Genomic DNA, 72089 nt, shown 5'->3' on the forward strand with positions numbered 1-72089 from the left:
TGAGATGTCAGACTTTATTGTAATAGTAATCTTTCGAAATGACATATATTTTCCTGCTCTGAGATCTCTAACATCTATTGAGACTGTCAGAGACTTAGAACATAACCAAATACAGCTGAAATTCTCCATGAAGTGGAAACTGGAAACGTCTGATGATTTGCAAAAGTTCATTTCAGAATTTCTTTTTTTTTATTATTTTCTTTTAGTTGATGTAATGTGTTTTTCATTTTTATACTCATTATTTACAGCATTTCACAATTAGTGATAGCATGTAATTACTTAACTGAAGTATTCTATTATTTTAATTATCTTTAGAAATTATAGAGAGGCAAGTGTTATTTAGCATGTTTAAAAGTTTGATCTTCTTTTCTATTTCAAAGTGTCTCCTGCTTGTGATTTTTGATGCTGGCACAAATGCCATGAAATTGTGTAAAAATAATAAAGTTAAAACTTAAACATTAAATTTCTTCAAAACTAGATAATGAAATTCTGAAAATTCTGAAAATATTTTTTTATTGTAAAAGTGATAAATTTATAACTTTTTATCAGTTATTATGAAAATCTATTTTTTTTCAACTAAGTTTAGATTTTTATGAAAATTACACTTTCAGACAGTACAAAAGCAAGACTGGGAATAAATTCACACCGGTCTATCACAGAATGCTCCTCTCCAGAGTAGTTTTCATACAAATTTTGTTCAAACATATAGGCCTTTGATCTAGAGCTCTCCCTTCAGAGACAGACTCGTAATTCCCACTAAACCTAAGAGGAGACATGTGCATGCCATTGCATGCATAAATCTGGAGAAAGAATTGGGACGAAAGTTTGAACAAAACAAAATGATCAGATAGTCAGATAAATTATGGTGATGGAAGATGTGACTAGGCAGGGACGGCTAAATTAATTCAAATTGCTTCATGTTTGCCATAGGCAAACATACCACAGGTTAACTCTGAAACTTGCTGCAATGCTAGCTTTTCATGTGTTATAATTCTTTTTAGCTATATCTACTGAGAGGGAAACTGTTTTAGAAATAAAACATGTATTGACATTATTATTTTATAACCATAAATATTGACTTGGTTGAATATTTTGATGTAGCATACAATGAACCAGTGTAAAACACATCAGTACACATTTGGACTCGATGATCTCACAGGTCTTTTCCAAACAAAATTATCTACTTCAAAAGTTTGTGATGTCTTAATCTGGAGGGTAGCACCCGGGTGTGCAGAAAAGCTAAGAGAAGTTGGACTTTTGCACATGTCGCCTTAATGAAGAAAAAGAACCATCTAATGGGGCTAAATGAGCCCTGCAAAAGTGGTGATCAAGTGGTGGGCAAGCTGAGGGAGAGTCAAGAGAGCCCAGTGGACCTCCTGCACCTTTGAGACATGGCCTCCTGGCTTTGGTGAATGCCACAAGAAGAAAAGGAGGAGGGGAGAGAGGAGAGCACCAAGGTCCGGGCACTGCCTGGGACTCTTGTTGTCACCCCTACGCAAAATCAGCTTTACGGCTCCTGGGGGTTGTGACTCCACGGGGAATGTATGAGCCCCCACTGCAGCTCTGGCATTCAGACCTGGAAACCTCCCTCCCCAAATGAGATAACATCTGCTGCTGCTGCTGCTGCTGCTGCTGCTGCTAGGTGATGATATTAGTCAAGCAGTTCAAGTGGTAGCAGGCTGTGCAGAAGTGGAGAAAGTTCAAGTTTAAAGGCAGCTGTCGATGCATGACTGAACGGGGGGGAGGGAGAATTGTTACAGCTGCACATAATGGCATTTGTTTCTAGGAGGGGGGGTTTTGAGGGTTGGGTTTTTTTCGTTTAAATAAAACCTTGGAAATTAATTGTTGCCTGCAGTCAGGGCAGTGTGTTAGAGGGAGCCAGTCGAGGAGCCCTTCTGGTGCAAAGAGGCCCCAGTGAGAAACACCGCAGACTGATCGTGGCCAGGAAACTTGTAATTGTGTCAAAGCTGCCTCTTTCTCTGCACCACATTTCACGTCCGCAACCTGACAGTGGAGAGAATGAAAAAGTGCTCTGACAGCACGTAAAAACCCCAAAGTCATGCCCCCCCCCGCAAAGCAGAGGCCAACTCCACCACTCTGTCCCCATCCCATATGTGAGATAATTTGTATTCATCCAGATGCTGGGGAAGTTGTCGTATTTCCAAGACGTCTAGCGTGTGGACTCGACAGGTTCTGGATCGCCTGTATGATCCTAAGGGCAGGGGAAATGCAAACCCCTGAGCGCTGCCGTGGGCAGCTGGTCGCCGTAAAACACAGAAAGCAAAGCAGGACTGTAAGGGCAACCATTCAGCTATCTCAGGGACCAAGCACCCGGCCGGCCCCAACCGTTCAGTGTGGGCATCATGGGCTATCAGCAAGGTGTTGCAGCCACCTCCTGTATTTCACTGAGAAGATTTTGTATATCACCGCAGCACCCAAAGCCAGAGAGTTGAGTGCTTCGCAAACACGCGCCCCCCCCGCCCCAAACCTGGGCCTCGTGGTGAGTCTGCTGCATCTCTTCCTTCGACTGTTTGGCTGGTATCCATTTTTTGGGAGGTTTGGGGTGTTTTTCGGTGTGGGTTTGGGGGTTTTTTGAAAGTCTACAGAAGTCAACAGAACAACGCAGTGAAAGATGCAGCAATGGCTAGTTTCGAACAGAATAAATGTGCAGGCTTTAGAGGAATATATGGCAAGAGACAGCTCAAAACAGAAGGGTCTAGGACTCGTTTTCTACAAAAAGGGTTTTTTTCCCCCTGACTTCTCACAGTGTTCTGGGGCGACGGGGAGGAAACGAAGGTCTTCGTGTTCGTTATCGTTACCTTCCTTATATGTGGAAATTGTGATACGCACAGACACCAATCCTCCTCTCACCAGCGTAAACCCACAATAAATCTGCTGGTTTTGAGCAAGCTGGTTAGGTTTACCCAGCTGCCCCCTCCCCGCGGCACCCCGGTGTCCCTGCGGTGCCCCGAGGAGCCGGGTGAAGCGTTCGGCCGAGGGCAGGAGGAGGGGAAAACTGAGAGGGCTCAGTGTTGCTGTGTTATGAAGTGACAGATAGAGCCAGCCAGGCAGTGCCCCGGCCCCGCGCGCGATGATATTCATTTCACACAGCCCCTGCCTGTTCCAGCTGGAACGATAGGAGATGCAAACTTTGACTTCTGCGTTTGAAAGAGATATTGTTTGATGGAAGTGTGTGGGTGGCGGGTAAAACAAGCAGCTAAGTGTCAGCACAAGAAGCAAACATTCTCCTCCCCCCCCTCCCCGATGTAGTTTTTGACGTAATGAGCATTGCTCCCAATTTTCCTTCCAAATAGGCATTGCACCCGTCCCCATGGCAACTGTCATGCTCAAAAGATGTCCTGTCAGGAGCCATGAAAGGCCCAGAGACATTTGTATTAGATGGTCACAACCGCGCTAGCTAATGCTTAACAAATACACTACGAGGCTGCATTCGTCAAAATGAAGAGCGCAAACATTTGTGTTCCATTAAACAGAAATTAATAAGATTCGAATAGGAAGAAACCAAACTGGACTGTTTTTTTGTGTATACAGCTGTGTTATGAAGTAATACAGGGAACGTTAGTATGAATAATGATTGCACATGTGCATTCAATTTATTTCTTCTACTTCTTGTATGGTCTCCTTTAACCCTTTTTCTCTATAGGTTTTTCAGAAATCAAACACAGGTTTAACAGCTGGGCAAGACAGGGATTTCAACCGCTCCTTTCACACTACCGAGGTCCAATAGGACTTCTTTATTTAAAGGCACTCTGGGTCATTGGGAAGTTGTGCTTTTGAAAAATGTTCACGTACTTGATGATTGAGCACATGAATGTGGTGGTCTGATTTTTACCAGGGAAAAGAAGGGCTCCGGTCTCTAAACGAGGCGGGTCGTATCCTGAACCGCTGTGCATCCTCCCACCTTCCTCGGCTGATTTGTCCCAGCTGAGGATCTGGCCTCAGGTCCAGGCATTAAAAAAAATAACAATAAGGAATCGTGTTTCCAGCTCAGCTGAAAATCAAAAGTGAAAGTTCAGGAAGACAGCGGAGCCTCCTCCCACCACAGCCCTTCTCCTGGCTCCCCGTCACCCAACATAATTTAGAGCAGTTCCTTCCACCCGCTGCTGCAAGTAAACAACAAAAGTGGACTGTGTTACACAGCCTGACAATGACAGTCTGTACTCGGCTTTACAGGCCACAAAAGGCTATGGTAGCTTTGCTTTCTCCGGTCAGCTTAACCTCGCTCCTTTTCTTCCAAGAAGGGGAAAAAAAAAAGGAAAATTGGCCAGGGTCCTGGCTCAGCAATGGGCCCAGGCCAACTGCCCGGTGCGTGTGCGTGTACCAGCGCCTGGACTGCCTCCGTCTTTGCTGCTCATAACTCTTCTTCACTTATCATTTCCCTGTTTTAACCTCCTAGCTTCACAGGCAGCAGAAATAATCATCCCAGAGTCTGTATTTCCATCGCACAAGGCTTTTATTCCTACAAGGCCTAGTTTTGCAACAGTTTGAATGCTTAAATATTTGTGCCAGGACTCTTACCTCCTCCCCCCTTCCCCCTTTCTCCTCACACTCCCGTCTCTTTCTTTTCGTCTGTGAAACTATTATCCCCCCAAACCTCCATCTCCCAGGCTGAACTGAATAAGACCCTTATCCCAGGCTGGGCAAGTGGGAGGGGAGGCAGCAAATGGAAAACATTTCTCTTTCTAGATGTAATTGCAAAACAGGAATTTGCTATTCCATCAGCATGCACATGTCCAGACCTGGACTTCTGTAGAAAAGCCAGCTTCCACTTAATCCTTTGGATAGGTCGCTGTTCTTCTGGAGAAGTTTGCCACACTCTCATATTCCTGTCCTTCGTTTCCCCAAGCCTTCAGGACAGGACAACAACCGAAGGAGACTAACAGTCTTCCCCAAACCAAACCACTGTGTCCAAACACAGACGAGCTCTGGGCAGTTCTGGATGACTACAAAAAAGCCCTGGCTTGAGCTCATCCCTGTTGTCGCATCTCCTGTGTGTGCCGTGCAGTCTCATGAGATGATGGGCTCTCTCCACCTGCACGGAGCACCTTCCACCTTCCTGAACACCTCCAGGCTCTGAAGGAGGAGCAAGGCAGGAACTTTTGTCCACAGCACATGTTTTAAATTGGAAAATGCCTATTTGCTGAAACAAAAATCTTTCTTACAACTAAGTCCTTTTCAGCAAAACTTCTGTTCAGAAACTCCTAACCAAGCTCCCCTCCAAAAAGAAAGGCCACAGCTCCCACAAGAAGCACCTCTTGGTGCAGCCGCTCAGTTGGGGTTTCAGAGACACGGCTCAAGTCCTGGCCCCAAGCCCTGAGAACAGGGATTTAAGCGGTGTCTGCACCCTTCTAGGTTTGTGCTTCAAGAAGTCATCAGCTAGTCCAGCATGTCTTGAGCAGGTAGCAAAATCTGTCTCTCCCTCTGAATACTTCTGAAAAAAAAATTGGTTTTGCAATGCATTGAAATAAGCTTTTTTTTTTAAAACTTTTTAGTGAAAATTCTCAGTTTATCCCCTTTATTTCCTTTCTTTATCCAGCAGCTTCAAGGAGAACAAACCAATATTCAGTATTCCTATATGGGGTTCAATTTCGCTCCTGATTATCTTACATACTTAATAATATGTGTTACAAATAATTCTTGCCATATTCATGAGCTAAAGTCACAATAATGGATGTCACTTTTAATGCCAAACCTTTTAGGATAGTCCATATTTTCCAGCCCATATCCATATAAAAGATTCCAAGGTTTCGTGATCTTGTGTTTGACATATCACACATGTATTCGCTCAGCTCAGGCCGTTGTTTTAGTGAAGCCTTGAGTCCTTGCATGAGGGAGCTGGTGGATGTCATTGTGAGGCCACTCCTGATGATCTTTAAAAAGTCACGGGGATCAACGAGAGGCTCCTTAGGACTGGAGGAAAGCAAACGTCACTCCTATCTTCAAGAAGGACATGAAGGAGGATCCAGGGAACTACAAGCCAGTCAGCCTCAACCCAATCACTGGGAAAGTGATAGAACAAATCCTCCTGGAAGCCATTTCCAAACCTATTAAGGACAAGACAGCGACTGGAAGTAGTCAGCATGGATTTATGAAGGGGAAAACATGCCTAAGCAACCTGATAGTCTTCTGGAGGAGTTAGGCACCTGAAGTGGGGCTTAGGCAGGATACAGATATCAAACACAAAATTGCCTTTTTGCCATTTCTTTCTTGAGATTCCTCCATAAGAGAGACAGCAAAATCTCTGGCAGGCCTCTGGCCTCCCTCATTTCTGAGCAATCTTCTTTTTATGAGCAGATAGTTAAGTGTCCAAAATATCTGTAGTCAAGGCTGAACAACCTGAATCGATAAAAGTAAAACTCCAGAAAAGATATGCCCTTGTGTGTATTAGCCAAAAATTCTGCCCTTGTTTGCTTGAAATCTGTATTTTATTTAGTTAGTCTACATGAATATGTGGTTATGACTGCAGTGTGAAAATTTTGGTAATAGTCTTTATAACAATGAATGCCCTGGCCCAAATATTTTCCTTTACGTCAGTGAAATTTCTGATAATTAATTTTGACACCCTGTATTAAAATAAAAATAAAGAGCCCTTACTGAGCTTCTCGAGCCAAAAATGTAGCATAACACTCAGAGAAGCTTGAAAATTTTCCAGCAGAGAGGTTTACTATCAGAAAAGGTTGTTTGATTTGACAAAATGGAAATGTTTCACAAGCATCTTACTGAAACTTTGGCACTTAATTGTAAATATAACATTTAATTTTAGCTTTATTGAACTGTCCATAAATTATTCCATTCTGGTCTACACCACGAAAACCTCTGAGTTTTGAATTGAAATGCTGAATCTCTGAATGACAGAGGTGGAGAAGGTGAATAAGGACCCCTCTTTCACTCTCACCCAGGACAAGAACCAGGCGGATGAAGGGGAAGAGGGAGGCAAATGCATCTAGCAGACATCAGGCTGAAAGCAAGCAAAAGCAAGCCCTTTCGTGTGTGTTTAAGCTGAGGATGTCCTTCACACAAGAAGATGCTGAAAGTTCAGGGGACAAATCTTATGAGTACTACTACATACAAAGATACCAACCCCAGCACAGAAAGTCTCTGAGCCATGACTCCTTGAAGACTACAAGAATATTCTGGTGAAGAATCACCATTTGTTTGCTGTGTAATGTTTGGTACAGGATGCCTGGTTCAGGGCAAAACGCGTCTTTGATCTTATGTTCCCAGGGAGGCAGGAAGTGGGGTTTCTGACTAGCAGTAAAATTTTGTTTCCACCTGAGTGCTTTCTGCCCATTTGTTCTATCCTTATCTTTTTCAGGAGAAAAAAACAAACAAACAACAAAACCAATATTCAGAGGGTTTTATTACAAAAGTTTAAATTTTTTAGAGAAAAAAACAATTATTAAATTTCAAGTTTGGGATATACTTAGAAGCATAAAGGAGAAAATAATGAAGCATAGGAGAGAAACTTCAGTCAAACTCTTTTAAAGCAGGCAATAACAGGACCAAACACTCTTTTTCTTTTCAGACTAACACTTTGTCCATAATTCACTTAATTATTTCTGCAAAGTGTACTCTGCCCTATATAACAACACAAACAGATGCCATTCGATAACGAAGCATAACTTATGGACCTGGGTTTCTGCTCTTTAAGTCTGTAATCTGGAAGAATTTAGGTCAGGTGTACCCTTGGCTTTTGGGAGAAGGGTTTCATCCGTTTTCCTCAGGGGACCAAGAGAGGCCAGAAGCATAAAAATTACTTAGCTGGGGTTGAAATCTAGATTGGAGATGTCATCTTTAATTTTTAATGTCCTTGGCTTTTCCTATTGGCATGAGAACCACAATGTTTTACTATTTTGGAAAGTTTATTTCTTATTATTTTAATGTAAACCTTAAAGAAAGCAACATGATTAATCATTCCGGGACTAAGTATAAAAATTGTTAGAAGGAATCTTTACAGTTTATTGAAACATTTGCTAACTACCATGTGAAGATATATATTTACTAGCCCTTTAAAACTATGATTATTTTTCCAGGACACTGGAAGGTCTTTTAAGATCTGTTACAATCCAATACGAAATACTTGTTCAGGGAGATTTCATATCGCAAAGTATTGAGCTATTTATCTTTATGCTATGCCTGGCACATATACGTAGCGAGTTTACAAGTTTTAGGCTGTCATGAACGTTTCTTGAGAAACAGCCTTGGACGGAAGTAATTTTTCTAAATTAAATAAATATGTTGTTTCTGATTTTCCAAAATACCCAAAGGAACTAGCTCACATTCTAGATCAATGGCCTGCAAAATTTCACTTTGAAATATGATGACATTTTTTACTTAGTGAAGCACAAAATATCTCTGGAAACAAAGAAACTCTCTGCAGAGGATCTGATCCTGCAAACTTTACCCTCTCCAGGCAAGTTTTCCCATTGATTTTAACAGGGCTGCTTATCTGAGTTTTCACGTCAGCTGAGCATCAGGATGGAGCACTATGCACAGGTGTTTGTACAATCAACATTATTTTGTAATTAAAGCACATAATTGATGCTTTCCAGGATATTTGGACTTTTAAAAAGAAATGGGGGTTGGCTCTTTTCTTAAGAAAAGGAAAATTCCAACCCTCTAACAGATAAAGATTTTTGAGGGTCAAATTCTGAATCATTTTAGACATGACCCCCCAATCCTTTTCTGCTTTTTGGTTTGTATAAATTGTGTTCAAGACTCCAAGTTAGGAAGCGTAGGGGTAGGAAATAAAACCTTTTGAAGGCTCTAGCCTCTCTGAAGACAGTAACTCAAATTGTGGTGGGAGCTCTGGGTACAGCAAACCACTATGGAGACAAATTCAGGCTGCGCAAGGTTGTTGCTCTGTCCGTGTCAAACACACTGACTAAAGCCTTTAGGAATCGATGGAGCGGATCCCACAGAGATACAGTTTTAAATGAGCTCTTAGGGATAATGGTTTCGTGATAGAAGGGGGACAAGAGCATCACAGAACTTTTATCTCCCCAACACCATGGAGTATTCGAAATGCCAAGGCACAGATGTGCATATGGAGAGCAACAGCAGCCCTGAACAAATTCAACCATCATTTAAAACCATGCAACAGCGGTGAGGAACCGAAGGCAAAATGGGCTCCAGGGTGTTTATGACTTCACTGATGGCTTGCAGTTATACATGGCTTTGGCTTAAATTTCTTTGCAAGCAGGGCTTTGTCTTGCATAAGATACGCTTCTTGTTAGCTTTGGCAAGAGCTACACAACTCTCTCTCCTCTCAGTTCTCTGCCAAAAAGGTAAATTGGATGTGCAGGAAGACTTGGGTCTGCTCCACAAAGTGTTATCCATAGAAATAGAGTCAGAGAGTCATACAGATGTGCCCAGAAAGGCTATTAGATCATCAGGACCGATTTCCCAGGATAAAATAGGCCATGGTTTTGTTGGTTGTTTTTTTTTTAAATCAAGTTACTTCCATATCATGTTGTCTACCTGGAGTTTCTCTGAAACACAGTCTTCCACATAGACATCTAGTCTTGAGGTGAAGACTTTTGGGCCAATAATTTAAACTACTTTGGCTTTCCAAAACATTTGCTTTATTTCTCTTGTGAATTTGTTTCATTTTTACTCTCCATTGCTCATCACAGTAGCTTTCTCCACTTTAGTCCCAGAGCAGTGTCTTGTGATAAAAGTACTCGTGGCATATTCAAGTTACCTATTCTTCCTCTTTTTGATCAGGTCTTTAGGTCTTGCACTGTGCAGAATTTTTTCTTTCTAGCATGGAATATTTTTCCTGGCTCACTTTTTGCATCTTCTTCAGTTTTTCAACATCTTTTTATAAATATGGGACGACCAGAACTGTACATAATGTTCCAACATCTGTGTCCCTGCAGCTATGTACAAATGTAAAATTATATCCGTATTTCCACTGGTTGCTCCTCTCTTTTTACATTTAGGGCTTGTTTTAACTACAGCATTGCAGTAGGAACTCTAATGCAACTCTTGCCCATGAGTCCCAAGTCCTTCTCAGAAGCACTGCCTTCCTGAGCCCCGCGCTCTGTTGCCATCCTTGTCTTCCTCAGTCCTATACGCAGATTTCTGGTTTTTGCCTGTATTAAAACACATGCTCTTTGTATGTCAAGTCCATATCATTTTGTACATCTGCCCAGCCCTCACTGTCAGGTACCACTCTACCAGGTTTTACGTCATTAAGACATTTTCCGTAGTAATTTACATTCCCTCTAAATTACCAACAGAAATAGACTAGCATCATCACCAGTACTAATTCGCACAGTCTTCTATTGTAAACATTTGCATTATCATGTGATTTCCCGCTGAAAATGCTATTTTAGGATCTGCCAATTATTCAGTTCTTCACCTACTCCAGAATTGCTTCACAGATTCTGTATTTTGCAATGCTACATAGACACATGGTTGATATTAAACCAAGTAGCATTTGGTGAGTGTTTTACATCTATACAGTGCCTTTCATCAATGAACCATCATCAGACAATGAAACCCGTTTATTTAACATGGTTTATTTTTCTTTAAACCATCTTGACTGGCAATATTTACTTACCTGTTATTTCCCTATTACAGTTGAGTGAAAATTCTCTTTAAACCTTCTTTTTCCCACTGAAAAATACAAATTGACGACCAATATGTTTTCTGAAATCATGTTAATTTTCTCAAATTATTTCAGCTGAAAACAAGTGTATCTATATATGTATGGGTACATAGAGAACCTGAAAAAAAGAGTTGAAAAGTATTGGGTTGACATTTTTAAAATGGAGTATTTGAATTTTTCAGTCTGAAATATTTAATTTCAAAATTTGCTTCAGCCTTATTGTAAGAGCATTTTATACTTGAATACCAAATAAAATATTTCTTTTTGGGTCAAATAAAGCAATTTCTTCAATCTATTGTATTTTTTTAAAAAAGTCTCATCAATCTAGAACAATTTAAAGAATTGAATTGCAAATGGATTAGGAAAGATTTTTATTCACACATCTGCTTCCTTTATTGATCAATGCCATTTCGTCTTCTCCATTTTTTTCCTAAAATTTCTGTCAGACAAGAGAACCTCTCATTACTTTTGTTTATAATTACCTATTCACTTTCATGAATCCTGGCACAAAGTCAACATCTCCTCAGCTATCTGAAATTATCCTAATACACTAAAATCTCTTAAGCATCTCTTAAATATAAAGCCAATATGCCAAAGGTCACTTCAGATATATCTTCCTCTGGAGCAGGTGATTTTTGATAGCCTCTGTAGGTAAATTGCTCTGTAATACTCGTGTGAGCAGCATGTGCTTCCTTCGCTGCTTGTGAAGTGTGTCATGGAATGATTTATTTCAAAAGTCACTGGCTATGTCTTTATTAGAAATTTTGCTGTCTCTAAACACTGAAATTCCTAGAGCACTCATAGGCCTATTTTTCTTTCATGATCCATCTATACCGTTCTACAATTGAAAGACAGGTATTTAATAGACCCATTTATTTCCTTATGCCTTTACTTTCCTTACTGCTTTTTTTTACATTGCCATAATTTGTGTCTACATCATCTTTTTCCTGCCACATCTTACATATTGTCACTCTAGTTGTTTTATTCCTAGTTACCTTTCTCCTTCCCTTTCTTGTTTGTGGAATTGAAGTGCTTTGGTCCATGCAGTAAACGTCTTCTAAAAAGCTTTATTTCTCACTGTGCTTTTTTCTGGCTTTTCTTTCTGATCTGTGAAGTCTGCAAGAACCTGTCTCCACGTAGTTAAAACTGTCCTAGTATTTATTCTGTGTAAAGTTATATTAAGCATCATTTGCCTGAACGCCCTAAACCAAAGCTTTTTATCTTCTACTACTAGCATAACTGCACAAAGCACATAGAGTTCACAAATGTGAAATGCTTGAGATAAAAAGGCAAGGTATGAGAAGGACATACTACTTTCAAAGTTAATTCTTTTCATCATACCAGTTTTCAGTGGTGATGATTTTGGTTTTTGCCTGAGCCTGTGTTATTTAGGGAACTCATCACAGTCATTTAGGATGCTATCACCATTCTGCGCCCAGTCCTGTCCCCGTGCACTCTCGTGCTGACTGGTGGGATTCACAGCCACAGACACGGCTGCACAACCCGCGGTCACATCCACTCTTGGGCATCGCTTAACATGCTACTGGCATGGGAGGATGCAGCCGGCCTGAGAGCATGCTATAAAAAATACGAGTGTCGCCTCTCAAGTGTGATTTAATTGTGGAGAGGAAGAGCACTCGAACAAAAGCTAACTTTATTGACAGTGGTGGGGAAAGCCCTATTCTGTGGAGCTGAGTGTGTAAATGGTGGTTAAAGTAACCTCTAACAAGGAGGATCTTAGTACTTAAATAATGGGATCATGGGGTCATATGAAATCCTCTCTAAGAAGGCAGACTCTTTATATAAATCATGGGAGCATAATCTCTCCAAAAAGCACAAATAACAAAGAGGGCTCAGTACGTAGATGGTGGGACCACAGGTCACTCAAGTTTAAGCCCCCTTTAAAAAAGGGGAATTCAATACCTAAATACTGAGAGAACAGTGTCATTGTATACCATCATAACAATAAAGAAATTATTTTTAAGATGGAAAAAGCAACCCCTTTTGCTCCTCCGTGGAAGTCTGTCGTTAATGCTGTGCCATGCATTTCTATGCATATGCCCAGCAAGAACTGCCATGCCCACTCCGAGAGGCTTCCTGAGACATTGTGGTATTATTAACTTCCTTTCCTGTGTGAAGCTGTGTCCTTCTACCCAGGACTTACACCAGGCATATGGTGTCCACACTGTCTCACTGCTCCCCGCCCTTTTCACGTTGTCCCCCCCTGCTCATATCACACCCCTGTCCCGCTGCACTCTGCTCACAACCTTTTACAAACGGTCCTGACTCCATCATGTGGCAGCTTTTATTTGGTCTGAAATACTGCCGGCTGCCCTGACCCAAGGCAGAGGGATTCTCAGAGCCTTCTCAGGACCATCTGGAGGCAACACATTGCTTCCTGGTGCGATGCATGGAGGCAGGCACTGCAGCAAAAACCAGCAGCTGAATGGGACATGGAAAGAGATGTGGCCTTCCCACAGCATTTGTTTAAAATTAGCCATCCCTTCCCTAGACAGCAGATCAAAGATCTGGTGTGGAGGTGCCATTTCTACAAATGGAACACATTCTACAGCTGCAAGGTGACATTAAGGGAAGCTTGTTCTTCCAGGAAGCCATTGGCTGCTGGGACCTTGGTCCTGGGTCTTTCCCAAGCGATGCTATCAAGATCCTGTGGACTGCTGTGCAAACCAGTGAGCCCCGGATCTGAACCCATCCAGTGCATTTCTTCGGAGAGCTCAAGCCTGTTTTCAGATTGTATCTGCAAGAGCAAAGGGCTCTTGTCTTATCCCGCGAATCATCCTGCTATGCAGACTATCACTTCAAAGTGAGAGAGCATTTATACTAAATATGCAACATGTTATAATACAAGAATCAGATTACACACAATTATCCTCCCATAAAATGAAGTGTGTTTTATTGCATGTTCACAGGCAAAACATTTTATTACATTTTTATACATAATGCAGTCATGTCCATATCCATATGTTGCACTTAGGGGGAGAAAATAGCTCCCATTATGAATGTACACACGTACATCTTCAACTCAAACGGGCCCACTTACAGAGATATAAATCCCACTGAGGAGCACAAGTTCTGGCAAGTCTTTTATGTCTTCTGCTCAGAAGAAGTACATCTGCCTGGTGCAAGATCAGAGGGATGTCTTTTGTCTTGAACAGAAGTTACATTGGTATAACTGAGAGTAAAATCCCTCTCTGTGCTTAGCAGGGCTCCGTGTCATGTGGATTACATGTCTACATATATTTCTGACAAAAGTGTTGTGTTGGCTTAGTTCAACAAAGACAACTGCAGAGAAAAGCAAAATTGTTAAAATAATACTGGCTCGTGCTTTGATCAGATAACAGGTTTGCACAATTCTGGTGAAATAGTAATAGTAATATATGTGTATGGAGTGAGTGTATGTATGTACATATATAAATGGTATTTACATACCTTTCAAATCTATGCTTCTAAAAGGAGACTGATCGGTAGTCCAAGACGCTGAGAACCTCTGAAAACACAGGCCACACACAGACTTGTTAGATTTCTGGTGCTTGCTGAGGCCTGATCCTGAACACACTGAAATCAAGAGCAAAATTCTCAGTGACTTCCCAAGCACAGAATCAGGCCTGCTTTGCAACCACAGCTGAAATATTTGAGTAAGCTTTGCTGGAGCAGAAAAAAAGAGTGGCAGGCCGTCTGTGTGGGGGCGAATTTTCAAGTTAACTCCACGGTCACAGGAAAAAACGCCGTTCCAGTTCAGGAAAGGGAAAATGCAGGCTTCAGTCCAGCTTGCAAGTGTGTGGGTAGCATCTCAGGGCATCGGTCCTCACAGTGCCTTCAGCAGAGATCTTCAGATACTTAGAGTTAAGGTATGTGTTTAAGTACTCTTTTGGACAGGGGCTAATTACTGCTGGTTTAAATCACATGAAATGGCCGTGGGTACAAGGGCTTAATCAGTGATTAAAGAGACGATAAGGGGCACTAACTAACAGCCTGGTTTTAGTTCAACATCATTTTTCATTTTCATTATATTCCATGTTTTCTGCGCTTGTGATCACTCCTTGTAAGTTTGTGAAAACACTAACTTTCCGTAGGTGTCATCAGTGTGGCTATGGGCTTTTCTATTCCTCTGGAGTAAACTGCTCCAGTCTGTAAAAAAAAGTCTGTAAAACCCTGAGGAAGGCACAGAGCTGCCAGGAGCAGGGTTGTGTGTTGGTAGGAACTTCTCTTTTTCCCCTTTAAAAGAAGCTTAGAGGACAATTTTGGAGCTGGATTTGATGGTGTGTCAGAAAGGCGAACTGTCTCTGCTCATTTTGTCCCTATTTCTGCTCCTGGAACAGGCCATCTTGTCACGATGTGAGAAGTTCTGGCCCACCGGTGATTTTAGGGTGATGAGATGCAAAAGCTGAGAGGATGCAGAGCTGAGTCTCTGATCCAGACAGCTGCAGGAATTACTTCTGTAGCACTGAGTTTAAAGGATTTTTGTTGTCCATGTCTCCAACAGCTGACCAAGCTTATGAGCTTACCTTTCGTTGTCCACCATAGGCTCAGTCTCCTGTCTCAGCCTGAGAATGCATGAAACACATCTCTTGGCAATCCAAAGCCGTGGAATCCAACACCCCCCTCCACCCCAAAAAAAGTTTTTATGTCAAATTCCCTCAGAAGTTTTAAAACGTTGTTTGGGGTCTTTTAGTCTTCTGTTTTCAATAGTTGTATATTTTTGGCATGTGGCACCTACATTGTTTCAAACTTACTTGTTATAAAGACCCGCCTGTGATGTACATAAAGGGCATTATATAAATTAACATAAGTCGTAAATCATTTCAACAAAACGTTTGCTCTTCGAGGCCAAACCAAACTCAAGAGAGGCTGATAGTTAAAAAAAACACAGGGGGATGAGGGGAGAAACATGTTCATCCTGCAGGAGGCCATTACCAGTTATCACCACCAGCCTGTGAGATACCAAGACCCACCAGCCCTTTTTTACGAGCAGAGAAGCAACCGCCTCCAACTTTGGGCCCCCAAGTGACTTCTTGGCCGCGCTCGCAGGGCATGGGTCAGGGGGATTGAAGGTACAAGAAGGAGCCCAACCTTGGCAGCGTTGGGAGAGAGGGAGCGTGTTGGCGCAAGTCCTCCTGCCTCTCCCAACTGGATGTGCAACTTTCAGGCATAAAACTATTGTTTTGCTTGCTGGGCCTTCCACGGCAGCCGGGCCAAGCTTCCTGCTAGGAGCCAGGATCTGCAACCTTATGAAAGTTGCAGGGCCCGGCAGGCTGTCGGTATTTTCAGCTGGATCGAGCCCAGAACAATTTTATTTTCATCAGAAATGTTCCCTGGCCCTACCGCATGTGCAAGCCTATATGAAACCACCAAGAAGGCTCCCTCCCCCAACTATCTTATTTAGCTCAAATTCAGCTGCCCAGCAGAACTGTTTCTTATCCAAGCCCTTAGAGACAGGAGAGGAGTGCAGAGATTTAATTATAATCTTTCTCTCTCTCCACCTCCCACAGTACATTAATGCTTTTCATTAGCCAAAGCCAAAACCTTGCTTTATAAGCTGCGAGAGCTGTCTTTTAAAAATACGTCCAGCATTAGGAGTTCTGAATGGCAGTAACAGCAGCATAACCCCTCATCCACAGGTGTGGGAGATTCGCTGGAGGATTGCTGGTGGAGAGGCAAGGTTTATTTGAAAGACATCTGATTCCTATTTCTGTCCATTGGCTGATTACCCCTCGCATTACAGCACTTCTGTGCCCACTGACAATTTCACATACACGTCCAAATGAATGAGAGAAAAGCCTCGACATCCAGGAGCTCTGGATGATTTTTATAAGTATCCAGATGTTTAGACTTTTATCTGAAGCTTATCCAAAAAATATGAGGCCACTCCTAGCAGCAGCCTGACAAATATCCACAGCCATTTATTCTGTGTGTAGGTCTAGAGCATAAATTCATACGGACGTATCACTGGAGTAGGTACATCTGTTGACCTCGGTGGTATAGAAATGCAGGTAAATCAAGAATGACATTTTTGACTCACAATTACAATGTGATTTGAGTGACACAATTAAGTCAGTGTCTTATATTGATGGAAAGGTTCTGAGGAAATATAAGACGCTGACTTAATTGTCATTGCCTTACAGAATACATAAAGCTGATTTTCATCTTTGAAAAATTAGAGTTTATTTCTGGAACTTCCCCCGAAGGAGACTACCCAGAGGTCAGAGAGCACTGCGAGAAAGGTGGAGACTGGTTCCTCACAATGGCTGATTTTCTATTCTGTTTCTTTTTTAAACAAAATACCACTTTTCTCCTCGTTCCCTTGCCATCTGCCAGCTTTAATGATATAAATAGGCAAATGGACCTTGGCAAATCGCTAGGGTGACTTCAGGGGTATTTGGTTTTTTTATCCGGTAGTCCTTGGAAGCTTCAAGCGGGCAGCTCCGTTGTGCCAGCGTTGTGCAAACACGTAGTGTGGCAGGAAATCCTCACGTGTGAAGAGCTGACAGCCTGCTTGGGGGGAAGAACACAACAAGCAGCATAACAAATACCTGCCTGGTCGATAAAGGGCAAGTGAAAGGGCCGTGGGATTACATGGATTACAGTTGTTGGTTACACAGATTAACCAGGCAATTAAAGGCAGCAGGAATAATAAATATCCTTCCAAGAGAAGGGGCTGCAGGCTGAATGTAGCTGTTCTAGCTGTAAACTGTTTTTGCCATAAACACAGCAGCACAAAAACTGAAGGAGAGAGAGAAGGCCCTGGAAGCAGTCCCACAAACGGGACAAGCTTTCCTTGATTCCTCAAGAAATTTTACACACTTGACTGGGCTCTTTTTTATGTACATTTTGATGGTTTCTTATCTTACATTTTAATAGGAAATCTGCTGAATGTCTAAAATGCCTTTTGGCAGTCAGACCTTTCGTTGCTGATCTCTGCGACTTAAAAACAGTTTAACTTATCAAGAAGCTTTGGTGTAGATCTGGTGCAGTGGGTAGGTTCATTTGGTTTTTACATGCTTTCTTTTGGATCACTTTTAATCATCACTTACATTGCATATGGCCATTTATGCATTGACAGGTTGATGGGGACTTTAATGTACATAAAACTTTCTCTGTCAGGACTTATGCCTCTCTGTCAGATTTTATCCCGCAGTAGAGAGGGTTCATGTACAGTTGCTGACAGATAAAATAAGCTCCTCCACAGCTGCAGCTCTGCCTCCCACAGATTTTTTTCTGCTTTGATCCTGTGTCCCCAGCTAAGTGCTGAGAAAGCACGGGTGTCACCACGGGGCTGTGCCGGGACGGGCAGGAGCGCGGCACCAGACCTGCAAGAGGGAGGATGAGTTAGCCTCACCACAGCCATCTCCTGTAGTCCGATACTAAGTCCTGCAATGTTTGGCGTCTTTCTTTAGCCCTGGCTGCAGGAGATGGGTGGTAGCAAGAAAAACCTTGTTCTATTCTAAACAAAAGTGAATTTCCAGCCCGGATTCCTGCGGAGAAAACCTAAAAGGCAAGAAACTTACTTAAAGAAAAAGGTTTAAATTCACAAATCACATAAAAACTGAAAAAGCTCATGAATTTTAAGTCTGTCCCATGATCTTAAGGACTAGAATCATTAATCTGAAACTCTTGGGTTTGAATACGGGGACCTGCCCTGTGCGGTTTGGAAGGCAAGCACTAAGGTTTTTCACAAGCCTGGTGCAATCGCAGAGTTGAGGTATGCAGGTATTGTACCTAATATGAGAAGGTGCCCAGCATCTGTCATTCCCACAGAAGCCAATGGAAACTGCAAACACTCAGCTCTGAAGGATCAGGCCTTTAATCATTAATATGTTTCCAGATCTATAAAAAAATGTTTCCTAAGATACTTTATTTCTGCAAGAAATTCCCTGTTGGCAAGAGAGTTTTCATAGCTCCTTAAAGACCTATAAGGAACTGTGGAAGAAATAAAGTGGGGCTTTACTTATGGAAATCAGACCTACTGGAGAGCAACTGGAAATGTTTTTTATGAGTCTTTATAATGGAACTACAGTAGCAGTTCCATGTTGATTTTTATTCTAAGACCCTATATTTTTTTCTTCTTCTTTTTTAAGCCAAATTTTTTCCCACCTGAAACTTCACGTGTGGTCTCTTGGCAAAGAAGAATGTTTTTGGAAAGTTTAAGGCTGATCTGATAAACCTTTTTTAAGTAAGGAGATTTGAAAACATAGAGATATTCTACTTTTTAAAAATCTTCAAACCTTTCCTTGTTCATTTAGAAGTTGAAAACTGCTTACACTAAAAAACTTCCATTTTGTTTTTATATTTGCCCTTAATGAGATACAGCTCATGAACATACTTTTAGTAATTTCAGTGGTACCAAAATTTGGGGTTTTATTAAGTTTTCTGCAAAGGTAACTTTGAAAAGTAGAATAAAAATAACATAAAATATGAGAGATTATATTGATAGAAGATTAAAATATTACACGTAGGTGTGTCAACCAGCATGAGGGTATGAAACAGTGGAGACAACAAAGTTTAATGTATACTAGAATCTTCGAAACAGTTAAGGTGTTCATGCGTACTGAAATTATCCAGTCTTCCTTTTGTACTGATGATGAGCATTTTTGTAAATAATTTGCTCCAAGTCAATTTAACCCAAACTGCTGTTCATGTCTAATAACTGGTTTCCAGTAGTAGCTGAGAACTGGCACGTTCCCTCACTGACTTGGTACACTGGTAGCAGTTCCTGTAGGGACAAAATAAGAAAAGGATAGTTTCAGTGAGAGCACCATCCTGATTTTTTACATAGACCTATCAAAGTGGACAAAAATTGAAGTGACCCATAGATGACAAACACAGTTCTGTAGCGATACTTTGAGCTACCCCGAGTATCTCTGAAAAGAGCTTTGGGGCAGAGAAACTTCTTCCCTGGATAAGTCTGGAAAAGAGCACGTAGCAGAGATGTCTCTTCTCCATTTTAAAATGCCTTTGAGTAAAGTTCTGGCAAACAAGTCATGAGGTTTTGATAATAGATGCACTTTAACTTGTGATACATGATCATAGAGGTCACTGGATCTGAGCTCCGTTCATGACTGCTTGTTCCAGGCTTTCTTCCATGGCCATGACCGTGCAGTGCAACCCCCCAGGCTCACCTCCTTTTCAGGATGCTGGATTGCTGACTCCTCCTCCTCCTTCTCAATGTCTTTAATGGACCCTCGAGTTGCAGCCCACAAAGATTTCACCTCAGTTTCCATTAAGGCTGCTTCTGGAGAAGTTCTGTGGTTTTTGCCACTTCGTTTTATTCAAGACAAAAATTGTTGCAGGAGATAAAGTGATTCATTTCATCTCTGGGAAAAGACAACCTTCCTCCCAGCAGACAAGTGCCACTTCTCCTTTCCATGTGCTCCCCTCTCCTTCCTTCCTGTTCTCTCTTCCTTTTCCTCCCCTCACAATGATAAACCCATGCCTGCTTGTTTGCTTTATTTTCTTCAGTAAAGAACTTTTCCTTCTTTCTTTTTTTTACTGATAGTTTTTAATGCCTTCCCTTATATTTTTAGAGCAATTTATATCCAGAAAGGAGGGGAAACATGGGGCCCGGCTTCCAATTACGCCATTACACCTATCATGCATACAGTAGAGTGTATATCCAGGTTTTTCCTCAATTACAGAAAAATATGAACCCACCTAATTCTTTACCATATGCAAATACGCTATGCTGAGTAGGGAAGGGATTGCCTGCTTGTTCACTGTAAACCTTTGTCAAGGTTTGATGAAGAGCGAGTGCAGGGGACTCTGTCAGCAGGGCTCCCCGCCCAGCTGCTCGGTCACCATCATGGAGCTTTCCTGTTCTTCTGCCCTCTCTCTGTACAGTGCTCAAGGGACCTGGGGCTGTAGCTGCTCAAATTTGGCTCATTATAAATTCTGTCAGGTCAAAACGTCATTTCAATCAGAATGCAACTACTGTAGGGTGAGATATTATACCCAGGGTAACAATAACTTCAGCAGCTCTGTATTTCTGTTTCATTGAAAGACCCTAGCCACCAAAAATAAGAGCAGTGTGAGGCAGGCAGACTATAATGTAGTAGGTTGGCTTCTGATGCAAGGGTTAACTTGCACTCCTGATCTCAATCAAATAAATTTGAAGTCTCACAGAAGTTGAAGAACAACATTTTTTCCTTCTTAGGCATCTTTGCATTTCTCATTGTAACGAGTACCTGTAGCAGATGTCCCAGTGACTGACACAAAACTTTTTTTTTTTTGCAGCCTTCCTGGTGTAACTAGAGATGAAAATTGCGAGTAATCTCATCAGAGTTTACTTTCGTGTTTTTATAATTCTCTCAGCAGTCTTCAATGCTTTCAGTGACTACTTGACTCAGACTTCTGGAGATTCACCCTTCTTTGCTAATCACTCTTTCTAGGATTTGATCCGTATACCTTGCTACACATTGAGATGCCCTTTTTATACCACGCTGCTCATGATGAGGCAATGCCATGCAATACATTCCATGCAGCATCTCCTTTAATGCCTGCCAATTTCGTATTGCTTTGATTTCAGTGAGCTTAGTCTTGGACAAGGGTTTGGAAGGCAGCACCAAGTTTATAGCTAGTTATAAGCTTAAGCTGCAATTGCTCAGTAATTTTCTGTGTAGATTCCAGGGTGTGATGGTATGTAATAACTGGAGATAAAATGTCCTTGTGGGTTGTCTTTTGCTCCTGAAGTAATTCCCTATGTGGTGCTTGGATGGCTCCTTCAAAAACATGACAGGGCTGTCTCGAACAGTATACTTGTTGAGAAACAGTCCTTCTTAGATCATTAGGTTGTCCACAACAGCATTCTTCTCAAAGCAAATGTGGTGGTGGTAGTGGTATATGAGGACTTGGCTGCATTGCCAACTTTCTCAGATGTTTGATGGGTATATTGAGTTGCTAAGCTGGTCTATAGGTTTTATATATACATATTATGTATAATGTGTGTGTATATGTATACACACACACATTCTCTTCTGGGGATTACCTTTTTTGATGTTACCCATAGTGTCCAGAAAAATTGTGCTTGAACGGGCTATCCCAGAGATAGAGCAGTAGCAGGGTAATGATTATCAAATTTGTGGTAGGCATTGATATGGAAATCCAGGTTTCCAGCTCAAATGATGAATATGTCATCTTAGGTACAGGTTGGTCTTGGTGACAGAATTTATAAACTTACTTAGAAATTCTTCTACAGGTCTCCCATGAAAAGGCTGGCATGTTGCAGGTCATTTTAAGTCTCATGTCTCTACTCATATCCTGGTGGAAATGTGGGCTATAGAAAGTAAAATTGTGAGTGAGGATAAAGTACTTAAGGTTGCCACCGCCTTCAGGCCGATATGCTGTGTATTAGTCCCACTCAAGAATATTCAAGTCAAGTTTTGATGCTATCATGATCTGGATTGTTGATTTACAAGCTAGTGATATACCCAATAGCCAGAGGAGTATTGATGTAGAGGTGGTTTGCGTTATGTATTCTATGGCAGAACTCTGTTGTAACTTGCAGAAAAGTATTACTAGAAGTATGCAGATATTGTACCTAAGGTACAATTACTAGAAGGTATTACAAGGTACTATTACTAGAAGGTATTTAGTTAACAAGGGTGTTGGAGATGGTAATTCTTCACTACCAATCCCCTTGTCAGATATTAACAGCCTGCCAGGATTCCTTAATTTGTGGCTCTTTTAATAGAAGAACGACAGTGGATGAGATTCCAGGTTGTATAGCTTTTTTTACACTTGTTTGGGAAGTAACTTGAGGTTATTGTTGAACTCTAAGGTGAGGAGGCACACAGGATCATTCTTGACTTTCTTTTAGTCAGCAGCAGCGGAAAGTTGTCCATTGTCCTCATTACTAGAGGTAGTTACTGAGGTTTAGGATTACTGTATCTTCTCCCCTGGGTTTTGACTTAACCACTGGTAAGCCAGATCTGGGGCATCTAGTACTCAATGGCTATCCCTCTTTGAGAAAAGGAGGAGTTCTGATAATAATACCATTTTAGGTATTTTGTGTGGGATTCATCTCACCAACTGTAGCCATCAAAGAGTTTGATTTCTACCGTTCCAAAACAGATGCACAAAGTAAGTGGGATCATCTCCCCCCTTGCGAGTGCCTGCCTCTCTGGTTGACTAGAAAAGCAGATCAGACCACCCTTTGGAAGTGGAAAGGGGATACCATCATGTCCTTCAGGGCATGGACGTGGCAAACTGTCAATTTATTGTGGTTTAACAATTTATTCATCACCTACCAAACCATAGTAATTGATTGTGTGCATGTTCCCAGCCCACACGAGTTAAGTGCTCACTTTAATCATTCTCTAGAGACACTCATTAGGCTATGGTAACTTAATCACTTGTCAGTGTCTATTCGGACCTTAATTTCTCAAAGTGCATGGTCATATTCACCAACTTTGTTCCAGAAAGCCATCTAAATATTGGCTAATACTATACACATAGACTGAGACACACTAAATTAGAAAAATGAGAGAAGTAATAGGTCTACAGTTTTTCTTCTTATTCCAAGCAAACCTTTCAAGTAAGGAACAATGCAAATGTACAAAAGTAATAGCATCTAACTTTCCTTTAGGTGTAAAGTTGACTTCCTGGAGGAAGAAAGGCAATAAAGCTATTAAAAATTTTTAAAAATCATAATAGTCACATGATATTTTTATTTGTTTTCAAACAGGAGCTGTGTAGCTCAGAGAAGGGATACACTGACCTTTCACTTCTGTGCTCTCCAGCTCCAGCGCTGCCGCAGGCCTTAAGTGAAAATGAGCCTATTGGTCTCATCCAAACCCCGGCGCATGTTAGCCCACGTTACAAAACACCAGAGAATTTGGCACGATCAGCAGTTTCTGCTCAAGAGAGGCCCAGGACTGCAATAGCAGAGGTGTTAGAGATCAGGACTCGGGAACGCTGGTTGAGTTATATGGGAAAGCAAAATACTCGGTCTCTCGCTTTCGTTGGGACTGCATTCACTTGCACAAAATAAACACAGTATGTACAATACAAAAAAATATTTATATCACACCAAATGATACTTATAAATAAGGCAAACAGCTCATTACCACCATTGATCCAAAGGTCACAGACTGCTTTTTAAGCAGAAATTTAGCTGCGCGGGTGAAGCAGTGTAACATCATTCTTATTTTACAGATGGAAAAACTGAGGCACACAGACACCTTCCTATCCAAGACCGCACAGGAAATCTGTGGCAAGACCAGCATAGGCTCCTGATCACGGGAGTCTGCCTGTGTCGGGGTTTGGGGAGGACCACTGAGCTCACTTGCACTCACTTGCCTGTGGCAGAGCAGGAGCTGAGGAGCACACAAGCGAAAGGTCAGTGTATCCGTTCCCCGAGCCACAAAGCTCCAGTCTGAAAACAAATACATATGCAACGAGACTTTTCTGATTTTTTTTTTCAAATTTTAATAGTTTCTTGTTTCTTGGCCCCAGAAGTCAGTTTTACACCAAGAAGAATTATGTGTTTCACACTGTTATTTACATAAATTTGCACTGTCTCTGATTTGGAAGGTTTAATAAGAATAAGAAGAAAAGCTGCAGACCACAGTCTACTCTGTAGACCAGAGTCTCAGGCTGATGTTGTCCCCTTAGCACCATGTGATGACAAACTGTTCTAGCTGAAATGGGTGAATGTCCTCTTCTGTCTCTTTTGCCAGGTTATTGTTTTTTCCTGAACTGATATCCACATTACTTCCTTCTTACATCCTCTGAGCTGTAAACTGAATTAGACATTGTTCTGGGTCCCGGACTTTCAGCTATAAATGCAGTTGCTTGGAGAAAAATCAAGCGTCCAGGAGAAACCAACCCAGGCGAAGTAACGCTTGTGTGCTATGACAGAAGTGGCTTGCATGGGAGTGAACCCAGAGGAAAACCAGTTGCTCCACGGCTGGGGACCTCCCTGAGCCTTCTGCGGGGCTGGGGACATCGCCACACCTCCCCAGACTGTCACTCCTACAAACTATTCTCACCCCTCATTCCCAGGTGCCTGATCAAATGCCTCGGGCTGCTTTTGAGGACACCAGTCCCCTCCTCCATACCTTTCATGCTTTGAAGGCTGTCTCCTAATTTGCTGCTTGCTCTCCTCAAAAACACTGTGTTGTGAGTCATTAGATCCCATGTGAACTTCTCTGCGGATTCCTTAATTAAGATGAATGACTTGGACGCTTGCCACCCAGTTACCCTGCATTACGATGAGCCCCATTAAGTGGGATTACTGGCTGAGGACACAGCCACGCTCACTAAGCACTAATCTGGTGTTCACAGCAGCGTGGAGCTGCGGGACTTCTCAGGGCTTCCAAGTAACTCAACAGTCTTTGGCAAGGGGACCATCCACTGCGGGCCAGAAAGATGGGCTTTTCGTTAGAAATTGCACTGGACACCATATTTCAATGGTGTCCCTCATATGAGCTTTCTGCCTGCGAGGAATGGGACGGGAAGCAAAAGGGAGTCACAGAGGACTTGGTGCAGCAAACGTTCGGCTGGCTGCGGAGCAGGTTCGGTCTCCAGCACATCCAGCTAACAGAAATATCTCTGGTTTGCAGTGTGAAGCACCAGCAGAAAATATTACGGGGAAGCCTCCAGGAAGAAAGCAAATCAGAGAAAAGTCACTCTGTGACAAAGTTTCTTGGTGCTGAAACATCCTACTAACTTTTAAAGCCAAAGTGCAGGGGTAGTGTTAATGCTGCTCAGGTTAAATATCCCACCTTCTTCAGACAACCCTGGGAGTGAAACTCGGTCTGAAGAGAAAAGCTTCCCAAAGGTGAGTTCATAGATCACAAAATGTGGAGATGGAAAGAATCTATTCAATCATCTATCCCATCTCTCTGCCAGTTCAGAATTACTCCCCATGATGTTTTTAACATAACTGCTTTTCTCATTAAAAAAATAAAAAAGGGGTGGGGGGAGAAATACCTAGAAACGGTCTATGAGATTTTCTATCAAAAACTGTTTGATTCCTTGACTAATTCTAGTATCTGCTGTTGCTTTGTTCAGATGAGTTCAGCGTGTGCCAGAATGAAGGGTGAACCAATATTTTCTGGAGGGACTCTTCCACCATCTGCAACATCCAGCAGTTGGAAAAATCCTCCCAATATTTGGGTTGCATCTGCATTTTCTTAACTGTATTCAATTTTTCCTCCCTTTGCATGAGACTGAGGAGTTGTTCTTCCATGGTACTATTCTATGTGGTTATGGACTAGCCAACCTGGAAAGTGCTAGCAGTCCCCCCTATTTCAAATATTACGTGCAGACTGAGACACACCTTTGCTAAAATAATGGAAATAAGCCATGAATCTAAGAAGTGGTTTGGACGGTGCAGTTATGAAAGAAATCATCCTATTTCACTGTGGGGAAGAGGAGGACAAAGACTGTTTTTCACCTCTAACTAAGGATTCCATGAGTCTAACCTTATTTTTTCCCCAGTTTAATTTATGTCCTTGTGTTGCAGAGTCTGGATCTCTTTTAAAAGCCTGGTTCGACACTGCAGCCTGTTTCACCCCTAGCACAAGTTTCCTACTGCTCTCTTAGAGTCCAGATGTCCTGAGGCCCTTGCAGGGCTCCTTGATGATGCAGGTATTTGGGACAACACTGTCCATGCAAAAAAATTCAACACAAGTATTACTCAGAATATCCTGTTAACACAGGTAAATGGTAACCTGTGCAGGGAGCAAAACTTCTCCCTGCTCACTCTGACATTGATGCTGCAGTGGGATGGGTTTCAGCAGGAGCCTGGCTTCGTATGGAGTCCTCCCATTTCAGCTTTGGGACACCTCAGCCCGTGCTACAGACGTTGTAGCCACTTTCACACCGCTGAGGTGTGAAATACTGGTTGTCAGTGTAACATCAGAACTGACAAAGCTGTATTTTGTCAACTTACAGTAACAAAAAGCTTCTTGCTCTGCTCATCTCCAGCATCTCTTGCATTCCTCCCAGTGAAACAGAAGAATGTGTACAGAGAAGAGTCGTGCAACAAGCTGTCACATCAGCTTCAAAAGCAATGGCCCACACAAGCAAATTTCCCTACTATACAGTCTTGGTATTTAAGGTTATTTAATCAAAAGTGGGAGAAAGCAAGAGGGTTTTTTTTTTCCCAAAGAAAGCACTTCAGCCACTTCCAGAAGGGGTCTGGCTTTTGACAGCAGCGTCTACCCACAGACACAAGGTATGAATTGCTTAATTATCTGTGAAGATTACAGGAGCCATGTCATGCCTGACTCACCAGCAGTTATTTAAAAAGTTAAAGCAGAAATGATTAGCAGCTCCTTTTGGAAAGCGGGCTATTCTAGCTTTCCTTCATGTGCACATGGGTGTTGCCATGTGTCTCCTGGCAGTACTGTGCCCATCCTGGCTGGTGTGCAATGGGCAGGGGCCAAACAAAACCCAGGGCTTGGGCATCACAATGCTAACAACCTTCCAAGGGACAATGCAAAGAAATAGAAGAAAAGTTGGAAAATGTGATTTCCTGAAAGAAAAAAAAAAACAAGCACGTAAAGTCTCTGGGTTAAAGACTATTATTGTAGCACTAAGCATCTTTCCTTCATCTGATTTTATGTAGAAAACTTTCTGCATTTCCAGAATTCCCATTAAAATGAGCAAGACCAAACAATACTCCATTTTGTGTAGTCTCATACTGCTGGTAAGTGTTGAGCCCATCAGTGTGACTCTGCACACAAAACTTACTTGTTGGATGTCACCAGACAGTAAAAATGGCATAGTCTTGCCGACGAGCCTACAGTTTTGCACCAGTTGTAAGGCAACTTGCTCTTCGTTGGTATAATTTTTTTTTCCTCCTCAGGAGAGGTAGATGCTATACTGGTACATGTTACCACTAGTGAAGGCAGAGCTACACTTGTGGTGTCACCAAAGTAGCTACGTGATTAAAAAAAGAAACTTGTCTTTTGACATAGTTATAGTGGTAAAAAAAATCCTATTTATAGAGGGGGCATAATTCAGAAATTGGGCTGAAAGCCTCAGACAACCCCTTCTTCAGGTTTCCAGTGCTTTGGGAGTTTTGCAAATATTATATTTGAAAATAGCCTTCCTGTAGTATTTGAGTTCCTCCACTTTCAATCCCAGCAGATAGTGTGGAAGTGGGCGGAAACGTAATAGCAATAAAAAGTAGCAATAGTTTAATTAATTATTTTGATCTTCTGTAGAAGTTGGGGGAAAAAAGCACAGGGAAGTTTCTTCCTCTTATTTACTTATTTTTCTTTCTTTCTTTCTCTCCTTCTTTTCCCGTCTCCTTCCTCCCTCCCTCCTCTCCTTCCCCCACCTTATCCCATACCCCTGCGGCCGAATCCCGCCTCCCCACAGACGCCAAGCCCTTCTCAGCCCCCACGGCCGCATCACTTTTTCCGCTTTTAATTCCTCCCACCTTTTCGTCCCCGCCCCCCGTCTCTCACCCGCCCCGCCGGCAACCGCCCCCCCCCCCGCCCCGCCGCCTCCCGCCACCCACGGCGGGGACGCCGGGCCAGGCCCCCGTCCCGCCCGCGCAGCCCCGCGCAGCCCCGCGCAAGCCGCCACCACCCCGCGCCCGCGCAGCCTCCGCGCCGCGCCCCGTCGGCGACTCGACAGCGCCACCCGCTGGGCGGCCGCCGGAACGGCGCCCCCGCGCAGCCCCGCGCAGCCTCCGCGGCTCGCCTGGGGCGGTTTTAAGGGACGAAATGGCTTAAAGGGCAGGAGGGGATGCGCTGCCTGCCCCTCTGGAGCGGGGCCTGGCCTAGAAAGCCGAATATGTACCGGCGTTGCTGGCGTTTCCTCCGCACCCCTTGTCCGCCACCCCGGGGGATGCGGCCCCACGCTGCGCCCGGCTCCGCAGCCAGGCGCGGAGGACACCGGCGAGACTCCTGGGCTGGCTCGGCTCGGTCGCAAGTTCCTGCTGGTTTTCCTCTGGGGGAAACAAGGTTGCGTCGGACATTTAAGTTACGCGCACTTGAGTGACTGTGCTGTGAGCTGGGCTGCAAAGTGAAAAGTTGGTAAAAGCCCAAGTAATCTTCTTTCAGTCCAGGCTGCTGCACATGCAGCTTCTGAGACCCTTCCTGGGTTGTCTGCTCCCATCCGGAGGCTGAGCCCAGGCCCAGCCTTGCCTTGCCCTCGAAAGGGATCGGCCCAGGGGACGCGGCAGGGCCTGGGGCTCAGCGAGGACCACGGGAGGCACCAAGTGCTCTGGCAGCTGAGGTGCTCTCCGGCTGGGCCCACCAAATGGGTGGCAGCTCTCAGCTGTCATCTCTGCGTGCCGCAACTCCTCCTCTGCACAACAGCAATACCTCCCACCGCCTCCCTGCCGCAGAGCAGCGGGCAGCAAACACAAAGCCGCGTGCTGAACTAAATATCACATAGCTGCTCATTCAGTGAACACTGTCCATTCTGTGCATGCAGTGGAGCAGGAGCCTTCAGATAAAGAGTTTGTAATCATGGAATTCAAAACTTGCACATTATGCCTGTGCAAAAGGGAGCGAATTGAAGGCCTGGCAGGAAAACATAACTCTGACAACTCTTCTTTCCATTGCTTACTTGATGCCACTACCATAACAGCGCTTTTTGCATGCTGTCCTTCTGTAACGGCCACAAACAAAGCTAAGAGAGAAACCAGAACATACTGTGGTGGGGTGCAATTATAAAATAAGTTTTCCTAGAGCAGCTTTGGATGCTTTGCATGACATATTTGTAGCACATGCAAATTTGTACATAACTAAACACAAATTTAGCAACCTCTGAATTGTCTGCATAGGCTCAAAGTGACAGTCACTTCTAAGCAATGGGATATTCACCTTAAAATTGTTAAAAATACTCAATTTCTAGCTGTGCTGGTCCGTCAGATATTGCACATTTAGCCTGGCATCGATCTAGGACCAAGTATTTGGAGTTGGCTGTGAAGGAAACACGCTTTAATGTTTGACAAACAAGCAGCTGTGCTTGTTTGAAGCTGGTCAGCAATTTGGAAGGCTAAAGCGGTCCCAGAATAGGGATTCACGAGCGCAGGTGCACTGCTCAAAGGTGAATGACAGCTGAAATTTATTACAGGGATATAAAAAGGTTACCTAGATGATAGGACTGGTCAAAGCAAAAACTAACACCTTCTGGAAAAAATTGTTCCAGACTTCTTTTCTGATTTAAATCTCAAACTATTTCAAGCAGTTAAAATAAAATGCAGGGTAGTTAGCATGAAATTTATTTAGGAAGAAATATTTACTGAAAATTCATTAATGTTTTTTTCTAATTATGTTTTCAGTCTTGAATTTTCATCAATATTTAGATTTTGGAAATAAAATTCAAGTAGTTCTACACGTGCAATAAAAAGGGTGTGTGTGTACATTTTTATTACGTTACTATATATGTTTTCTATTTTCCTGGACTACTTTGCCCCATTTGTTAACCTGAGCCTCATGTGCTGAGTATAATAGGAAAATACTTTTATCAGATAGAATTGTTGATACATTCATGCTCAGGGTTTCTTTGCCGGTCCAGCTTCTTATTCACTAATTTTCTGATGTAGCAAGTGTATCTTGTGCTTGAAACCTGGCATGCTGGTGGGAAACATCCTGATCCTTTAGACACTACTGTAGGAAGACCCAGCTGAAACAAGAGAGTACGTGTTCAAGCAAGGGCTGCTCACGTGAGTAAGGATTTGAGTCACCAAAGCCCAAAAGGACTGGAAAGGAGGAGGAAGCTGTTTCATCAAATGCCTGGTAGCAGGATATGTAAATACATAACCCAGACAAACAGGCTGATTTTGTGGATCATACGCACAGCAGTTGTGCTAAATTGGGTGGTGTTATTTGAACAGCACAACAGAAAAGAGAAGACGCATACGGAGAGCTCTGAAACACAGATGCTCTGGAGCAGGATGTTGGGGTGGGTATATGAAATCACAGAGGTGCAAACAGTGTTCGTTCTCCATCTGAACCCAAAGTGGAGTATCTTAGCATAAAAAAGTGAGCTTTTTTAGGTGTGGCAGCAGTGTGTGTGACGCACAAGCTGCTGACATAGCCACCAGTTGAGCGAGGGCAGCTACTGCTGGGCAGCAGGTTCCTTTGTACCATCCTTGCTCTCGGTGTCGGAGGCAGGAAGGCACATTTCAGGCTATTCTCTCTGATGCTCTGATTTTCGTCTTCTGCATAGCAAACATGACACGCTGCAGAGAGCAGCTCGCACCCCGGCTCGAGAGCTGCTCGCCATGGCGGGGATCCACCAGCCTGCCGAGGCCACGAGGCTGGGCGAGCTGTGAATCCCCGCCGCAGGGGCACGTCGGATGCTCATATCTTCTACCACGCTTCATCTTGATTAAAGTATGATGAAATGGGGCCTTGAGTCTCAAACATGCCAAGGGGTAACTCGATATAAATGTGCAGCTGCACTGATCTCCTGAAAGGGGGCGAGTTGCACATTTTGCAATTAGGGTGAGCTAATTGTATGTGCACAGGCAGTTGCCACAGCTCAGCTGATGGGTGGTAACCTATGAAACCACAGTAACGTGAGCACTTTGAGTCATGAAACCATACCCAAAGTGTTTGCAGACTCAGAGCCTGAGAACCCATTGCCCTCCCATTCCGTTGCACCGTCATCTTGAGGACAAGGAGAGGAATTGAAAATCTGTGCTGTATAGTCCAATGCAAGATGAAGTTTCCCAAGGGATTCTTAAATTTCTAGCCAGAATTTCAAAGAATTTAACAATGTTTTCTTTTTAAATGACCTTGAATCAAAATATTCATTTCAAGTAGGAATGTTTGGGAAAGAAGGAGTTCTGGAAATTTTCAGCATAAACACTAATTCTTGTAAAAAAACATGAAGAGTCATATTCAGAAGGCCTAAATTTCCCCTAAGTGTCGGGGTCTTGTATTCCTTACCTGCTAGGGATCTCTGCAGGCCTCGAGCCATCCAGAAGGGAAGCTGTCCAATTTGGTGGAACTGTGGCCGGAGTATTTTTTTAGATGTAATGTACTTTTAATCTGTAGCACTTGCTAGTTTCTTAGAAGCTTGAAGAGAAAATTACCTGCCAAATGCTTTCGTTCCTCTGTACTTGGTCATTAATTTTGTGCGCACATGCATGTGACTGGGCAAAGAGAGTTGAAATCAGCCTGTTGGTTTTTTTTTTCAGAGCCTTCCCAATGCCAACCCTGTTAGCAACGCTGATGATGTGAGCTTTGACCTGGAGAGCATAGCTCAGATTCTGGCCCTGGTGAAGTCAACGGGATCTTGCTGTTGATCTTCAGAGCAGGATTTCAGCATACTGAGCTGGATACAAGTGAGGGGTATAGAGAGTCCTTGGGGAAGCTTTTCTTTTAAACAACTTTTTAATGAAACTGGAGATAAAACCATTTGTGCTCCGGGCTAATGCCCTGCTGAAGGAACTAGAACACAGACCCTGTAATAGGGTGCTTGTGTGTGAGAGCAGACTGAGTGAACTAATAGAAACAACTGTAGAAAGCCAGGGAGTGACCTGCCTAAATGGTGGGAAATAAAGAAACAGCCCCTCACAGCCAGGGCGAGAGGGTCTGGGCTCAGGCGGGTGGCTGTCACGCCAAGGGGAGGGCGACGATGGCACCACTTTGCGCTCTGCAAAGCAGGAGGACCTCTGGGCTGCAGCTGCAGCTGCCTGCACCCAGGTTTCCTCCCCCGGCCTCCCTGCTGCCCACGTATCTCTCCTCAGAGGGGATAACATTAGAAAAATAGCCAAAAGACTCATTTCACAGGACTTCTTCAGGCCTCCGTCCCTTTGCTGTGAAGGGTGGTGCCGACAACAGTAGATACACGCTCACTAACACCTGTGTAGGGATGTGTATAACACCTCTCTGTGCACCCCCTCTGTTTGTTTGCTGCCTGCCCTTACGCTCAGCGTTGCCCTGGAGATCACAACACGTGGGCAAACACCACTGTGTTCTGCTCCCATAGGAGCCCTTTTCCCTCTTCCCTTGAGGGAGGGAGTCACACTTGAAAAAAAAAAAAAAGGAGCTATCTGGTGCTGGCCTGATCTTCATGTTTTTTCTTCCCATTTCTAAATTAATTCTAAGCTGAGACATCCCATGCAAAATTTCAACCCAGGGCAGTTGTCTGCATTCACACTAAAAACCAGTGAATAAGTGTTTTGAGGTAGCCTTAATTATAGCTGTGAGAATGACACCAGTGTAACATTTAAAGTGTGAACATAAAATATGGCAAATCAATCAGAGTATGGAACCACACTCGGAAAGTATTCAGCTGATGATGTTCACGATCACACATTAAAAAAAAAAAAAAAGAAAAAAATCACATGTGGAAATTCACTCCTCCAGCCAATGGAAAGAGATACTTTTCTATCTCATAGTCTACAAAATTCCCTCACCTACTACCCAAATCACAGTTAAAAGGAGCTTAATTTATCCCTTTAAAAAAAAAAGAAAAGTTTTACAAGCCGTTATTCCTGCTCAGCAATCACACAGACGTTAAATCTTATTGCAAAAAGAGGGGGGGAATGCCTCTTCTCAGCATTACAGCTGCAGCTGTTTGACAGAAGTAAGTGACTTCATAAACCCTCCTGATTTGGCAGTAGGAGAGCAGAGTTTTATGCTGTCTGCTGCACAGTCACAGGGGCTGAGAAAGCTCTGCAAAGCAATCTCCACAAATGTTTCACCTCAGTTTATAAATACCTTTACTTCACCGTGTTAATGCCTCTTTTGCTTTGCTTTCCATTCACCTCCACTGGATCATCTACCAAGACCTTTTATTGCTTTAAAGAGATTGATCCCACTGGTCCCACATATTTTTCTTTTTTTTTTTTTTTCTTTTCTCAACAGAAGATACTGCACCTTTACCTTTCCATTGGTTTGTTGGCTTCTTATGATAAAATGCAGTAAAGATTTAGCAGGCTGTCTTTATTTGCAGCGTAATCAGGCAGTATACCTTCTCATGAAAGAGTCCATACTTAAGCACTGTATTTTCTCTGTCTCTCTCAAGTGTCCGCTCCATAAAGAATTACTTGAAAACACATTTTCCTGAGCTGTGATGAAAACAGAGAGATTTCTGATGGTTGTCTTCTCAGCCTCCACCTTTCTGTATTCATTTTGAGACCTTATTATTTAAGAATGAATTCCTGTTCCTCCAGAGCAACTTCTGGAGATGTTCCCAGCTCCCATTAACATGACTTTGGTATGAGTTTGATATGAGAAGGCTATTCAGTACTTTGCAGGAACACCATCTCCACTGGGAAGTCTTTGCTGATGTAGAGTCAGAAGGAACTCTTGCTACAGTAAAATCTCCAGGATTCACCTTTCAAGTTACCTGTTATTTTTTATAGGACCATTACAGCTCACAGGCCTTCCTCGTTCCTTGGCCAAGCAGCCCGCTGCTTCACATTGCCAGGAGATTTTGCAGGATTTGTCTCAGAGCAGATCGGACCGGGATACAAGAATCTGAGGGGAAAACTGCCAATGAACAAATAAGTTTCTCAATGATGGTCTTCAAACACTGGTGGGCTTCATGTAAGTCCCTCTCAAATTGTTGTCCCTCTCTTTGTAAAGCCATATGACTACAGATGTTTCTAAACTCAATGCTATCCTAAAAGCAAAAGCAAAAAGAAGTGAGTGAAAAATAATGCTCCCCAAGTTTTCTAGACATGATTTTCTAAGCCGAAACTTCCTAATCATGAATGTTTATCTCTGATTTAGTGTGAAACCTCTTCAGTTTTGAGATACATGTAGTGTAACCATTAAATACTGCTGCAAGCTGTCGTGGCAGGAAGCCTTGGGTAGCAGTTTCACCTATTCACTTTTAAGGGGCACTTTCTTCCCCAGGCATCAGCAATTAATTTTTTTTTTAATTCTGTTTCTACCAGATAGACCTTTTGTAGTTGTCCTCAAGCAATTCAACTCCCCCTACCCTGACAGGCAAGGGTAGGAGCTCAGGGAAATGTTATATCCAAATGTCTCTGGAGAGCTACCAATGGCTCCCAAGGGACTTTGTGACAACAACCCTTGCTGAAGCATCACTTCCATACAGTGTCCCTCATCTGCGACCTGACTGGCATCGCCAGTGAGGCAGGTGACCTCGACAGCTCTGCTGGTTGCACACCGTCACAAATTATGAAGATTTCCCAGTCCCTCAGATGTGGCATGGCCTGCAGCATGAGAAGTGCTGCTCTAACACCTGCCCGTGCTGGGGAAATGCTCTGCATGGGGCAAATGCATTCCTTAATCCAGTCAAACCAACATTGTGTGTTGCAGCTCACGGAAACCCCTGCTTGCTGTGTTTAGAAAAAAGCTAAGTGGAGCCAGTTTTCCCTAAGGACCTGTAGCACTGCTGGCTGTAGGAGCTTGCCTTCTGCCTGCAACCTTCTGCCTGCCATTGAGCTGGGCCAGCATAGGTTTGTGAGCATAGGGGTGCGCATCAACTATGCACATTTACACAGCTACTAAAAGAAAACATTCCTCTCTACCTCCATCTGCTCCCTAAAAGAGAGGTAGGAGCAGGTGGTGGAAGCAGAGCTTTAACTTGCAATGGTTCCCCAGCGTGGTTTGCTGTAGGAAAGGGCTGTGTCAGCACAAAGGGAGGAGCATCTCAGTGCTGGGAATGAGCATTTGGAGGTGAAGAGGACAAGACATCTTCTTCTGGCAGCAGGATCAGCCTCTGTCATCCTAAAATTTATGTGCAAATGTGGTCTCAGCCATAGCCTATGCCTTTGCGAGGTCTCACGCATAATGAGTGCTCCAGGACAAGCTGTAAGGGATGGGGGAACCTTCTTCTGTAGCATGTGGTACACACCAGGTTTTGGCACCTCTTACCTCCTTCGCTTGATGTATTTACTCTTTTCGTTAGTAACAGCCTGTGCTTTTAGCTGAGAGGAAATTGAGTTTTAATGTTATTCTTAAAAGCGTGAAGGTTCAGACTTATTGTGGGGTTTACCTTTGTTATTAAAAACAACAAAGAAACCAGTTTTAAAAACTCCATTTCACCTAGACAACCCCAGCTTCATAATGGTAACAGCAAAAAGGATTTGCAGTTGAAGGATTAAAATGCGGGTTAACATCAAAACCAGTGCTGAATGACTGCCCCAGCCAGCAAATAGACGGCATTCGTTATGGAAATACCGAAACTAGCCATCCAACACCATTCTTGGGCCCTTAGGTATTGTATGATAGCGGTTGTGGGTCTGCTGTGGGCAAGATGAACTCACTGCTCTGGTACGCCCCTGTGCCGAAAAGCCAGGGAGTCCTGAGTCAGGAGGTTAGCTGAAAAGCAGCCTTTTTCACGTATATTTCCAAAGTTTCCTTTTTCAGAAAGATTTTGATGTTTCCTTTGAAGGTCACCTTTCAAATCTGTTCTGTAAAGTTGCCTTAGGTATAAAATCCTTACTCAAATATATTAAAAGGTCAAATAAATTGCACTAAGTAAACAAGCTAGCTTTGCTCGCTTTTGCAGGTGTCCAGCACATGGGAGCTTTAGGATACATGACAGAGAATAAAAACTTGACTTATCTCTCTCCTTTCAGTAAAAGTGGGCAGTAACTAACTGAAGGAAAAAAAAGTTTCAGACTAAAAATTCTTTCCGTTTTAACTTCAGGAAATAGGGCCCTTGTGAGCTGAACTGATAGAGAGCAACAGCTCCTGCAGTACGTTGTCATTTAAGAGAAGGTAACAGGAATATTTGCAGTGATTTGATTTTAAGTGTTTTCAATTGCAGGACAGGAGCAGATCCTCCCTGCAGCTTTCATTTGTCAAGATCCATGTGTTTAGACGGATGAGTTAATAAAGAACCTCCCCCAGAATAAAACCAGCATGGCCTACTAGTTTCAAGGCTCTCTAATTTAGGGCTTAAAATTTTCCACTGCTCTGCGTCTGTTTCATGCAGTTGTCACTCAGTGGTAGGCTGAAGTTTCAGGATGTTTCTGATGGCCCAGCTTTTATTTTTGAACCTTAACGTAAAATTGATACTATCCACCAAGTTGCTTTGCGTTTATGAAGAGGCCACTTTTATAAAGGCTTCCTTAGAGAAGATACAAACTGCTTTCTTCCATCTTTTATTTTACCCAGAGATGCCAACCTGACCCATCAAACGGATTCCTACAGCTGCCTCTTACAGACAGCTGCCTTTTTCTTCAGCACGCTCAAATTTTAGACCCCGGCCCGCTGCCAACCCTCAACATTTTTTCTTAATCTCCATGCGCCCTGGTAGACAAAATTTCCACTGAAGGCAGAGTGGCAGTGGTAGTGCCCTGGTCCAGCTGCTGGATGCTCTCCACAATCGGCGGGCCAAAATCTGGGAGTCGGGGCTGGAGTGCCAGAGCTCCTAATGTCCATTCCTGGTAACTCAGCACCTCCACCCCCACTGACCTATTTTATATTTTTCCAGTATAAATTCTCAGGATAGCTCAACTTCTGAAGGAATAAAATAGTCATTTTAGAAAGTGATTCCTGTAGCATTCCTTGGGCGCATGAAAGTCTAAGCTGGAGCTGTTTCCCAGAGGCTCTGCGTGTGGTCGGTGGGGAGCAATAGGAACAGTTTATCTGACCCATCTGAGATGGCTGTTATAGGATTAACTGAATCTGGAGTGACTCTTTCTCTCCGATGACCCTAAAGGGAACACGGCTTGAGCAGCTCAGTCTTCGGGAAGCCCCCGTGGGGCAGGTAAGCCCCACCTCAAGTCTGTATCCATCTCTCACCTGCTGTTTTCTAGAACAGTTGCATTTGGAAGATATCTCCTAAGACATATACCACCGAGAATGGTGGAGTTGTTAATAATTTCTTGTAAAGTTACTATTCCTGTGGAAAAAAAAATCCCCCAAGCCCCTAGTGTAGTTCATTCTGCGGTTTGCTGCTGCAAAGCCTCTTTCTAACACAGCAGGTGCAGATGCATGCGGAGTGCAGCACTATCATATTAATAAAATGGAACCGCCTAAGCATATTTCCTCCGAGCTTCCAGAAAGATCTTGGAGGCAATTCCTCACTTGAAGAACTTCAAGTTGTCCATTTGTCAGTATTTAAAAAAATATCCACACAAACGAGTATTGATGCCTACAGCTTGCAAATAACTTTATGGAGGGTGAGGCAATTTTTTCCAGGATCACTCTTCATATTAATTATTTTAAAAAATGAACATTCAAAGCTATTAGGTCCAGGAACAACTTTATAATATCAGTGGCTGCAAAATGAAAAGTGTGCATGCTGGCACATTTGTTCAATCCGTGGTGGCAAGCAGGGACTCTGCTGCTGTTTTATGCGAATTCTAATGAAAGCAATTTATCTCATTTCCGTCACCCCTAAGCCATTATTTATGAATCAGTCTTCAAATCTCTCGCATAAGGAAGAACCAGTCACTATGGTACTGAGAACCGATCTCTGATTTGTGTCAAGAAATCAGCAACCAGAAAACAAGCTTATTAACTACCATTAGAAATGTCATCTAGCAACAGCCACCCGTTCCATACTCCTCCCCCAAAATGAGCAAATCCCCCGGGTGAAGAGCCCTGGGCTTATGCTGTGCTGAGCAGCCGGCAGAGACGCCTGGCTGCACCAGCCCTCGCTGCTCTTCTCCTGAGGAGCAGGACATCTCCAGGTCTTCGGTTCACCAGTGGCCAAAGTCAGCCATGCCCGATGCTGTGCTGTTGTTTGGCCTGCGATGAACTTGCAGTTTCTGTTTTGTTCCCCAGGGATGGGTCTCAATATAGCAGGAAAACAAAGCCTGCGGCTGGCACCGCTGCGGGCAGGCTTAGCAGAGGCAATGCGCCGTCCCCCCGCCTGCCTGCCTGCCTGCCTGCGGAAGCCTGGCAGGGCTGCCTTCATGCCATCCCTTGACTCCCGGTGATGCGACTCACTCTCGCTACAAATTAAGTGCCACTGGCCTGATTTCACAGCAAGTGCACTGTTTCACCCCGATGGGAGATCCAGGGCAAGGGGACTACAGGTGGATGAGCAGGTCTGCTGATACTGCTCTTTTTGGCTAGAAGCGGCAAGCCTGCCACCCCAACCTTCCTCCTCCGCACCGGGCAGAGCAGCAGCACCGTAGCACAGGGACAGGAGAAACTTGCACAGTCAGAAGTTTTTTTATTATCCCGCCCTGCCAATCTGGCACCTTTTAAGGACACTATTTTCTTTTCCCCCTTAAAGAAAATACCATGACTGTTTTGCAAATGGGATGGCTATTTTAACTTCTTAGCGTGATTTATATTCCATTCCCCGCTGGCTGCCGTCGAGATTGGCCCAGTCCAATCCGCTACACATTTCTGATTTAGTACCGTCCTCACGACCCCTCGGTAACTTCAGCGCAGGAGACAGGATGTTATCAAAAAGCTGGAGTAATGCATAGCTGCACCTGAGCACAGCCAGGGCAAGCCGCACGCTGCTATTTCGGGAAGCTTTTATACCTTGTATTTTTCCTTTTCAAATGCACTCACATTGCTGCTTAAAATACAGAATCTCTGTTAAAAAAAAGGCCGTTCTGTTCGCCTTGGCAGTGTGTAATTATGGGAGAGAGAAAACGCGGACATTATTACAGGGCGTCTTTGTGGAGGCAGAAGGCGCGAGGAGTTTGCCTGTGGGTGCGATGCCAGTAAACAGCTGGTTAGGCAGCGGGGCGATGCGGTCGTCTGGGTCCCAGGACGGGGGAAAAGAGGCCCCTCGCCTTTCCCCATCTTCACGCAGACCCTTCGGCTAAGCAGTCTCTTTGCGGTCGTACTGCAGGCAAAATCAATAACAACACGCTTGCTGTCGCTAGCAAAGGATTTGCTCCAAATTCTTGCAAGGGTGTCACTTTTCATCAGAAATTAACACCCACCTTTTAATTGCTGAGGACTAGCACTGTCTAACGGGCACTGGGGCGCAGCAGAAAGCGTTGCTTCCAGTACCTGCAGGGGATGGGCTATTTCAGCGTTGTCCTTCCCATTCTTTGAATCTATTTTTTCTTCAAGCCTATCTGTTTTGGGACCATTTTATAGAGTGATTTTTTGAAACAGTTCAGCTGATAAACCAATACTGATACCATAAACGAATAACACAAAAACAAGGAACAACCCCAAACCAAATGGAAAATAGGAAAGTCAGGATTGTCAAGAAGGAACTGAAAGAGACATAGCTGTAGTGATAAATGAGAAGTGTCAAATACCGACTACTAACATGAGTGGGTGCCTCTGAGACATAAATGCAGAGCTTTCCTTCAAAAACAGTGAGTGGAAGGACATGCTACCAAGTGCTGCCATTTTGAAGGACTTTGGCCAACTCATGGGCTTAGAGCTTATTTTTAAGGGCTTGTTCATCTGAATTTATGAACAGGTTATAATATAAATGGATCCCTTGGAATCCAATTTACTTCAAAATCAAATCTGCAGCAGTGAAAGTACTCACAATTAAAGGGGTCGGTTATCCGTGACGCAGGGTCTGAGGAAATCTGTTGCAGAATTTATGTAACCTCATTGTAGAAGGGAAGGGGGGAAAGTCCCAGAGCTCAATGGGTCATGATAATGGGTTTTCAGTGAAAAAAGGACCTAACTTTGCTTCAAGTAGAATAGGAAAATCAGAGTCCAAAGTAAACTGTATTCCCAGTGGTATCTAAACACATGCTTTCATACGAGTAGATATTAAAGTAGTTCCGGGAAAGAAGAGGAAGAAAATAAAACCTTCGTTAAGGTGGCTGTATTTCATCAAGCTAGCATTTGTTTGTACAAAAACCAAATACCATTAGCCTTGTTTATTTTAAATTATGAGCAATGAAGAAGTCTTACTGGAAAAATGGTATTGCAGAAGTCCAACCTGTCAGTGTACTCTAATTTTTGAAGAATAATGTCTAGCAATTTCATTTGATTTTTAACACACTCTTTTTACGTCACACATAGCTTCCAATATTGCCCCTTCCATCTCTAGGTGTATTTATTCCTAGTGGACTCTTGGATATTCCTGAGACTAAAAATATTTGGACCCAAATGTCCAAAAGTTGCTTCTGATGGTCTTGGTGACTGAGTTTATGAGTGAGTTCTATCTTGACTTGAGATAGCTTGGATTTGATTTTTAACAAATTGTGAACAATCACAAAGCCAGGTAGATTCAATACATTGATCTAGATTCAATACATTTCTAGACACTTGAAAACAGTATCTTGCAATATCTCAAATTCATCACCAAGATACCGAGAAACCAGAAGTCATAGCAAAATTTTGCTCACGCATATTTATCCATCAGGTGAGACTTTAAGTGGTTACGTCTTTGCTGCTTCAGTATCCCCCAGCTTCCCACATTGTGCTGGTCTGTGCTGGGAAGGTTGGCATAAAAGTAAAAGAGCAGATTCTAGTTTTAGCTCAGGTGGCCCAGCAACTGGTGTCTACTACTAATGGGATTTCTGTGGCATGCACCTTTTGTATTAAAAATTGGATAAGAACTGCCATCTTGTTCTACATGGTGCACCCAAGACTCATCATAAGGTAAAGACCTTTTGAGCAATGCCAAAGTAAACTGACTTGGAGCAAGACATGGGAGACATATTGGATTCCAACAACTAAACCCATGAATTGTAAGCCCATACCTAGGCTTTTTCGTAGACTTCTTCCAGCAATAATATGCATAGCCATTCTATTTATTGGAAAATTGAGGATTTTTTCAGGTATATGTTCATTGCGTCTCATACGCTGCGTCTCATACATCTGGAACAGCTGTGGGCTCTGCGGGTTGGTCATGTTTCACTTGCAGGTTACTGGTCATCTCTGCATCTTGTGTTGTTTTTTGGCTCTTTTATAACTGGAGAATAGCTTTATAGTTTAAGACTTTATGTGCATTTATAGAAATTTAGACTTATAAAACTGGCTTCTGAAAAAGCTCTAAATAATCTTTCCAGGCTACTCAGCATGTCAGTAAGCCTTCATTCTGCCAAAAAGTGTTTTTATCCCCTGAACCCCTGTGATGCAACTACACTGAACTGTCAGTAGCTTTCTGTTTTGCAGGCTGTAGGCTTAAATTACTTAACTGAAAATTAATGTAAATGAAACTCTTCCAGTCCATATGGCAAGACCCAGCACGTGCAATTATGGGTGCAGTCCACTGCCCTTCTGCCAAAAGCCTGAGATAAGTGTACCTCTGTCTCTCTCTTACTTACTTTTGGGTGGAGAGGAAGAGGATGCTGCTGTAGGAGAGGAAGCAGGAGAGTCTGTTCTACTTGCACAAGCCGGGAAGTTGCTTCTATGAGTCGGGACATCTTGCTGCGCAGAGCCGTCTCTCGAAGCGTCTCTTGCCTCGCCAGTCCTGGCCGGGCCAGCCTGGCTGGGCTGGGCTCGCCTGGGCTGAGAGAAGATAGGTCTCCGCTCTCTTCTCCTTCCTTAGGGCTTTTCCCTGGGGCTTTTCTCTCTTCCTCCAGCTCCTGAGCCCCACCAGGCTCGGACACCTCCGTCTCCTCTCCTGGGCTGTGCCAAGCTGGGCCAGGCCTGCCAGCGCTGAAGGTTTGGGTGTGGGAAGGCTGCGGGGGGCTGCGGGGAGGATGGGGGGCTGCGGCAGCCTGGAGGGTGTGGAGAGCCCCTGCCTGGTGCCTGATAGACATGAGCAGAGCAGCCGGACCGGCCATCAGCCTTCCCACCTCCATTCCTGCTCCAGACCTGGGTGCGGCTTTTTAAAGCCGGTTTGGCCCCTTCCCTCCCTCTTCCCTCTTATCTCTGGCCCCGTGGTGGGTGGCCACCCGCCCCACCCGCCTCTCCAGCCCCCCCGGGCTGGCTTTGGCAGGTTGAAACCTGCGGGTCCCCAGGAGGGACGGGCGGGTGGGTGCAGAGCTCGGGGCCGCCGAGCCTTTTGCACGAGGCGGTGTAAATCCTCCCGTGGTCCCTGCTGGGAGCGGGCTTGCCAAGGCTGGCCCATTCGAGGGGGTGGGGTGCGCGCGGAGTCAGCCCTCCAGGGGCTGCGTTATAAAGCTTGGTGCTGAAGGATTTTACAACGTGTTTCGATGTGTAATTTAAAAGGAGAGCAAGGGCCAGGAGCGAAACCTTTCGTTCCAAACCCCTCCTGGTTTCGGGGAAGTTCGGCGCAGGTCTGGTTGATGCTCCTGCATCCCGCGCCAGGTGCCTCCCAGCGACACCCACGGCAAGAGGCAGAGACCCCTGGAATGCCCAGCTGGGTCCAGCCGTCAGGGTTTCCACCAAAAAGCTCCAGCTGCTGCTAAGTCAAAACTTCTCAGCCTACCCTCAGTTTTATTACTATTATTATTATTCACAACCCCAAAATGCATCAAATGCATCCAAACCTGTCAAGCTGACAGTACTGCGTTTGGAGCACGGAAAAAAGCAAAAAAATCTCAAGTAGGAAAACAGTGGGTTGGAAACGGGAACGCTGAATGAGCCCCACCTGAAATAACTCCAAAAAAAGGCATTTCTGGCTTTGGCAAGTCAGCCAGAAGGATCCTATATGTTTTTGTATATGGTTCCCAGAGGATTTAAAACTGTAAGATTTGATGCTAAACCTATTTCTGTGCTGTGAAACCAGGGACAGCTGTACAAATATTTGCTGTTTTTAATTAAACCTAACATTGCTACTTCCTTCATTTAAGTTAGGTCAAAGGACTGGCAATTTTATGCTTTGATAGATGAAGAAAAACAGTTGTGGGTGTTGTGTTTTAGAAATATGTTATAAAATAAGAAGTCTGAGGGAAAAGGCCTCAGAGGCTATAATAGCTCTACCCTTGTGCTTTCTTCTCAGAGATGTTTTCCTTGTCAAATATTTTGCCTTATCCATATAGCAACTGTTTCTACTGTAATTCTGCTCATTATTTTTCCTTGAAAGACTTTTATCTAAAGTTTCCATTTGCTCCCTAGTTAAACTTTAGGTAGCATTCTGTCAGCTTTGTGTTCTTTATAAATGTAGATAAATCTGCTTTGTTAGGGGGAAATGAGGAAGGATGTGCCTGGTCCCACTCTCTTTGGACCTCCCTTCATGAACATGCATTGTCTGTTGGAGAACACCCATGTTCATAATTTTTTGTTTAAAAATCAGGAAAAAATGTTTATAAAGTCAGAATAATGCATTTAAACACCTAAGCATATATTTTAAAGTTTTCTTATTTTTTTAATGCCATTTTTTTCAGTCTGCCTTTAAGCCAAGGTATAGACAAAAGGCACCAAGGAGAAGTAAGATAAGTGTTTTGCTTGTGTTGATCCATATTTTGTGTTTTGTGTTGTTCTAGATTTTAATTTACAAAAATTTTTGAGATTTCAACTTTTCATCCTCAGTGAAAATCTCAGATTTTCTGTGGAAAAAAAAGCGCCATTTCTTGCCCTTTGGTACTTATAATGGGAAGAATGGAGGGATTGTCCCTTCTACCTAGTTTGTTATTTCTGCTTTAAAAATCACACGTCTCACTGTGCTAAGTGAAATTAGTATTATAGGATTGAAAGATCTTCAGTATGTTCTCAGTAAAGTTCTCTGTTATTATCATCAATGTTAGCATTATATTAGTACTACCAGCAGTTTTATTGTTGCTGCTGTTGCGGTGCTGAGCATTAGTATTGATTTTAAAAGAAAAAAGCTTTTTTCTGAAAGGTGTAAACCTCATCCATCAGCTGATAGACATCTGTCAGCAGATAAACCTCTGTTCCTTCCTATAGGCGACTATCAGACTAGCCTGGCATCAGTCCAGGACCCGTGCCAGCCACTCAAATCAAACTGCAAATGAGGTAAAAGAGCAGAGGGTACAGGAGTGTGGAGAAGAACACACAGATTTGCAGTTTATCAGGTTGCTCACTTTCTAAGTCTAGAAATATGGTCTTCTTAGGTGGTCTGAAGTTTTGGGGTGGATTAACATTTTATAAAACTTTTTTTTATACAAAAACCATAAAATCCTCCAAACCCTCTAACAAACCCTTATCAGGAATTTTCCTAGAGAAATATTATACATGGACAATTGCAAAAATGAGAAGTGGAAGTCTGTCTTTATTTCCAACATCTGCCTCCCTATCTGCTCATTGTTTATCTACGTACCATGTGGAGCCCTGAAGATACTGAGCCATCGGTCAAGTAGAGGGTAAACCAAGAGGAGATCTATCACAAGTTAATGCTAGAGAAATCATATGCTGTGACATCTACCTTCGTTACCGCTAGTACCTCTCACCTCCTAACTAAAACCGTGGCAGAATGGGTCTGTTAACTGTTTTTAACAGGGCTGTAGTGTGTATCTGTAAACCCAAAGGTTCTTTTCCTGACACTGTTCGTCCCTACTGTACTTCTGCTATAACTGAATGTATTTTTACAGTCAATGAGTTTTTCTCAATGAGTTAACCGTCCTTTTAGAAAAATAAGATGAATAGCTGCTCATTTTAATCTGGCAGCACTTTGAGCAAATACAGCATTTTTTCTGTCTCATGTAGCTCAAGGCTAAAAACCCAAAGAGCAAGAAAACTCCGCTTCCCCTCCCTGCCTTCCAGAATGAAAGTCAAGGGTTTGTGGGTTTCAGCACAATCCGTGGGATTTATGTTGCACCTGTTGAATTCTCACAAGAAATATCAATTAAAATATGGTGACTTTGGAAGGAACATAGGAAATCTGTGGGGAGACTCGAGCTCCGTGGCTTTTCTGCACCTGCAGCAGTCTGCCGACCCGGCTTGGTGCCTCTCGGGTAAGGAGGGGCTGCCGGGCCGGTGCCACGCGCCGCTCCATCTCCATCGGCACACGGGGAGAAGCCCATTTCCCCCATCTGCGCCGTGCTCACTGTTTCTTGTTTGAGTTGGCACCTGGTGATGGTATCGGGACGATGAGGCGTTGCAGACATAGTGCTGGAGCGTTCAGTGGTGCAGATTTGGGATGCTCTCGCTGCCCTCAGGCATCTGGACTGCGAGGGGGGAAGGGGAGTCTGAGATCTTGTAGCAGTTATCTCCAAAGCCCAATCAAACTTGATAATAATTTTTAAAAAGCTTGAGTGGCTGTGAGTCCATAAGCCTTTGTCCCCGCTAGTGATAGTGGGATTTATCAGGAATGGTTGGGTTCTGCACTGCTGTTGGTTGCTGCTGTTGCTGTTTGCTGGTGGGATGGCCCTGGTGGAGCAGGACCTTAGGGAGCACCAAGGCTCGGGAGAGACCACGTGTCCAGGAAATGTGCTATGTGTGTTCCCAGAATGTGTTGATCTAATTTGAACTTGATTAGGTTGTCCTAATTACATATTTTTCTTTCTTTTCTTTTCTTTTTCTTTTCTTTTCTTTTCTTTTCTTTTCTTTTCTTTTCTTTTCTTTTCTTTTCTTTTCTTTTCTTTTCTTTTCTTTTCTTTTCTTTTCTTTTCTTTTTCTTTTCTTTTCTTTTCTTTTCTTTTCTTTTCTTTTCTTTTCTTTTCTTTTCTTTTCTTTTCTTTTCTTTTCTTTTCTTTTTTCTTTTCCTTTTCTTTTCTTTTCTTTTCTTTTCTTTTCTTTTCTTTTCTTTTCTTTTCTTTTCTTTTCTTTTCTTTTCTTTTCTTTTCTTTTCTTTTCTTTTCTTTTCTTTTCTCTTCTCTTCTCTTCTCTTCTCTTCTCTTCTCTTCTCTTCTCTTCTTTATGTGAATGTTATTAAAGACTGTTGTGGAGATATAGAATAAACACTTATAAAAGGTATAAGCCCTTCAGCTTCAAGGCAAAATCCAACTAGGAACTGATGAGAATTAGGAAGAAACTTGTCTCTGGGGAGAATGCAATTGCATCATGTCGCTTTATCATACACCCTGCGCCTTTCTTGGGAGAGTTCTGGTGCTCGGTATGGGCAGAGGACAGATGTATAGTCTGATCCACCAGACCCACAAAATGATCTGGGTTTATAAAATTCACTGCTACAATAAGTAGTTTTTAGGGCAACCACTGCTCTTACCCACCATAGTGGAGGAAGGTTTTCAACTCTCATCTCTTACAGGTGTGGCCTCACTATGAGCTGAGAAGCTCTTTGGGGAAATGTTGTATCCCTTGTCTTCAAGCTGTGCTAGAAGAGGATTTAGTGCCTCATTAGGGAGAGAGCCTGCAGAAGGGAACATGATTTTGTAGCCCTGCCATTCTGGGAAAAGCAGGTGCTGGGCTCCTGGCCATGTCCCAGGGCTGTTTTGGCCTGGGACAAAATTTGGGTATAGTCTATACAGTGTAATGGGAACAAAGATTTGGAGCTTGCCTATATACTGCCTTCCCGTAACGCTAGCTGACTGCCACAAACAAATATTTGCCCTCTACTTGTACTAGTTTCTGGACTGGCAAAGTATTTCCAGCAACGTGGCAGCAGGAGGGGGAAGGACCATGGAGTGGTGTAGCAGGAATGCTCCTTGGAGCCCTCGCAAGGGCAAAGCAAGTAGGACATTCCTGTTTGCCAAGGGCAAATACACCTGGGCTCTGCTGCTGCTGCTGCCACGTGGGGAGGTGGGCAGCAGGAATAAACATTTCACTTATACCTGCAATGTGGGAAATAGGAGTTAAAATCCCCTCACCCAGATGTACCCAGACCTTGGTCCCTCCCTTTCCTGGTGGGGATATTAACCACCAGACTAATCAACAAGGCAGGGCAGGAACCATGGGGATGAACACTGCTGAATAAAAGAGGGTCAAGGTGGAGCTTGAGCACTGGCCCCTCATCATCCACACTGATGAACTGCTGCTTGGTCCTTCCTCACTAGCAGCTCTGCTGTAAAACCACCCAAAAAGCTAACAGTTTTCTACTGGTAGCTACCATCATTATACAAAGGAAGGTGGAAGCTACTGCTGCCCAGCATGGAGGTGAGCATGGATGAGCCCCATGGGTATTTAGGCAGAGAAATACCTGGATAGTGGATATTAACGGAACTTAGGCATAAGCCAGGCGCTGAGCAATTACAGATGCTCAAGAAACTTTCAGAGACCCATGTAAAATGCTCATGGATAACAGGCAGAGGCTTTCAGGAGCATAGTTTTGAGCACAGGCATGTGATTTCTGGCATTTAATTGTCCATTGCTTTGGCTGGATGTTGAACCTAAAGACAGCTGTACTGGTTTAGATTAGAGTAGCCCAAGCCCATATTCTGACTCCAAAAGTAGCAGGGGATACCCCCAGTGTTTTCCCTGAATGAGGCTCATCCCCAGCATTTTGCGTGTACTCACCTTGCAGCTGTCCCCAAAACAGGCAACTCGTCTGCCTGAATTGCAGCAATGGGGGACCACATTCATGGTCTCCCCCAGGGAAAAGGAAAACAGTGGCTGCAATGGGATGCCTGTTGATAAATGAGAATAAGCAAGTAAGCTGTAAAGTGCTTCCACAGCCTCTGACCATTCTCAAACAGAGGCATTTTTTTGTGCCTGTGATGTTTTTTTTTTTAGTAACCCATAGTGGATCCCTCTCCAAGTGCTTGTCCACTCTCCCTTTAGACCCATGCAGCCACAGTGTCTTTTGGCAACAAAGTCCATGCCTACTTGCTGCTTGAAGAATCACTTCCTTACCTTTGTTTTCAACCTGGCTCCCTTATAGCCCATCAGTCTTGTATTGAAAGGGACAAGTGAGCAGTGAATCCTTCTCCATGGCAGCCAGCATTTTGCAGACCTGTGTCATATTTCCCCTACTGCTCCTTTCCAGCCTCTTCCCGCTCTCCTGCTACAGGTTAGTATCCCCACCGAGGGCCAGCTGGGGTTGTCCCTTGTCCTGAAAGCATAGAGTCAGCCCAGTTCATTTACAAAATGACGAACACATGAATTAGCGTGGGTGGCTTAGCACTGGCGCGGTGGAGACAACCCACGTGGCCGGTTCTGCTGGCTCAGCTCTGGGGTTGGGACTCGAGGGCCAGGCGCAGCAGCTGGGCGCTGCAGCCTCTTCCACCAGTGTGGCTCTTCCTGCGGTGAACGCTTGACCAGACTTAGGTGTATGTTCCTAGGATACAAATACAAAAATATTTTCACTCTCGTACGTGTCATTCTGGGGAGCCCTCAGAACCGACCCTTTTATGTAACACCAACTAAATACACATTGCACCTAAGTGGAGATACTCTTGTTAGAAATAAATGTGCTTATAAGCATTTGGAAGTGTAAAGGTGATATTTATAAAGTGACCAGAACACCCACTATGCGCTGCCTAAGCCAGTGAAAATAACAGCTGCTGAGTTTTATCAGCTTTAGAGCACCACAGGAGCAGCGCACGGAGCGGTTCATCTGCCATGTGTCAGTGCTGAGCACAGCTGACTAATGCGCTGCTGTGGCTAAAGACAGGGTAATCATATAGAGACTGTAAGTAGATGATAAAATGAGTAGCAGTTTTATGGCTTTTCAAATGCTTTCTCCCAATATCCACATCTGTACTGTATTTGTGAGAGTAAAAGCAATGAAAATTCCTGCAGGTCAAAATAGCTTTATTCTTAAGAGTATACCCAGGGTGTTGTCTTCCCTCCAGCCCAGTGGTAAACATGTTGATGTTGGAGTAAAGAAAGGGCTGGTATTTTTCCTGGATGAGTGAAGTACAGCTTTATCATTCTGCATTAACTGTTTGAGATGCTGTATACACTTTTTTTAACTACTAACTGTGTTCTGACAGTTTATAAGTCACAAAAGCTTCTTTTTGAAAAATTCTGAAACCACTAAGAGCTCCACATAAAATCTGGGGAGTGAAGTCTGACAGGAACTGAAGAAAATGTCATTACCTGAAGTGACAGTTTTGTTTCCAGAACAGTTTCTGCCGTTGAACAGCATTATTTTTTTTAAATTTTCTGGGTCTCTGAAAAAGATGCAATTTGCATTTCCTTAGGGGCAACGTCAGGTAAACTAATTGAAGCTGCAGCTCAATGGACACTGCAAGTCAGTATAAAGTGGCATTGGTGCTGAAAGACACAGTCCCACCTTCTCCCAATCTCGCCTCGCATTCCCGCTTCTGCATCGCCTCCTCCTTTGTAGTTGTGCAGAGAACTGGAGTGGGAAGCTGATCTGGGTTTAAACTTACCCAGCAAAAAACCAATCTTCACATGGATTCCCTCCCTAGGGAAGCTCGTTTTGCAGATACACAGGCTGCTGTGCTCGCACAGGGGGGGATGCTGTGAGGCAGGAACAAGTGATGGGAGATCGGGGATTACTTTTCTTAGCAATACTTTTGCCAATTTGCAGTGCTCATCAGACTGCTACCACCACTAACCTAACAGTAGCAATGTTAATATTAGCCAGGAATAAGTGGGACTAGTTATTTATTTATTAAAAACCACAAATAAATATAGTCCTGTGTCTTTAGAATTGGGGCTATGAGAATGGTTTATGTTTTTCTGAAAGTCTAAATACACGTTATTTGGCATGGACAGGAGTTGCTACAGGCTTAGTCTCACCTGTGCTAGCTACAGTTCACTTTGCAGATGTGCTGAAGGATGGTTCACGTGTTAAGAGCAAGTGACTCATAATTGGACCTTCTGGGAAACATTATGGGTCACCTAAATTCAGCAAGGAGTTCAGAGAGAGGAAACCGAGCTTAAAAGAGCTGAGGGACTTGAGCTTGTGCTGCACGCAGGATATCAGGTGGCAGGAGGAGGAATCGACTCTGACCAGAGGGGCCTGGAAAGGAGCCTGGCTTGGTAGGGACGGACCTGCAAGGCTCCTAGCGAGGATGTGAGCTGGCTAGGAAGGTGGGAGGGAGTCTCTGGGTAATTTTGAACTTTGCATTAACGAAGCTGGCTTCCAAAGGGGGAACGTTCTTGGGAAAACAGGAAGAGAAAGAGGTTGAAGCAGAGCCAAAAATTAGGCTGGGTGAACAGCAGGATTCATAAATCTGTGCACAGTTTTTACCCGCTCTCGCAGAATCCCAGTCATGAAAGAAAACCAAACTTTCACGTTTGAAATCTGCATAGCAACATGCGAGCGGTTTATATGGGTGAACGCTCAGCTGAGCAGCCGAACGAGAGACTGACTGTTGGTTAAGAGTTAGTGATAGCAAACAGAGAGCTGTTTACGTTCACAGGAGAAAAATGGCATTCAAATATACTACTGTTAAAGAAACAAGGTCGCGTCAGGTGAATAAGATGGATAAGGACACATTGTTCGTCTAACGAAAGAGGCTGAGTCAGGTCTCCAGAGTGAGGTGTGGATGAAGCTATATAAACAAAAATACTAATAAAATTGCTGCCAGATTTGCATAAGCCGCTTGCTGTTCATGCATGTGGGCTGGGTAAGGGGTCTACTGAGTACACATTTAGCAGTAGATCCCTAATTTTAGCTGGATAAAACTTAAGTGTACCACTCTAAATGGAGTATATTTTCCCTTTTGTCAATGGAAAAAGCAGCAGCCTCACAGGGCGACATATTCCGTGGTCAAACTGCCACAAAGCTCCCTATAAATGATGTTTCTAGATGAATGGCTCAGACCAGGTACCTCTTTTCTAGATGGCTGAGGTCAGGTAGGTGAATCCCAACCACAGAAACTACTTTTCCTCAGAGTCATTGTGGAGGTTTCGAAATGCAAAACTAGTGCCTGAGAAGCTGAATGTGGCTTGCAGTCACTAATATTGATCTGTAAGTACATTTCCATCTCCCCAGAATTATTTATTTCTGCATCTACACATCTTCCACATTTATGATGGCAGCTCCCGCTAGATTTGACCAAAGAGGTATTGTTTTGCCATCGATGCTCCCACGATACATGAGTTCATCCGAGTCTGCTGTTTGAACAAGCATACGAGGGGCCAATTCATTGAGCACAATTTATTCCAGATCTTTGCAGAAATATACGATGCTCTTGAGCCCGTACAGATGTGTAGCCAATAGGGAGCTGTCTGGCTATGCAAGTTTTTTATATATTCTTCAACTAAATCAGAAATCCAAATGCAAAAGTCAGCACTTGGGGATGTCTACATGGATTTGTGACTCTCCTGCCTGAGTTCTAAGGTTATAAACCAACGAAGGGATTAAACTCATATGTACATTTTTTTTTTCTTTATGTGACAGACCTAAGATGAATAACATTGCTCATTTACAGAATCAGAGAACATTTAAATAGGAAAGGTTTCTTCAAACCATTGAGGTAAAATCCTGGCCCTTTTGAACGTGGTTTTAGGCTGGTTTTTGATAGCACTTAGTGTCCCCATTTTTCACAGGAAGACATCTCTTCTGCCAATTCTGATGGTTTCCCATGTTATTTTATAGAGCCTCGTTCATTCCAGCTTAAAAATACCCAGAAATGGGACATATGCTGGCCATCCTGAGGCATATACTAACATAAAACAAAGTTATTTAATAAAACTGTAATATAATTAATTTTATTCAGTCCTTTCAGAAAGCCATGTGTGAAAGAAATGGAAGACAGTAGAAAAGTGATGCTGTTGGCAGTGAGTGCACAAATGCTGTGTTTGCCTGAACCCACAGAAATGGGTTCAAGGAAGATGATGGCTGCGTATACATACACAGTAAGCTCCTGAATCCTGTCATGCCCATCCCTCTGACCCTACCGCTGCCTCCATCGGAGGTGAAAACCAAAACCACCAACAGCTAATCAGGTGCTCAGCCAAATACATGTGGGTTGTGTCACACTTGCTGCCGAGCCCTCGTGCCAGAAAGGGGGGGTCCGGACTTGTAGCAGGCGCGTCCTGGGGAAGCGTGAGCCTTAGCAGCAAGAAGGTGGACACAAGCCCGAACTTCTGGCCTGGATCAGTGGGATCCTGGTGGATAACTAACTGCCCCTACTTGCAATTGCATTTTCAGGCAGAGGGAAATGCTAAATTACTGTGTCCCCCTCCACCCCTTCTCCTGCTGCTGGAGAACTGCTCTGAGCTGGGAGGACAGCACAGGGCACTCGGTGGGCAGCATAAGCTCTCTTCATAAGCAGCATAGCTTAAATTTAGCAATGATGTGGAACATTTGGCCCAGTGTGACTTATAGGCAGATTGTCCTTGCCTGCAGATGTTAACTGCAGGCAGCAGACACAAGCTGTGCAATGCCATCTCTGAGTATTTCTGTGGTGCTAAGGAAAGGAGGACCAGGAGTGAGCTCCAGCACTGGACTCTCTATTACCCACACTACTTACTGGTTTATTTTCTCCCTGGCTCTATTTTGGACCTCTCCAAATAGCTCTGTCCAAGACAGTGCCCAAGCATAGTTTTAGTCAAGCCTGTGCCAGCTTTGCTTTTCTCCATCTTATACCATTCCCTAATGCTATTCCAGCAAGCTTTTCATCCTCAAACTCCCCCATATGCTTTTATGTCACAGTACAGGGCATGAAACATGGACCTCACAGCCTTGCTGTAAAACAACCCATAACTCTGGTGGGCTGCAGCCTTGGCCTGCAGTATTTTAGAAACTTTGAGCTGAAAAAGTTACACAGAATAAAGGTGACACCTGAGGGCAAGGCATACCACATGAGGCTACAGGAGATCTTGAGCCAAGGTGGTACGGATGCGGTTTGCTCGGGAGGAGGCTCGTCCCATGCAGTGTAGACTAAAGCCGGGCGGTGCCTGCTAAATGGCACTATTAATTGAGTTAGACCTTGTGCCAGGGTCCAGATTGACAGAAATTGGAAAAGATGATGTCTGTTCCAACTTTCAGATGATGCCCTGACTTCCCTTTAGCCTAAGGTGCTTTTCAAATGAACCCCAGGTTTTCTTGGAGTTGTGGTTGGTGTCACTGCTGGGAGTGTATCATAGACCCTACAGCTGGGCAATGCTGGTGACTCCTGTATAGGCCTATGGAGGTTGACCAGCCCACGCTGGGGAAGCTCCAGTAAAGACAGCCCCTGAACTACAGGGACTCACCATTGCCTAATCAGAGGAGAAGGAAGGCTGTATCTTTTACAAATGGCTGGAAGAATCCAGGATGAGGATGTGAGGCAAAAATGGGGTCAGCCTGGGAGAAAAGTCTTATATTTGCAGTTAGTTTTTCAGTATAGGAAGAAGTGATGACAGCCTGTTCACTTCCATCCAAATTCCTCTGTCATCTAGTCCTGGGAGAGGACCAGGATCTCTACATGGGGCACACTATATTTTTAATCCAATTATAATATGGCTCAGTCCCTTTCCTACAATTCAAACTGAAGCATGAATACAATTAGACAGCAACTGAGTTTAACAGCCATAGCCATAAACTTGATGGTTTGCATAATTTAGATGGGAGTTTTCCCGGAGATTTGCTGAAAATATCGAAGTTCAGGTTTTGCTTTTGTTTTTTCTTCCAAAGGTAGAAATGAAGACTGCAGCTCTTTTGCAAAGGCCATCATAAATACAAAGCTAATTTCTCTAGAAGAAGGGGTCTGTGCGGTACATGGTCTTATCTTGCGAACATTGTCATGGACTGCTGTTAAGTTCAGTGTGGCTTTGGGTCTTAAGTAAGAACCTGCAGTTTGCAGGATTGGGCCTGCATCCATGGACGTGCATGCAAACCCTCCCCCAAATCTAGCGTTACGGGTTTTCACACAGCATTTTTCAATCAATCAAGTGTGTGACAAGCAAATGTGCGACAATCAAATGTGCAATTTCTACAGACCAGTTGAAGAATGTGAATACAAAAAAAAACACAAACCCAAAACTGTTGAACTGTTTGATGGCAGAAGTCAGGCATGTGCTTACAAGGAAGGGTAAAGATGACACGGCTGTCCTGCTGTCATTAACACTGGCCAGAGGAGCAGCATGACATGGGAGTATTTGTGTAGCTATATTGCTGGCCCCCACCCAGATCAGAGCTATATCTGACCCTGAAAGTACCTCACAATATAGTCCTTCAAATGAAAAAAAAAATCTCAATTACTTACAACTTCCTGGTACTTGCTTTATAATGTCATTATAAATTAACATGCCATTACTATAATATGAAAATTAACCCAAATTTAATTTTCTTTTTGCTGCTCTGATAATTTAATGTAATATTTTCTGTGCAGGTAAGCATTTAAAAAACATAATTCAACTAAACTGCCACAGTTAAGGTATGTCCCTGACCAAAGAGCACTGAGTTCCTTAGTGTGGAAATTTAGACAAAACACAATGTCTCATTATTATTCTATCATTCTATTAAGGCAATGTGCCTAAAAAGAAACAGGTTCTATTAGATGTGGTAACAGGGTTGTAAAACACATATGCATGTTTTGGTCCGGTTCATATAGGCAAGATGTTATCATTTTCTTAAATAGTTGGAGGAAGTGGTTAATTTTCCTATGTAGATCTTCATTCACATGTTTGAAGTTGTAATGGGCTCTTGGACCTTTTACAATGAATCCTCTGTATCTTCACTCACCTGAATGCCCCATGGTCAAACTGAAAGTTAGTTGGAAGAAGTAAAAAGTCCAGGAGTGTAATTTTCTACTTTCCATTACAGGAAAAAAAAAAGAAGAAGGAAACTTTAGGTTCTGGCAGACTTCATTTGAACCATTTCTAATTTTACTTACCTATAGATTCATACCATGTGGTGGGTTATTTAGAGTTTATATTATGGATGGTTATACTTACTTAATGCAAGAACATTTGTAAAAAAGACATGTGCACTGGATACAATACCCAGTCTATCTCTTCCCAAGTAGAAAAAACTTGCAGAAATCTTCCCCCCCACCACCCCCTCCCAAAGATCTGGGACTCTGTCCAGGTATCTGTCTGCTTTTGCTCTGAATTTTCCATCCAGAGCTTGTGAAATATATGTAAAGCTAATTCTGTAGGTCATTCTCATGGCAGAGCTAGAGCTAGTTACACAGGGCTCCCAAAGCAGACCGGGCAGTTAGCTCAGCAGGTAAATGGGAAACCAGACAGAACAGCCAGACGGATGCCAGATTTCTCTGACTTCACCTTTGACTTCCACAGAACACTGAATGAGTTTCAGCCCTGGGCCTCAAAAAGGTGGCAAGGAAGAAACGGCCTGGGTCAACTGCAGCCTCCGAGGAGGATGGAGTGCTGTAAAGTATCCGAAGACATCCACATAGGGCTGACAGATGAGACACAGGGCCATGGCAGACCAGTGCCTGTCTGGGGCAGCAGCTGGAAACCAGGTGAGATACAGCAGCACATCTCAGACAACATGGCATCGTTACATTTAAGCAACAACTTAAGTGGGCTCCTTACTATTTTCTTATAGTGACTTGTAATTAAATTTTCCAAGTGAGTTTAAATAACTCTTAACTGGTTAAATAAATAACCTCAATTGAAACATTTAACTAGAATTTCCCAAACAGAAAATGTCTTTTTTTCAGTGTTCTCCAGTGTTGGTTTTGCAGAGAGTACCTTTTCTTGTCTGGAAGGTCAGCCCAAGCAGAAAATTCCCAACAAGCTCTAGCTTTAAAAAGCGGTGGGGTTTTTCAACCTCTGAGACCCTGAAAAGTACAGGCTGGAGCTACCGTGGCTTTTCACAGCATTTCATACTGGCTCATTTGTCTCACTGTTTATGTAGATTGGGGGCTGCTAAGAAGTCTTTTCTGGACCTTCCCATCTCAGATGTCTGGGACACGTTTTACTTCTTTGTTTTGAAATCAGAGTGAAAGGGCCTTTTCTGCTCTCTTTTCAGTTCTTATCATCATGCCAAAAGCTGTCTTGAATTATGCAGCTTTTGTAAAACTCCTTGAAATGTGTTTATATAAGAACAAACCGTAAAAATCGAAGTGAAAGGACCAAATCCTGCGCTGCACTTACTCTCCATTGACGAGGTACTCGGGGAAAGCCTGAATGGCAGCATGTGAATAAGAGCAGAACAGGGATTAAATTATTGTCTAGGGGAGTTGAGGCACCATGGGCAGGCAATGCAGATTCCTAACATACTCCCCTATGGATCCCATATGTAATGGTAGAAAGGCAGTTCATTCAGGACACTGACACAAAATAAAGATTGAACTTCTTATCCGCATTGCATGGCAAACTCCTGAGGTAGCTGACAGTTGTTTTTATAGCAGTCATACTTAGAAAATTTGTATGCTGGTAAACAAAACACAGTTCGCTTTCTCTTTAATAACTGGTTTCCTCATGGCTAGTGCACTAGTACTGCCCAGTATGTCATGCATGCTGGGTCATGGCTGGGGAAGAGACTGTGTGAGACAGCAGGTGCCCTATGTGGGGGCTATATCGTCCTGGGAGAAAAGCATGCAGGCTTGTGAATGCCCTCCACAGCTATAAGTCGTGAAAGACACCAGAGTCCTTTTTCTCTAATGCCCTTTGGCACTGTCATTGCCAACCAAGTTATAATCATATTTTAGTATTTTTTAAAATTAAAATAGAATCACTAGAATCTCCTTATTGCAAACACTGCCTTCTGACAACAGGCACTGAGTCCCCTCCCCTTTTACCGGGGCATGGATAACGAAGAATCTGTAGGTGTTGAAAACATATAAAACCCAGGAACTTAGGATCTCCCCAGAGAGGACAGATGCTCTAATTGCTCCACAATTAAAACTCATCTTTTAAAATGCCAGGGCCAGATCCACAATTTATGGAAGCAGACATGTTTGCATAAGCATCTGTGGGGATTCAGGCCAGAGGTGGGACTGGGTCTAGAATTTGAGCTGTTTTAAAGAGATCCTTAACAAAACAGATCTCAGCTTATGCTCTGGGCATGAAAAACCACATACATGTAACTTCAAATATTCATTTTGTCAAACATTTAATTTATTATTGTATCAGAAGTAACCAGGTAACACTTTGTGGGGGTGGGCTTTTAGTACATTTGATGTTCTGTTTATTCCAAAGAAACTGAGAGGTCACCTTTGTAGGAGACACTCTATTAGAAAGCATAAATGTGCCACAGCAGAATTCATGAGGCTGGACTAGCCCATCCTCTGACTCTCCCCTATGAAATGACAGCTCAGTCATAGCATTTACAGCGCTCCCAGGGTGTCCAGGCATTTTTAAGACAAGTTGTAAGCCTGTCTTTCACTCAAGAGAGATTACAGCGTAAAAGTAAGTGTCACTAGCCACATCTCTACCTTCCTGCTCCACGTGGGAGCTGTCCTGTGGGGGAGACCAAAGACCTTGCTGGCTCTAAAAGCCTCCCTTGTAGAAACCATGAAGACTACCTGGAAGACACAGCACTCCCAGCCACACCTGACTGGCCTCAGCTCACCCTCCACTCTCACCCTGAGGCCACAGTATAGGGATTATAAGGGACCGCAGCCTTCTGCTGGGAAAGAGACTGGAACAGAAAAGGGTTGCATGACTTTCTTGCCCTCCCACATACCTGTTCATCCCCACCCTATCACCACAGCGCAGGACTGACCCTCTCTGGGGCCTCTCCCCTCCCGTGCAAAGCTGCTCTGTGCAGTGATAAGAAGCTTCCCTACTTCTTACTGTCTTATAAACAGAGGATAAAGCTCGGCCTTATGAATGTGACTTTCCCTGATTTTTGAGATACTGACACAATGCATATTTGCAAAGACTGTTCCTTCCTCTGGCCATCTGAGTACAGCGTTTGAGAGAACATTTATATTTGTTTACGTGAGATCAAAGATTTAGGTGAACAAAGGCTTCAACAGAAAAATAATAAATAGAAGACACTTGTAAGAGCTGAACGCAGTTGAAAGCACAATGAATACGAGGATAAATAGAGGTTCCCGTGCAGCTGCATGCTCGAAGGAAGAGACCAGCCATAGATGCAACAGTTAAGCACAAAGGCAGCATGCTACAAAGTGTTTACAACACCGTGTTTGTCAGGGAATGCATGAAGTAGGATCTGAACTGGGTACTGTGAAAATCTTTGCATAGACGATCTCAGCCAGCACCCAGAAAAAACTCTGAGGTTTGGATGGACCTAGAACAAGCCCCAAAGACTAGAGGTTACATTTTCCCAACCTTGCACACAATTACCATGCGTGGTTTGCCAGTCTGCTGGCCCAGCACAGCCTTTCCCCTCTGTACCAGGGGACTCTTGACCTGTCAACCTGTCTTTGACTGAGAGGAAAGAGATGTCAAAGGACCACTTTTCTGCAAGGCACAGAGCACATGGAGTTACCGAGAGATGATGTGTCAGTGGATCTGCAGCTAATATTTGCATGCTGGCTCTTCCCCATGGTAGTTTACCTCTGTCTCAGCAGAGTCTAGTTGCAATGCAAAACTGCAATGCAGTTAAACATAAAATCACTTAGGGGAAAAATCCCTCCCAACCCCCTACACATTTTACACTGTCCCTCGACTACCTCTCAACTTAGACTACTGCTTCATTCTTTCTGAAAAAAATAGCCTAGCAGTTTGATTCTCACATTTTGTTTCCTGCTAAACCTCCCAATTCATTTACCCCAGAAAAGAAAAACTCCTTTGCTTTAGCTGTCAATAAATATTTTGGATGTACACGCACCCTAAACCAGTTCTCTGAAATCTCTACTGACGTACTTGGTAAATTCTAGAGAATAGCTTAATTTGGCATTAAATTAGAAAAACAGGTAGAGAAATGCCTGAATTCAGGCACTTTTAAGCTCATAAAGAACAGGGATGAACAATGCTACCAGAACTTATACTGCAAACAGCAGTAACTATGTTCACAGAGCAAAATAATGGAAATAAAGGAACTAGGCACACATGCAGGCTGAGAAATGATTGCCTAAACTAATGCAGAGCACAGCAAATAAGGCATCTCGAAGTAAGACACACACAAAAATTAAGATGAGCAGAAAACAGAGGAACTGACATATTGCAGGAATTGTATATTTTCCAGTGCAGGATCCCATGCAGGTCACGTACCTAGGGGCTGCGTGCTTTACAGGAATCTGTCAGTTCAGTGCCTTGACGCTTATGGTTCTTATCTACACACTGCCGGAACGCCTGGTGGTTCTGGTTTGCAGTTCATAAAAGCAGTAATGCTGAGAGCAACATTTTATTTGTGACCCATTGTGTTCCCATTTTCCCACCAAAAACGCCTAAAAATACATTATGTCATTTTAGTGGGGGAAATTGTAAGAGCTCATCCTTTTTATGCACGTTCACTATCTTTTCTTATTGTTTCTCTCAGGTATCTTCCGTTAAATAAAAAATAACAACAGAATATAATTGAACAAATATTATTAAATACTCAAATTAAAAAATACAATGATTATACAGTTAAGTGTTAGACAGCACAGAAACCCTGAAGAATATATGAGAGAAGCTTAAATTCTAATGCTTTAGGCTGAGTAAGGCTGGTTTACTACATAGACTGAGAGTCCAGGCTCACACAGCATGGCTTCCTAATCATTTCCTTTGAAACATTAAGGATATGGGATATGTATCTCCACAATAAATCATAGAATCATAGAATCATAGAATCATTAAGGTTGGAAAAGACCTCTAAGATCATTGAGTCCAACCGTCAACCCAACACCACCACGCCCACTACACCATGTCCCTAAGTGCCACATCTACACGTCTTTTAAATACTTCCAGGGATGGTGATTCCACCACTTCCCTGGGCAGCCTGTTCCAATGTTTGACCACCCTTTCAGTAAAGAAATTTTTCCTAATGTCGAATCTAAACCTCCCTTGGCACAACTTGAGGCCATTTCGTCTCATCCTAAAGACGGGTGATGAACATATTGTTCTTTAAAACAGTGTTCAAAACTCCTTTTCTTCCAGAAACCTCCTGACTTGGCTCCAGTAGGTGTCTATATGCAGGTGTTTATCTGTGAGCATGTTCTGTAAGCTCCTGTTGTAGTCAGCTGAAATCTATTTAGTACAGTCAATGGAGCTCATGCAGGTGCCTAACTATAGGTGTCTAGTTGAGATTCGCTAGTACCATAGGGAGGCATCTATACAGGGCTGGCAGATATGACAGTTATGATGGGACTTAGGGCAAACCAGAATCCTGCAGCAGCAGCAGCGGGATACTATAGGGATACCCTTTACTATCTAAAATGACTCTTGAATCTGTTTCAGCAACTCAAGGAAGCCCAATGACTTCTGGGTTTGGCTTTACTCTGATCTTAATAACTGCACTTTTTAATGTATAGTGCCTTTATTGAGTCACCTGGGCCTGATCCTGACATGCAGGATAATTCTGGAGAAGCTGTACATAAGATTTTTAAAGGGCAATGATATTCTGTGATGCACAGCAATGAAAAAAAATTTCACATCGTTCCTTCAGACTGCTCTAGCACTGGTGGCAGTCCTGCTTCGAGAGGGAGGCTGGACTGGATGACCAGGTGACCTCCAGATATCTCTTCCAACCAACTTTTCTATGATGCTATGGGCCTGGCTTATTCAGTCCTACACAACAGAGCATCTTTCTAATCTCTTCATGAGGTCTGCTCCATTCTTGAGTTGAACCAGAAGCCAGTATTTATGTTTTTCACGGCTTTTCTGTGTGAGTCTGAGTTGGTTCAACAATTCCCCAGGCCATGGGCTGTGTCTCTATTTACGTTTGTAAAGGGTCCAGCACACCCTCTGTGCCATGTAAAAATCAGTGTCTCAAGAGGCTGCAACTGTTCTTCAACTGTGTCTAATTATATGGAGGCCTTATATCAAGAAATATCTCACTGACTTAAGGAAAAGCTAAGTGTGAACGTAAAGCTGATCATATATTTAAGCGGTTTTCAGAACACAGATAATAAAGAAAACAGCAAGTATTGATTTTAACCAGACCAAGACTGTTGTTCTATGAGCAGCAAAGCCTTCCTGATTGTGACAATTGAATTTATATAATCTTATGACATGTCTGAGCTGTTAGGAAGTGTGAAGGTGGGCTGCTACTAATGGAAGGAGACAAAGATGTGAACTTGAGCGCAAGGTCTCAGTTGTCCCCGCTTCTTCGCTGTTAGCTCCTTTCCTGCCTTAGCTCCAAATAGCTCTCCCCAAAGCAAACCTACGAGAGAGAGAAGAGCTGTAAGCAGGGTAAGTGGGGGCACTGGTGGTTCCTAACCTCTTTCAATTTGTAGTAGAAATGGCCTAAGAGGTCAACACTGGTGAGAGAAACCTAGAGCTCCTTGGGCTAAGAGATACCACAGAGGCTGTACCCAGAAACTGCAAGCAGCAGTGGAAGAGGAGAAGGAAGGGATGGATAATACCAGCGCGGTAGGTGTGCCAGGAAGAAGACGCCACAGGGTTGTCCAGGTTTGGGGGGCTCTATTGCATGCTGTCATGGTGAATACTGGTACGACTAGAACAGCTGCATCAGCAGTAATGCAACAAAAAGGCCCAGAATGGGACATTTATCCTTTTCACCTGAGAAATTCATTTCAAAACAGAATGAAATAACTGGATGTAATTGAACAGACAACCAGCTTAATACTTGTTTTTATAATATCTGATAACTATATATTTTTTGGAGGACACTGTGTTGGATTCTCAGTTGACTCATTCATTGTGCAAGTATCTATTAGATTTCCAACCACTGAGATTTATTTTTTTTCATTAAAAGTCTACATTATTATTTATATGGTCAAGAACATAAGTAATGTTGGAAAAAATAAGTATTAAAGTCTAAGAAAAAATATTCAAGTCAATAATAACAGAAGAAAAGAAAAATATGTAGTACATACTAAAAATGAAAACAATTGTTATAAATATAATGGCCTTAAATGTTTGCTTTTATGTGACAGATGTTTTTAACAAAATGTCTGTGTTGGCAGTTTGAGCACACTTATGATTTTAATTTGTGTAATATTCCCTTTTAGTATTGATGTCTATTTACAACATCTGTGAAGGGTCTGTAACCTGAATGTGACAGGGAAAAACTAACAGACTGCTATTGGAATCTTTCCACTGGGTCCATGTAACAGACTATTAACAAAAATCTTAAATAGCTATTCTAATCATCAACAGCAACCTTACGCAAATTATATCAGACCCAAAGGACCCGATTAACTTGTGCTGGTTTTGGCTGGGAGAGAGTTAATTTTCTTCATAGTAGCTGGTATGGGGCTGTGTTTTGGATTTGTGCTGAAAACAGCGTTGATCACACCGGGATGTTTTAGTTACTGCTGAGCAGTGCTAGCACAGAGTCAAGGCCTTTTCTGCTCCTCACCCCACCCCACCAGCGAGCAGGCTGGGGGTGCACAAGAAGCTGGGAGAGGACACGGCTGGGACAGCTGATCCCAGCTGGCCAAAGGGATATCCCATACCATGTGATGTCATGCTCAGCACATAAAGCTGGGGGAAGAAGAAGGAAGGGGGGGGATGTTTGGAGTGATGGCATTTGTCTTCCCAAGTCACCATTACGTGTGATGGAGCCCTGCTTCCCTGGAGATGGCTGAACACCTGCCTGCCGATGGGAAGCAGTGAATGAATTCCTTGTTTTGCTTTGCTTGTGTGCGCGGCTTTTGCTTTCCCTGTTGAACTGTCTTTATCTCAATCCAGGAGTTTTCTCACTTTTACCCTTGCAATTCTCTCCCCTGTCCCACCGGGCGGGAGTGAGTGAGCGGCTGTGCGGGGCTTAGTTGCCGTCTGGAGTTAAACCATGGCAAACTTTAAAATGCCTTACAGACCTGAAACATAAATTTTGCTCCTCCTGCCTTCCTCTGTAGAGTCGAAATCAATATCATATAACAGGCACCACTTTTAGCTAGGCACACACAAAATCAGTATGCAAGGCAGGCTGCAGACACGCAGGCAGGGTTCCACTTTCACAACAAGGAAAGCACATTTCTGAGTACTGAAATTAAATGTAATCCTCTTTTCTTTTTTTTTTTTTTTTCCTGTTGCTCTTCTATAAATCTCCAACTGGAATTCCATTCCGTAACAACTCTTTTAACCATCTGGAACTTGGACAACATCCTGGCATGGGGAGGCATTAATATGTCGATGAAGTGCTGCAGTTAAAGTGATACCACTGATAGGGGTAGATACAGGATTTCTGCTTGAGGAAAGCCAACTCTTACTTACCAAGATGGTTTCAGAGCATAGGGAAGTGTGAACGAGGGAACACGAGCTGTCCTTTGCTATTAATTGCTTAATATCTGCACCAAAATTTGAAATGTTAACTATTATCGTTATGTCCCAGAGGTCTTTTCCACAGAGTTCTTGCTTGTTCATGCCTTCTAAATCAGGAGCCAAGATTCCCCCCACCTTTTGCCACTTAGGCGCTCTCTTCCCCTCCCCTCCCACACATACCCTTTGTTTGACCCCATCTATACTACAATAACTATTTAATTAACAACAGTTGTTAAATTTGTTTATGGCCTGACCTTATAACACAGTTTGGCTGGCCAGTTAGGATGGAGCCAAACTGTTTTATATCTAGGTTAAGAAAAAAGCCTAGGTAGAGACCTAAGCTAAAGAGCTTTTTTCTAATAAAAACTAAAAACCAAAACACAACAAAAAAAAAGTCATTCCATTCGTATCACCCTTTGGCCTCATCCACCATGGTTGTCCAAGCTGCATTATAACCAAGTCCTTGACAACGGAGCCAAACAGCCATTGCTAAAGTTTGCTCTTTGTCACACAGTTGAGGAGAAAAGGGGACAGTCCTTTGAAGGCTTTTATTCAAGGCAAAGCTTTTTATTTAAGGCAAAAAGCTCTCTTGGTCTCTATCCCTATTTTCCTTGGCATTTGGAAGTTAGGTCCAGTTTCGGGCAAGAGAGCTCCAGGGTCTCTGACAAATCTAGGTCTCTGCTGGGGACAGCTGCTTCCTTCTGAGCCATTGATATGGTCCCACGGGTAGGAAATTTCTAGTGTTCCCTGCAGTTACTTTTTCTTTCTCTCTCACTAGACATTTCACTTCTCTTTTTCTTTCTATATCTTTTTATCTTCCTCTGCTGAAGTCCCTCTTGTTTCTTGTGTTTTTATTTCCAGTTGCTTTTCACTTCTTTCGCTTTTTCTCCCTCAGGATTTCCACATTAAATCACTTAAAAGTAGAGCATAAAAGCCTTAGTTTAACAAAAAAAAGGTGTAAGCTTTTGTTTACCACTCTACTTCTAAGTGCATTGAATGTGGAAATCCTGTGAGGCAGAACTAAGACATCCTTCTAATGATTGATACTGTTCTGGATTCATAAATTATATATTTGCACAAATAAAACCAGGGATGTTTTCCATATTACTTAGGTTTTCTTCTTTTTCAGAAACATTCAGATAATGGTTTTAATACTCTAGTATCTTTAGTACCTCAGTGGAAATACCTCTCTCTGAGTCCAGGACGGTTCCCCAAGCATTCTGCTGCTTAAGCAAAACTGACTTGGAAAGTTTTATTTCATCTCTGTGAAGAGAAATGTGACTGCAGATGGGTCTAGAGCCAGACCATGGCAGACTCTGAGGGTATTTGCACATCAGAGAAGAGGAGAAGCAAGGTCTCACTGCTTTGCATATCAGAGAAGAGAAGAAGCAAGGCCTCACTGCATGTGAATGGAAGAAGCCAAAGGAACTCACCCACTTGGCCTCTGAAGGGAGGTTGGTTATTGGTAGGGGGGAGAACTGCTCTTCGGTGTGCCAATGTCACTGCTCGTAGAAGAGGATTCAGCACTGCTCCAGGTGCTGTCCCTGAGACAAAGTGATCCCAGCTGATTAGAGATTCATTAGCACTATTAATTTAAAAAACAAAGTGATCCCAGCTGATTAGAGATTCATTAGCACTATTAATTTAAAAAACAAAAAGTGAGCACGGGTGGACAAACAGACAAACATTCCATATTGTGAATTTCAGGGTCTAACAGTAAAGTCTTCAGACATTCACTGAAGAAAACTAGGTATACTGACTCCCAAACAGCTTGCTACTTCTGTCTGTGCAACTGAGCTCGAAATGGGCTTCCTGTGAGACTTCATCCACTTCCCAGTCACATTTGCAGTCGAGCTAGCACAGCAGTGGAAGTGCTATCAGAGTATCTCTCATTCCAGCTTCACCCCAACAGAGCGAGAAGGCACAAAATTTAATTTCATAGTGTATTCTTTGTTTATCCAAATGTGAAAAAGATTTCAGCTTGAAATCAGTCAGATTTTTGGATACAGGCTCAGCCCGTTTCTTATTGTATTCAAACTGACTTATTTCAAGTTCTGTCCTTTTGAACTAGCTGTTCTCCTGCTCTCTTTGTGTAATCAGCTGTATGTGTTCCAAAACAGTTGAGTGAAATTAAATCATAAAACAATGGATCTCCGCTGAACCTGAGCGTCAAGTAAAAATTAAAAACATATTTCAGAGAAAGGTTAAGGAATCACATCAGCCACCAGTCTAGGTACATTCAGACGACTCAGGAATATTAATAAACCTGAATTCAACTGGTAATGTATGGCTTTTCTACAGAAGTTTGTGTTCAAGAAGTTTTAGTCTTCTGTTCAACTCACTTATGATGTATGTAGCAGAATCAGTTCCCTTACCTGAAATGAAATCTTGGACTGAACTCTTCTATGTTTCTTGAATTAAATTGTTCCAGGTAGACACAAGTTTTGGACTGGTATTCAGCTATTCATAAAAAGTTTTAACGGAACGAAATGAAAATATATTGTATTCTTTGCGATATTTTTCTACATTATCTATAGCAATATTAAAGCGGATAAATCACTATATTAAACACACATGCTCCCTAATTGCTATTAGTTTTAGCCTGGTTTCCTATAATTCCTGCAACAGGGCATTCTGTCTGTCCTCCTCTCCCGACCTCCATGGCCAGTTTCAATCAGATTAGAAAGACTAAGGCTCAAACTCGAATCTTATCTTAGGTTCTTAACTTGAACAAACATTTCAGGGAACTGGAGAAGAAGCCTTCTTAGAGCAAAGTTTCCCTCTACAGTCAGTGGAGCGCAGTAAATGCCTTTGGATGTTTCTGAAGGCAGACCTTGTCTGAGAAATTTAGATGCCTAGTCTCAGAAAGGCAGCGATGATCTTCTGTTGCTTGTGGTAGGGGCAGAAACACTGAAAGAAGGCTGACTCCCTAGCTTTCTTGAATTTAAGCTCAAGTTAGATCCCTCAGTTAGGCAGGCTTGATCCCATCTTAGGCATCTATAGATCAATGAAGATCTTCTGTAGGACAGAGGTCCTCAGACAATTTGCCCTCACTGAGACAGAGACACGCTGAGCTCAGCTACTGCATGGTCTGTCTGGGTGTGGCCAGAGGAACACCCAGCACACCCACCACTCTAGGTAAGCTGCAGCATATGATGAATCTCACTGGTTGAAATGGTGAAGAGGACCTGGGCAGGGGAGCTGGGGTTATGATGGGGGAGGCTGAAGAACAAAGCTAGAAATCCATAAGAAACAATTTGTTCCTTTTAGAATTTGTTTGCATTCATCAGTTCTGCTGCTCACAAAACAACGTATTCAAGTATGTCAGTTGCTTTTGCTTACTCTTGTAAATGCCAAATGCATTCCAAATTCAACTGCTGGAGTAATGGGGTAAGCCTGTCCTTACCGTACCAATTGCTTTTCCAAGACATCTAATGCAAATCCTGTGTTGTAGGAATATATCTTTTGCGGGAGGATTTGCTGATATTGCAGTCCAAATGCCTAACTCTTACAGGAACAACCATTGCACTGACTCTTGCTTACATTTTTAATCTTTCTTTGGCCCCTGGCCATTTTCTAAATAAATGAAACATGCCTGTATTGTTCCGTCCAGCAGACAGATGATAAAAAGTCTGTTTCAGACTATAGGCAAGTCAGTCTTCAGCCAGTCACTTCTAAAGATATGGAACAAGTACAGCAGTCTTTAAGTTTAATACTATCCTTTCACATTTTAAATCAATTTACAATCTTTCTTTGTAATCAGTTTGGTTACTTCCCAAATCCAGTACAGGCGATGTTTTATTGCCAGTTCTTCATTTCTGGTATGATGTTCTTGATAAGGGTTATGTTAAAGACAACACTTCTTGATCTGTACAGAATCTTTGATATAGCATCTCACACAGGCCCTTTGTTTCAATAAAGCTATGGATGGTACATATATCTTAACAAGTCATTTTTCTAATGATCGGCTTTGAAGGTCACAAAATACTGTTAATGATGTTCCAAATAACAAGGACCCTTTGCCTTCTAGAACTCCCCTTGAGAACATACTTGGCTGAAATAAATTTTTATGTATATTAATAATATAATCTCTTTGCAGTACTCCAAAATAATAGCCTTGCTTGCATTAGTGAAGACACAACACTTCATAAGCCAATATATAATTCAACTGAGAATTCTGATTTTCAGTCTGATTTAAAAGTAACCTTAGAATATAGCTAGTTTCAACATGATTAACATGTGCAGCAAGCTAAGAATTCACCAAATACCTAATTACCAGTAAGATTCATTTTGCACATGAATTCAGAAGACTTTTAAAAGATAAATGAAAAACTGTTGTGAAATGAAAAGTTTTATATAGTTTAATATAGTATATTACTATAGTAATAGTTTCCATTAACTTAGAGCAATGGAAAATCTTAAATTCTTCTGTGAAAAAAAAAATCTTAGGTATATCTGCATATTTCCACAGAAAAGACCCCTTTTTCCACCTCAAAATTTTGTATTGTCAGAAAAAGAAAAACACGGTCATTTGTGAAGGACTCCTGCATGTCTGGCTGTCCATTTGGAGCCATGACTATAGATTTGCCTGGACTGTCAGTTCTGGGCAAACGGCCACCGTGCATGCCCCAGTACCTGCACTCATCTCCAGTTGTTATACAGTCTATTTGCACACATTATAGATGCAGATGTACAGTATGTTTTCTGCATGTGCAATAAGCCCTATACTTCCAGAAATGTCAGGCTCACAATGCATGAACTGGTCATCTCTATGCAATCTTCACCCGCAACTCCTAGAAATAGATGAGCCTTATAAGATTTATTTGAATATTGACCTCTTGTGCCTGCTTGCAGTGGACCTATTTGGCAAAAATTCTCACTGGCCACATTGTGAGCCATAATGCAGCACCGCTGTATTTATACTAGTAAATAAATCAGGCCAGGGTGCCTTCCGTGGCCCCAAGGGAAGAAGTATGATGCTGATGCTGTACTCTTTCCCCAAAACAGGGTGGCCCTGTTCATACTGCTTATTGGGACAGTCACGTCCCTTACACTGTGCTGGGGCAGTGTCTGGGTGCTTACTAGTTGGCACCAGATTATGCCAGGAGTTGCTACCAGTTAGAAAATACAGATAATTTCTGGACAGTGTTTGAGGCCATGCTCTAACCCCGTTTATTTTACTTCTCCTGATGTCACTCACAGTTACAGTAAAGAAGCCACAACCAGGAATTACAGAAGAGGAGGTGAAGCCATCTACGTCCTGGGGGACTGAGCCACTCCAACAATGGAAATACTGAATACTAGTCTCAGAATTGCATGGAACCAAAAACTTGTTTTAAATACTTTTCTTCATCTGTGAGGGCAGTGTTTGTGTTCTGCTTTACATTAGGCTCCCTGCATTTAAAACTCAGGTGTCTCAAACTTCTATAGGCCTGGTTGTTCTTTCTAAATCTACTCATATGAGTGCCCTCTGCTTACAGATCACCCTGCTTCCACCTGCACGTAATGTTCAGCTCTCCCACAACCACTACACAGCCCACATTTCTGGCCCTGTGGAGGTATTTTTATGCATAATCACAGATGGGATACAAGTAGAGAGTAGGCATATCACCCCTCCTAATGTATTTGGCTTTTAGAATAATGACAACAAAACAATAGTTCCAAATTCACCAGTGAAACCCGGTTTCTAATGAATTTGTGTCCCATAGCTGACTGAACTTTCCTTTGAACTGTGGCATAAGGTCTAGTTCTTATTAGACACCAGATGATCCATGCAGATACTAGCCATTTTATGAATGCTATGATTCATAGCTGGAAAGCCTTCAGTAATATTCACACCTAGTTTGACACGAAAGAATTCTTAGAAGAGAGAAACCTCGGCTATGATGTTGATATTCCACTGCCTTGTGGGGCCTGAACATCAAAATACTCATGGCTAGGGCGTTTAAAATTTGTGTTTCTTCATCTCACAATCCTTTTCTCCTCCAGAAAGGTCACTAATGCCATCTAAGATACCTTAAGATGTCTGACATATGCATATGGAGCTAGAGGAAAGACCTACAGGAGACCCGTGCCCTGCTGGACCAGAAGTGGGTGGCCAGGTGTTCCTGCTCTGCAACCAAATCAAGCCTGTAGTCAACAAATACCACAGATTTTGGAGAACTGTTGGGCTGTCAAGAGATAGGCATCGTTTTAGGAGGAGCTGAATGTCACCTGGAGGGTGTTTCTCTCCTCAGCCTAGCTCTGTGTTCTCATAAAATATGAACCTGCATCAAAGGTGCTGAAGTCAGTGACCACTTACTGAGGCAGGACTGAGACATGCACACATCCACACAATATGCTCTCCTGCTTCCTTAGGAGACTGGGCTACAAATATACCACTCAGAGCTTCCACAATTATTTCTCTGTTGCTGTTAGTTCCCTGTCCCATTCTATCTATGGTAGAGAACAGAGAGATACCTGATCTAGAGCAGGACTGTTATGCCAGCCCCAGTGACAGAAATTCAGTGGGTCTGCTGAGAGGCTAAGTCTGGGTTTGAAGCACATGAATGACCACCTTTGGTGACAATTGTGCTTGGCAGATTGGCACACGGTATTTGCTAGAAAAGAAACTGAGCCTGTACAGAAGGATCTCTCTGAAGACAGCCCTATAAACAGTTCTGTTCTTTGAGATCCCACCTGGAGGTTTTTCTGCAAGAGGATAAGTCTCTTGGTTTACACTTGTATGACTGGAAGTTAACTATTTAAGTTTCATGATTAACCGTGATGGTCCTCTGTAATGATTTCTGAATATGGCATGCTGTCTTAATTATTGCTAGATATTAGAATTATGAACGTGTTGCTTTAGTAACAGGATTGCTGTTAGTAAAAAGCAAGGAGGAAAAAAATTGGCAGAAGTTGAACGATTAAGCACACAGTGGTTGTTCAGAGAGAATTCCTCAAAGGGGAAAAAAGGGAACAGAAGATCAAAGGGAATTATAGCTGTTTAAAGATGGATGAGGAGAAGAAGAAGAGGCATTTTCTGGACTAGATAGATAGCATTCTAGGATAAATAGTACAGATTTGTCTGAGAAATCTAGGCTTCTATTCTTCAACATCAAAGGGACGAAGCCTCAGGTCCAATAGGCTGGCACATAGACTTCTGAAACATTTTGGTGCACACAAACACACACAGACATATACATATACATATTTTATATGGAAAATCTCTCTATGTATTTTAAATGGTTGTGTCTGTGTACATAGACATATATGTATATGTATCCATGTGTATTAACTGTGATAGAACAGTATCGTTTCTGTTTTTTTTACTACGTTTTAACCATCGATACTGTGGAAGGAAAGGGCAGCATCAAGACTGCCAAAGTACTGTTGGCTTATAATGATAATAATACCATCACATGGCACTTATGAGGCTCACTGTAACATTCAAACTCAAGTACTGTCTTCTTTCTCACCAACCTGGACATTTTGTTTACATAGTTTTTTTTCAAGTGAACTCTGGTTTTCAAGTGAACACGTGTTTTCTGAGTCTCTTCTGATGGGGCTGAGAAATCCCTTGAAATCCATAGTACAGGAAAGCAGGGTTAATATGGCCACTATGAGACTTTTGATGCAACAACTTTTAATCTGAAAATGTTCAGAAAACTGTCTATATGTTTGGTGTTTTTTTAAAAAATGTTAGTGTCTTCTTTTTTTTTTCTTTTTTTTTTTCTTTTTTTTTTTTTTTTGCCAGTGTCTGAGTCATAATCTGGAGGATATTTTGCAATAACTTACTGCTGTGGATGAACATATCACGCACATTAAACAAGCGTTGCTACTGTTCACTTTAAGCCAGCTCACAATCTGTATACTCATTCAACTTTTTTCTCCAAACAGTATACATCATTCTGAGCAGCTTCTATAAACAGACCAAGTTCTGCTTGCTATAGCAACACACCTCCAATAAGTGAATTTTCTGGTTGACTAAACAGAGGAAAAATAATCTTTCTTAGAAAATTTTGAGATCCAGCATGCTTGGGTCAACAAATATCTGTTTGTGCTAATTCCAAAATAAGGGTGTGATGGATGCACAAAAGATGGGGAAAAATAGTGAGAGATAATGATAACAACTGTATGTAAAATGGGGCCTGTCCCAGTACAGAAAAAAGTAATGGAGAAAGGTTCTTACCTGCAGATCTGAGGTATCTGCAGTTTGGATATCTCCCTCTAGATAGATGGGCTAACCCACAGATAAACTTACAAAGTAGGTCAGATGAATGCTACTCTGTTTCTCTCTGTTAACTATAAAAAGACACTAAATAATCAGCTTGAAGCTAGATATTTACAGTATAAAATTAGGCAATATGAATCCCATGGTTTCTGTGGGTATGCCTATATTTCCCCATCTAATTCTGATTTCTTTCCTTTTCTCTCTCTTACTCCTATATGACCTGACCCACAGGCAAAATTTGGAACCCAGTAGGTTATTTCTGTTAAGGCAAAAATTGATAATTGTTACCTATAGGTGTGACACAACCTTGTTTAGTGCAAAGGACAAAGCGATTTCTGCTCAGAGCTGGTTAGAATCTTTTTCATCATTGCTTGAATGCTTTTAAATGAATACCATTATTTTCCTTAAAACAGACTATTTTCAATAAGAGAAGTACTTGCTTAGATGAATACTGTCACGAAGAACTATTTAAAATAATTATTTTTCAGCTTGAAAAATTGGCTTGGAATTTCAGTTAGAAATTTAAAAATGGTTTTGAGAGTTGTTTTATAGATTTGTAATGCCTGTA

The 72089-nt window shown here is 42.8% G+C and overlaps 1 protein-coding gene across 1 annotated transcript; it reads right to left on the minus strand.

Annotated features, from left to right (window-relative positions):
- Positions 1–32384: 32384 nt before the first annotated feature.
- DLEU7 (deleted in lymphocytic leukemia 7) lies at positions 32385–42245 on the minus strand. The gene is made up of 2 exons (XM_075142352.1): positions 41718–42245; positions 32385–34201 (listed from the first exon to the last, which is right to left on the minus strand). Exons 1-2 carry the CDS (start codon positions 42195–42197, stop codon positions 33995–33997), a joined length of 687 nt encoding a protein of 228 aa, XP_074998453.1. The 5' UTR covers positions 42198–42245; the 3' UTR covers positions 32385–33994.
- Positions 42246–72089: the final 29844 nt, after the last annotated feature.

Source organism: Calonectris borealis, chromosome 1 (genome assembly GCF_964195595.1).
Source record: "Calonectris borealis chromosome 1, bCalBor7.hap1.2, whole genome shotgun sequence".
Lineage (NCBI taxonomy): Eukaryota > Metazoa > Chordata > Aves > Procellariiformes > Procellariidae > Calonectris > Calonectris borealis.

What these genes read in the sequence shown, in the direction of transcription:
- DLEU7 (XM_075142352.1), bottom strand. Translation starts at nt 42,197, where the DNA reads ATGGAGGTGGGAAGGCTGATGGCCGGTCCGGCTGCTCTGCTCATGTCT. An exon ending in CTCTTCCTCTCCACCCAAAA is followed by an intron (nt 34,202 to 41,717) that starts GTAAGTAAGAGA and finishes TTTTGCTTTTAG; the next exon opens with GATAGCATTGAGTTTAGAAA.